The sequence below is a fragment of the Cricetulus griseus genome, chromosome X (assembly GCF_003668045.3).
Source record: "Cricetulus griseus strain 17A/GY chromosome X, alternate assembly CriGri-PICRH-1.0, whole genome shotgun sequence".
Taxonomy (NCBI): domain Eukaryota; kingdom Metazoa; phylum Chordata; class Mammalia; order Rodentia; family Cricetidae; genus Cricetulus; species Cricetulus griseus.
This window is the reverse complement of record NC_048604.1, coordinates 2263003-2334253: the sequence shown is the minus strand read 5'-3', so window position 1 is coordinate 2334253 and position 71251 is coordinate 2263003. Positions and strand designations below refer to the sequence as shown.

The 71251-nt window shown below is 45.2% G+C and overlaps 3 protein-coding genes across 4 annotated transcripts; 1 reads left to right on the top strand and 2 right to left on the bottom strand.

The window, feature by feature from the left end:
• Window positions 1–21636: 21636 nt before the first annotated feature.
• Zfp92 (ZFP92 zinc finger protein) lies at window positions 21637–24738 on the top strand. The gene is made up of 4 exons (XM_035450152.1): window positions 21637–21676; window positions 21990–22109; window positions 23048–23149; window positions 23558–24738. The coding sequence occupies exons 1-4, from the start codon at window positions 21637–21639 to the stop codon at window positions 24736–24738; spliced, it is 1443 nt and encodes a 480-aa protein (XP_035306043.1).
• Window positions 24739–35569: 10831 nt separating this feature from the next.
• On the bottom strand, window positions 35570–37774 carry Trex2 (three prime repair exonuclease 2). The gene is made up of 2 exons (XM_027432472.2): window positions 37159–37774; window positions 35570–36542 (listed from the first exon to the last, which is right to left on the bottom strand). The coding sequence occupies exon 2, from the start codon at window positions 36506–36508 to the stop codon at window positions 35798–35800; it is 711 nt and encodes a 236-aa protein (XP_027288273.1). The 5' UTR covers window positions 36509–36542; window positions 37159–37774; the 3' UTR covers window positions 35570–35797.
• Window positions 37775–39636: 1862 nt separating this feature from the next.
• Window positions 39637–59228, bottom strand: Haus7 (HAUS augmin like complex subunit 7). Of its 2 annotated transcripts, XM_027432428.2 has the most exons (10): window positions 58969–59226; window positions 58061–58176; window positions 55841–55908; window positions 53435–53496; window positions 48754–48845; window positions 48127–48285; window positions 47901–47997; window positions 47335–47544; window positions 46302–46416; window positions 39637–39891 (listed from the first exon to the last, which is right to left on the bottom strand). In XM_027432428.2, exons 1-10 carry the CDS (start codon window positions 59083–59085, stop codon window positions 39821–39823), a joined length of 1107 nt encoding a protein of 368 aa, XP_027288229.1. In that variant the 5' UTR covers window positions 59086–59226; the 3' UTR covers window positions 39637–39820. The 2 variants fall into 2 exon arrangements, with proteins under 2 accessions (XP_027288229.1, XP_035305893.1); XM_035450002.1 differs by lacking the exon at window positions 46302–46416 and having other exon boundaries at window positions 58969–59228.
• Window positions 59229–71251: the final 12023 nt, after the last annotated feature.

Here is a 71251-nt window from a genome sequence, read left to right as displayed (position 1 = left end):
AATTTTCTATATGGTCTTTAATTTTTTAGAGACATTATATAGTATTTATTAAATGATCTATGGCATGGTACATAGCTTCTGAGTACAATACAAATTTTCACATTTCCAAATTATTATATGACAAATAGCCACTTGTGTGAATTATCTTAACATGTTCAATTTAACATATATTTTAGATTCTGAGTTGTAATCTATCCTACATTTTAACCTCTAACTTTCAAGTGTTTTATATCTAACATAGCATTTACATATGATAAAATAAGTATTGAAATTTGAAATTTAGGTTTAGGAATATTTTGGGGTCTTTCATCACATTCAGCTCACTATTATATAGTTTGAAGATGCTTATTCCATATTTAATTATATAAGTTAATGTATAATAGTCTTGGTTTCTTTTTTTCTTTTATATATATATTTGAATTACAAACAAGATTGAATTACATGACGATTGCAGTTCCCTTCTCCCTCCCTTCCTCCTCTACCACCCCCCCACCTAAAACCCTACCTGCCATATATCCTTTCTTCTAATCTACACCTGACTCAACCTTTCTGCTTCCTCATGACCTCTGCAGCCTTCCTTTTCTTCCCTTCTCACTCTTGTAACTTCCTCCCCCTCTTCCCATGTTCTCAATTTGCTCAGGGGATCTTGACCCTTTCCCCTTCTCCAGGGGACAAAGTTTGTGTCTTTTAGGGTCCTCCTTGTTTACTAGTTTCTCTGGCAGTGTGGATTGTAGAATGGTAATCCCTTACTCTATGTCTAAAATCCACATATGAGTGAGTACATACCATGATTGTCTTTTTGTGATTGGGTTACCTCGCTCAGAATGGTTTCTTCTAGTTCCATTTTCCTGCAAATTTCAAGATTCCATTGTTTTTTTCTGCTGAGTAGTACTCCATTGTGTAAATGTACCACATTTTCTCTATCCATTCTTCAGTTGAGGGGCATATAGGTTGTTTCCAGTTTCTGGCTATTACAAATAGTGCTGATATGAACATCGTTGAACATATTTCCTTGTTGTATGAATGTGTTTCTTTGGGGTATATGCCTTGGTCTTTAATTATTTTTAAAAGCACTGAATTCTTTCTCAGATATTTCAGCTACCTCTCTGATTGTTTTTATTCTATTGAGAGATTGGGGCTGGGTCATGGTTGATATGTTGTTAGGGGAAGGCATAGGGATTAAAAGCTTTATGCCCCTTCAGTTCATTCTCTCTACTTTGTGTTAGCTCTTAACTTCCTGCTCCTATCAGCATGCTTTTCCACTATGATGGACTCTTGCCCCTCTGGAACCATAAGCCATAATAAACTCTGTTCTTCTATCAGTTGTTGTTGATCATGCTGTTTAATCACAGTGGTTTTTTTGTCACTGTTCTATTGCTGTGCAGAGAAACCACAACTATGGCAACTCCTACAAAAGAAAGCATTTAATTGTGGCTTGCTTACAGTTTCACAGATTTAGTCCATAATCATCATGACAGGGAACATAGCAGCATTCAGGGAGACATGGTGCTGAAAAAGTAGCTGAGAGTTCTACATCCAGACCACAGACAACAGAAAGAGAGAGTTACTGGCCCTGAGTTGGGCTTTTGAAGCCTCAGAGCCCACCACCAATGACACACTTCCTCCAACAGGGCCACACTTCTTCCAAGGCCAAATCCTTCTCAAGTAGTGCTATTCCCTTATGATTAACCATTCAATTATTTGATCCTATGGGAACATGCTTATTTAAACCACCATATTCCACTCCCTGAACTCTATAGGCTTATAACCAACCATATCATAATGCAAAAATGCATTTAAGACCGAAAACCAGCTGGACAAACACAAAACTCTGCATCCCTATATCTGATGTCAAAGTGCACTTCAGATCTCCAACTCCTTTCAGCTTTGTGGACTGCAACACACTTCTGTCTCTTGGGCTGGTTCCACACCCAGTGTGAAGCTCTTGTTGGTGGTAACTCATGGCTCTGGCATTTCCAACATCTTGGAGTCTCCAAGATAATCCAGGCTTATACTTGGAACAGAATCAGTGAGAGGCCTGGAAGCAGCATCAGACTGAGGATGGAGCTTCAGGCTCCAAGCAGCATCAAGGGAGCCATGAGCCCCAGACCTGGGATCAGTCTCAGAGGGAGGCTCCAGCCTCAGCCCAAGGAGCAGGGGAAACGACAGCAGTGGTTTCCAGCAGTAGCTTCCAGAAAGTATTGCAAAATGTTCTTCTGTGAAAGAGCACCTGTGTCCCAGTCAGCATCCACTGCCATTTCTCGGTGGGAGATACCCAGCTATTACATCAACTCAGCCACACCTACACCTCCAATGGGAGGAGCATCTACCAGAGCTACATCCCCACCTGCATATCAAGGGTGACCACCAGAGAACTGGACCCACTTCCACCAGGAGGAGCGTTCACCAGAAACTCTGCTCTACTTGTGCCTGAATGAGCTGTCAGGGGAGACTCAGGCCCCAACCCTACCAATTGGAGAAAGAGACATCCCCTGAAGCACAAGCTCCACATATACCGATTAGAGGAAGAGATGTGTAGACAACAAGGTATGAGCACACTGAACAATATAAAGAGCAATAAGGCACCACTAGAAACCAATGGTGCTACAACAGCAAGACCTGAATATCCCAACACAGATGAAGGAGAAAAAAAAGTACCCAAAAATAACTTAATGAGGATGATTAAGGCCCTTAAAGAGGAAATGAAAAATTCTCTTAGAGAAATGGAGGAAAAGACAAACAAAAAAATTGGAAGATATCAACAAATCCCTTAAAGAAAATCTAGAAAAAGCAATCAAACAAGGGACAAGAGCTCCTGAGCAAATTAGGGGAGAGGGGAGATGGGAGAGGGAGTTAGGAGAAAGAGAAGGGGAGTAGAGGAGAGGAGAGGAGAGGAAGACATGAAGGAGCAGGAAGGTTGAGTCAGGGGAAGAATAGAGGGGAGCAAGAAAAGAGATACCTTAATAGAGGGAGCCATTATAGGTTTAAAGAGAAATCAGGCACTAGGGAAATGTCCAGGGATACACAAGGATGACCCTAACTAAGAATCTAAGCAAAAGTGGAGGCTATCTTAAACACCCTTCCCCTATAATGAGATTGATGACTACCTTATATGCCATCCTAGAGCCTTCATCCAGAAGCTGATGGAAGCAGAAGCAGACACCCACAGCTAAACACTGAGCCATACTCCTGGAATCCAGTTGTACAGAGGGAGGAGTGATGAGCAAAGGGGTCAAGACCATGCTATGGAAACCCACAGAAGCAGCTGACCTGAGCAAGTGAGAACTCACGGACCCCAGTCGGACAGCTAAGAAACCAGCATAGGAATGAACCAGGCCTCCTGAACATGGATGTCAGTTAGGAGGCCTGGGCACTCACTGGGCCTCTGGCAGTGGAACCAGTATTTATCCCTAGTGCAGGAATGGACTCTGGGAGCCCATTCCCTATGGAGGGATACTCTCTTAGTCTAGATACACAGGGGAGGGTATAGGTCCTGCCCCAAATGATCTGACAGGTTTTGATGGTCCCTCATGGAAGGCCTCACTCTCCCTGGGGAGTGGATGGGGGGTGGGATGGGGGTTTGGTTGGGCATGGGAGAATGGGAGGGAGAGGGAAATGGGATTGAAATGTACAATAATATTGATTCTAATTTAAATAAAAAATTATATAAAAAGTGAAAGAAACTATCAAGACATGAAATCTGAAATAGAGGCAATAAAGAAAACATGAACTGAAGGAGTTCTGGAAATGGAAAATCTAGATAAATGATCAGAAACCACAAAAGTAAGCATAAACAACAGAATACAGGAGATAGAAGAAAGACTTTCAGTCATTGAAGATAATTTGGAGGAAATAGATTCATCGACCAAAGAAAATTTTGAATTCAACAAATCCTTAATACAAAACATACAGGAAATCAGGGACACCATGAAAAGAATGAACCTAAGAATAATAGGGATAGAAGAAGGAGAAGAAGTCCAACTCGAGGGAGAAGGGAACTGTGATTGTCATGTAAAACAATCTTGTTTCTAATTCAAATTTAAAAAATCTGAAAAAAAGAAATCCAACTCAAAGGCACAGAAAATATATTCAACAAATTCATAAAAGAAAATTTTCCCAACCTAAAGAAGGATATGCCTATGAAAATACAAAAGGCTTACAGAACACCAAATAGACTGGACCAAAAAAAGTCCCCTCACCACATAAAAATCAAAACACAAAACATACAGAATAAAGAAAGCATATCAAGAGCTACAAAGGAGAAAGGCCAGGTGACATATAAAGGCAGAACTATGCGAATTACACCTGAATTCTCAATAGAAACAATGAAAGACAGAAGGTCCTGGTCAGTTGTTAAGCAGACACTAAAGGACCATGGATGCCAGCCAGACTACTTTACCCAGCAATACTTTCAATAACCATAGATGGAGAAAACAAGATATTCCATGATAAAACCAAATTTAGACAATACCTATCCACAAACCCAGCCCTACAGAAAGTACTAGAAGGAAAATGCCAACCCAAGGAAATCCCCTATGTCCACAGGAACACAGGAAATAGATAAGCTTACTGCAGCAAACCCAAAGAAGAGAATTGAACATGCAATGCCATCACCTACAACAAAAACAAAAATAGCAGGAACTAGCAATCACTGGTCATTAATATCAATTAATATAAATGGTCTCAATTCACCTATAAAAGACACAGGCTAACAGAATGTATAGGAAGACAGAATCCATCCTTCTGATGCATACAAGAAACATACCTCAACCTCACAGACAGACATCACCTCAGAGTAAAGGGTTGGGAAAAATATTCCAATCAAATGGACCTAAGAAACAAGCTGGTATAGTTATCTTAATACCTAGCAAAATAGCCTTCAAACTAAAATCAATCAAAAAAGATAAAGAAGGGCATTTCATATTCATCACAGGAAAAATCCATCAAGAGGAAATCTCAATTCTGAACATCTTTGCCCCAAACACAAGGGCTCCTGCATTTGTAAAAGAAACATTACTAAAGCTTAAATCACAAATCCACTAATAGTGGGAGCCTTCAACACCCCACTCTCACCACTGGGCAGGTCTGCCAGACAGAAGATTAACAGAGAAACAAAGGGAACTAACAGAGGTTATGACTCAAATAGACTTCACAGACGTCTATAGAACATTCCACCCAAACACAAAAGAATATACTTTCTTTTCAGCACCTCATGGAACCTTTTAAAAAAATGTATCACATAATTGGTAACAAAACCCCAACAGATACAAAAAAATGGAATAAAACCCTCTACCCTATCACATCACCACAACTTAAAGTTACAATTCAACAGCAACATTAATTTCAGAAAGTCCATGAACTCATGGAAATTGAACAATGATCAACTGAACCACGACTGGATCGAGGAAGAAATAAAAAAAGAAATGAAAGACTTCATAAAATTTAATGAAAATGACCACACAACATACCCAGATGTTATGATAAATCTTTCTGCCAAAAGCCACCTGAGCCCCACCACCACGTGTGAGCTTTATGCAAGCTGCCCGCCCGCCCAAGTCAGGGCCCAAATGAATACACAGATACTTGTATTAGGTTCAAAGCTGCTTGGCCAATGACTAGGATTCTCATCTGTTAGCTCAGCCTTAACTATCATACATCTATATATTTTATAAGACTTATCTTATCGGACACCTTATTGGAGTCCCTCCTTGTCGGTGGGTCACATTGTGCCGCTGGAGCAGGAGTGGAGGGGAAAAGAGGGATGCTTCCTGTTTCTCCTTCTTTAAATATGAGTCTCCTTGCTATGTCACTTCCTGCCTGGATCACCACTTCTCTACTACATTTCCCAGAATCCTCTTTGACTCCTAGTCCCGTCTATTTGCTGTCTCATTGCCCAAACAGTATTTTATTTAACATTCAATAAGACAAACATACACAGTACATTCCCCATCACCCAGACTTATAGGGCACAATGAAAGCAGTGCTGAGAGGAAAGTTCATAGCACTAAATGCCTACATGAAAAAAACTGGAGAAATCCCACACTAGTGAATTAACAGAACAACTGAAAGTGTTTGAATGCAAAGAAGCAAACTCACCCTGAAGGAGTAGATGGCAAGAAATAGTCAAATTGAGGGCTGAAGCTAATAAAATAGAAACACAGAAAACAATGCAAAGAATCACTGAGACAAAGAGTTGTTTCTGTGAGAAATTCAACAAATAGACAAACCTTTATGCAAACTAACCAAAAGTCAGAGAGAGAATATCCAAATTAACAAAATCAGAAACGAAAAGTGGGGCATAAGAATATACACTGAGGAAATCCAGAGAATCATCAGTTTATACTTCAAAAACTTTAAGGAGATGGACAATTTTCTAGTTAAGTACTACATACCAAAATTAAATCAAGAACTTGCTTGGTAACAACTTAAATACACCTACTACCCCTAAGAAAATAGAAACAGTTATCAATAGACTCCCAACCACAAAAAGCCCAGACCTAGATGGATTCAGTGCAGAATTCTACCAGATGTTTAGAGAAGATCTAATACCAATGCTCCTCAAAGTATTCCACACAATAAAAACAGAAGGATCATTGCCAAAATCTTTTTATGAGGCTACAGTTACCCTGATACCCAAACCACACAACTAAGAAAGAGAATAACAGATCACTATCCCTCATGAGCATATATGCAAAAATACTCATTAAAATACTGGCAAACTATGGTTCAACATACAAAATCCATCAATGTAATCCACCATATAAACAGACTGAGGAATAAAACCCACATGATCATCTCACTAGATGCCGAAAATGCCTTTGACAAAATCCAACACCCCTTCATGATAAAGGTCTTGAAGAAATCAGGGATAACAGGAACATACCTCAACATAATAAAAGCAATATACAAGCCAACAGACAACATCAAATTAAATGGAGAGAAACTCAATGCAATTCCTCTAAAATCAGGGACAAGACAAGGCTGTCCACTCTCTCCATACCTCTTCAATATTGTACTTGAAGTTCTAGCTAGAGCAATAAGACAACAAAAGGAGATCAAGGGAATACAAATTGGAAAGGAAGAAGTCAAACTCTCACTATTTGCAGATGATATGATAGTCTACATAAGTGACCTGAAAAACTCTACCAGGGAACTCCTACAGCTGATAAACACCTTCAGCAAAGTGGCAGGATACAAGATTAACTCAAAAAAATCTGTAGCCCTACTATATACCAATGACACATTGGTGGAGAAAGAAATCAGAGAAACATCACCTTTTACAATTGCCGCAAACAACATAAAATCCTTGGGGTAACACTAACCAAAAAAGTTAAAGACCTGTACTGTAAGAATTTTGACTCTCTAAAGAAAGAAATTAAAGAAGATATCAGAAAATGGAAAGATCTCCCATGCTCTTGGATAGGTAGGATCAACATAGTAAAAATGGCAATCTTGCCAAAAGCAATCTACAGATTCAATGCAATCCCCATCAAAATCCCAACACAATTCTTCACAGACCTTGAAAGAACAATTCTCAACTTTATATGGAGAAACAAAAGACCCAGGATAGCCAAAACAACCCTGTACAATAGAGGAACTTCTGGAGGCATCACCATCCCTAACTTTAAGCTCTATTACAGAGCTATAGTCCTGAAAACAGCTTGGTATTGGCACAAAAATAGACAGGTAGACCAATGGAATAGAGTTGAAAACCCTGATATTAACCCACACACCTACGAACACCTGATTTTTGACAAACAATCCAAATATATATGCTGGAACAAAGAGAACATCTTCAACAAATGGTGCTGGCATAACTGGTTGCAGATATGTAGAAGACTACAGGTAGACCCAATCCTTTCTCCCTGCACAAAACTTAAGTCAAAATGGATCAAAGACCTCAACATATATCCAGCTACACTGAACCTATTAGAAGACAAAGTGGGAAATACCCTTGAATTAATTGGTACACTTCCTGAACATTACACCAGTAGCACAAACACTGAGATCAACAACTAATAAATGGGACCTCCTGAAACTGAAAAGCTTCTGTAAGGCAAAGGACACAGTCAGCAAGACAAAACGGCAGCCCACAGACTGGGAAAAGATAATCACCAACCCCACATCTGACAGAGGACTGATCTCCAAAATATACAAAGAACTCAAGAAACTAGTCTCTCCAAAACACCAAACAATCCAATTTAAAAGTGGAGTACAGAACTAAATAGACAATTCTCAATAGAGGAATCTAAAATGGCTGAAATACACATAAGAAAGTGTCCAACATCCTTAGCCATCAAGGAAATGCAAATCAAAACAACTCTGAGATACCATCTTACTCCTGTCAGAATGGCCAACATCAAAAACACCAATGACAGTTTATGCTGGAGAGGATGTGGAGAAAGGGGAACACTCCTCCACTGCTGGTGGGAGTGCCAACTTGTACAGCCACTTTGGAAATCAGTATGGCGACTTCTCAGGAAAATGGGAATCAGTCTACCACAAGATCCAGCAATCCCACTCCTAGGCATATACCCAAAAGAAGCACATTCATACAACAAGGACATATGTTCAACGATGTTCATAGCAGCATTGTTTGTAATAGCCAGAAACTGGAAGCAGCCTAGATGCCCCTCAACTGAAGAATGGATAGAGAAAATGTGGTACATTTACACAATGGAGTACTACTCAGCAGAAAAAAACAATGGAATCTTGAAATTTGCAGGAAAATGGATGGAACTTGAAGAAACCATTCTGAGCGAGGTAACCCAATCACAAAAAGACAAACATGGTATGTACTCACTCATATGTGGATTTTAGACATAGAGTAAAGGATTACCAGCCTACAATCCACACTGCCAGAGAAGCTAGTAAACAAGGAGGACCCTAAGAGAGACATACATGGTCCCCTGGAGAAGGGGAAAGGGTCAAGATCCCCTGAGCAAATTGAGAGCATGGGAAGAGGGGGGAGGGAGCTACGAGAATGAGAAGGGGAGAAGAGGAGGGATGCAGAGGTCATGAGGGAGCAGAAAGGTTGAGTCAGGGGAAAAATAGAAGAAAGGATATGTGATAGGTAGGGTTTTAGTTGGGGGTGGTAGAGGAGGACAGAAGGGAGAAGGGAACTGGGATTGTCATCTAAAACAATCTTGTTTCTAATTCAAATGAAAAATATCTGAAAAAAATACTGGCAAACTGAATTCAAGAACGCATCAGAAAAATCACCCATCATGACCAAGTAGGATTCATCCCAGAGATGCAGGGATGGTTCAACATACGAAAATTCATCCATGTAATCCACCATGTAAATAAACTGAAGGAAAAACCCACATGATTATCTCACTAGATGCTGAAAAAGCCTTCGACATGTGTCTAAAAGTATAATTTTAGGGGCCAACAAGGTGGCTCAGCAAGTTAAGGTGTTTTCTGACAAGCCTGTTGTCCTGAATTTGATCCCTGGAATGTACCTGGTAAGAAAGAAGCAACGCACACAAGTTTCAAGGGCTATAGCTTAATTCTGCCCTTTGGATTGGGGGCTGGACTTTCATGACTCACTTGTAATAGAATAGACCAGAATGGTGCTCAGGATCCTTGGAATGGTCAGGCACAAGGGAGGGGCATTGCCAAGGTAGTCTCCATACCAGTTTAGTGATCCTGATAGTGTGGACACAGAGTCCCCTCAGCTCTAACCATCCCTAAAACACTTTTTGGGGGAGGGGAATATCAAGTCAGGGTTTCTCTGTGTAGCCTTGGTTGTCCTGGAACTCACTCTGTAGACCAGGCTGGCCTTGAACTCACTGAGATCCACCTGCCTTTGCCTCCCAAGTGCTGGGATTAAAGGTATATGCAACCATGCCAGGCTCCTAAAACACTTTAATTTCCCCTGATTGCCTCAAGAATAAGTGTCCTGGGGTGGTCACAGCAAATGAGCAGAGCCTGGAAGGACCTGGCTCCCACAACTCTAGAGACCAAAGTCTAAAGTCAGTGTGCACTCCTTCAGATGGACTGGAGAGGACCCCTTCCAGCCCTCTTAGCAGCTCCAGGTGTTGCTTGTCTGTGGCCACACACCCCTACCTCTTTGCTCTTTACCTTGCCTTTTCCTTCTGTGAGTCTCTGCTCTGCCTCTTACCAGGACCTCTGTCATCGGCCTTGGGGCCACCTCTCCATCTTTAATGGGACAACATCCACAAAGATGTCTCTTATGTGTGGCCACACTCATGGGCCCAGGAGTCAGGAGTTGAACACATTACTCTGGGAGGCCTGCCTGTCCAGCAGCCCCTGTGAGCAAGCATCTCTTTATTGAAACACACAGCTGAGGGTCCCTGGGGGCCTCCCAACCTATTCCAGGAATGGGGTTCCAAAGCTGTGCTTGATTTTGCCCCCCCCCATACTCCCCAGATGCAGGAAGCATCTTCCCAGGGTTTCCTAGCTTTCCTCTAAGCCCGGGACATATGAAAGTAGGATCACAGGCTTGCAGAGGGCTCCTTGCCCCAGACTTGGCCTGGCCCCAGAGCCACCTAAAGACAAGAGCTTTAGGTGCTCTTTATAAGAGAAGGTACAGCTCAGTTCCCAGCAGGCAGGGTTTGGAGGCATCAGTAGAACCAGCAATATGGTTGATTTTGCTTATTCTTTATCTTTTGCTCTTTGTCAAACTAACTTTTCTTAGAAGATCTTAACACTGTCCAGAGAGAAGTGTCCAAGTCCAATCCTTGGGTTTCCATATTAGTTCCACTATATTTAAGTCATCTGCTGGGAAATATCAACCCTACCCTGGGGGCTGCCTTGCAGACCACATGGGGTAACCTGAGAGAGTAAGTCACACCCTCTTCTTGCACTTCCTCTTTTCTGTCCATGTCTACCTTGCCATCTCCTAAATCCCCCTTCATGTCCTATACTCCTTTTCTGATCCTTGTCATTCCTGCTCACAGGAGACCATGGCCTGGCCACTTGATGCTAGAGAGATGGATGGATGGATGGATGGATGGATGGATGGATGGATGGATGGATGGATGGATGGATAGAAGGTAGGCAGTCTGATCCATTGCAGGTGCTTAACCAATGATGTGGGATCAATGGGGCCTCGGGTGTCTGCTTCAGATGACCATTGCAACCAAACTGATTCAAAGCAGCCCAGACGGAAAACAGAAGTGTCCCGCATAAGTGGAGAGTGAGACCAGATGTCTGAGTGAGGCGGGAGCCTGACGGAGAGAGCCAGGAGCCAGCCTAGCCGCCCTCCTGCAGCGCCGCGCATGCTCCGTGTCCCCACTTGCGCCCGGTTCCCACGCCGCCGTCGCCCCCGCCCTGGCCCTGACTGCTTGCACACCCCGTTCCTCCGCAGCAGCGGCGGACTGGCCGATGGACAGCTACTCAGTGCAAGCCGCCTGAACAGAGGTGAGGTCGACAACCCACTGAGAGCTCTGAGCTTCTCAGAGGCACCTTCTGAGAGAGCTTCTAGGAGGCAGCATCCTTAGCCTCGGTTGTGCCCAATGTAGGGGTGCAGAGGGGAGGCCAAAGATGCCTGCAGCGCAGGTACGCAGGCAGGAGGGAGAAGGGAGGCACTGCGAGTTGCAGGCCCATCTCAGCAGCAGTGCAGAATGGTACAGGTGGCCAGGGGGTGGAAGGAGGAGTTTTGGTGTCAATGTTTGGGGAAGCCCTGGGTGGTGGGCCAACACTGGAAAAGCTGGGCAGAGTAACTCAGGAATGCCCCCTTCTAGGGCCTCAGGGAAGAGGAGCCGGCCTAGGCTAGTCGCTAAGAAACTGAAGTCTTGTTTTAGCATTTCTCTCCTGATTTTCAGACGCCGACACTAGGTCTGGCACAGGAGTATTGCACTGCTGATCTGCACAGGTAATTTGGGGTTTGCACCTCTGGGTGTGGGAACTCCGGGCAGGCTTGAATTGTGAAATCATAGCAGTGTTGGGGCACCTGGCCAACAGTCCACAGGCACAAGCCTCGAGGGCCCCCAGACTGGGACAGGACATTAAAATCAGGAACCTGTGGCTCACAGGAGTAGAAGGTTGTGCCTTTCAGTTGTGTGTATTGACCAGTGCCTAGCCTGCTTCCCCCATCCAAGAGAGAAAATCAATAAGCTTAGCCAAGCCAATGCCTAGGAAGGTAAGAGCAGAGTGAGAGGTGGCAAAAAAGGTGATAGAAGTCTGTAACAACCTGGCTCTTTGAAAGATGGAACTAGTCATAACAAGCACTGTAGGGAAGCACTGGGTACAGTTCCTTCTTCAGCTCTCCAGGTTGTTACAGACTTGTCTGAGGTCTATCAGAGAAGGAGATAGCAAAAATCTCTGCTCTATATTTGGAGGTCTAGTGACAGAGCACAGACCATAAACCACAAACATTTAAAAATAATAACTACGTAGGTTGAATGAAAGATAGTAAGAGCTGAAAAAGGAGGCCCAACTGCAAGTTTAGGTGCTGCGACTAGAAAAGGTTTGTTTTCAAAGTCAAGATTTCTGCCCAGACTTGAAGGTGATGAAATAATAAGCCACGTGCTTCTGTTTTGGAAGAACATTCTAGGCAGAAGGAATAGCTGGTACAAAGGCCCTGAGGCAAGAGTGCTGTGACTCATAAGAGGTAGAGCTTTAAAGCCAGTTTGACTTCATCTGAGGGAGGAAATGGGAAAGGAGAGGTCAAAGGGGGCCCTGTGAGTTTACTCTGAATGATAGTCTTGGTAAGACTGTGGGCAGAAAGGGTCAGAATCTGACCCACATGTCCAGAGGATCCCTTAGCAAGCATCCGTGGTTGGTGGACCTCTGTCTAGGCCAGCCTTGGTCCCCTCCTCCTGGAACTAAGCCTGGGGTCAATAGTCACAGGGGAGATCCCTGAGGGCCTTGACCAGCCAGGCTCCTTAGGTGTCTGTCCCTCTCTGGCCCTTCTACCAGGTAGAGAGTAAGGGCAGGTATCTAGAGCCTCCTAACATCAGGAGCAGCAGGTTGGTCTGAGGAGAGGTAGTTGGGGGCCTTGAGCTGCTAGACTCCAAGGAAAGTTCCACCCTACATAATCTACATATCCTTTCTTGTGGATGAAAAGGCACATAGTCCCCTTGTGATGTGACTAAAGAGGATTCTGAATGTTTTTCTTGCTGTTTATTTGGTGGCTGTTCTGGTTTCTTTGTCTGGGGAAAGCACCCCACCTCGTGGTAGTCTGTAGCATCACAGGTCTCTTTCTCTGCCAGGCTTCCCAGCAGTAGACAGCCCCGCCCTCTCCTTCTCACCCTCCTCACCTCCTACTCCACTGCAAGCAGGAGTGGGGGAAGCCACTGCTGGTCTATGAGCAAGACCCTTGGCAAGACCAAAACCTAGGGGAAGGGATTATTAGGTTTACAGGTTGATCTGTTTCCCAGATGCTTGCCCTGAGACCCAAGCCTACTGGACATTCCTCAGGCAGGCCCAACCTTATATGGGGACAGACTTGAGTTTTCAGGCTTAAAATCATCCTTCAACTTGTCCTGTGTTCTAGGGACCCAAAAGGGTAGCCAATAGGAAGATTTTCTCCAGTTCCACCAAGGTCTTCCAGATGCTTACACACACATACTAGAGCATATCACCCAGCAGACTAGCTATCTGGTACTTACCAGGGATCTCCATGAGGTTTGCTGTGTCTTTGCAAGAGTTGAGACCATGCAGGGAGTAGGTCTCAAGGACAGACACTGTTGTGTAGCCCCCTTGTGTGATTATCAATTCCAAAAGTTTATCCTTCCACATGCCCATGGTCCTAACTGTAGTACAACATAACATCAGTGTACCACCTCAAATGTGGGCAGGGATAAGTTGAAGCAAGTGTGCTTCTGAGTTTTCTGAAATGGTAGTGGCATTGTGGTGCCATTATGGTTGAGAGGGAGGGCAAGCACCATGGTGCACACAAGATTAGAGGACAATTTTGGGAAGTCAGTTTCACCTACCATACCAATAGGTGGAGTCTCTATTGTTTCTGCTGATCTAAATACTCCAGGCTAGGTTGGCCCAGCTGCTATCAAACAATTCTCCTATCTGTACCTCCCTTCTTACCTTAGGAGTGCTGAGATTACAGATTTGCACCATCATATGTTTTGTTTGATTAAAATGTAGGTTCCAGGAATCAAATCCATGTTGTCAAGCTTATATGACTAGTGAATTTACCTACTTAGCCATCTCCATGATTGTTTTTTGTTTGTTTGTTTGTTGTAATGATATATTATTTATGATTTATTAAAGCTTGCTTGAGGATTCAGAAGAGAAAAGTCAGCCCAAGCTATAGAAATCAGGTAGTGGTGGTACATACCTTTAATCCCAGCAGGCAGAAGCTAGGAGGTGGTGGCACACACCTTTAATCCTAGGACTCAGGATTAAGAGGTAGACAGATCTCTGTGAGTCCAAGGCCACCCAGATCTACACAAGAGTGAATCAGTTTAAAAAAAGAATTAGAACTCACACCATAATCCCAACATTACAGAAGTATATAAGACAGAAACAAGGTCTCAGAGAGGCAGTTGTTCTGCAGCCACACTGGGGAAAGGCAGCAGTTTGAGACTTGGTGAGAGCTCATGTGTGGACCAGCCCTTTCAGCCTGAGCTAGAGGTGAGAGCTAGTGGCCGGCTACTTTGGTTTTCTGATATTCAGCTTGAAGTGTGAACTCCAATATCAGTCTCTGAGTCTTTTATTTATTAGTGTTACAGGGTTTGTTGTTGTTGTTGGTTTTTTTTGAAACGGTTGCTTTTTGTTTGTTGGTTGGTTGGTCTTTCAATACAGGGTTTCTCTATCAGCCCTGGTTGTCCTGGAACTGTCTCTGTAGACCAGGCTGGCCTCAAGTTCACATATCCTTCTGCTTCTGCCTCCCGAGTGCAGGGATTAAAGGCATGTGCCACCACCAACCCATGATCATGTTGTACTTTAAAATAATAATTTTAACCCCAAACACTTGGACCATCTTCTCCACACTCCTTTAGTGTTTCCGAGTGTCAATAATGAAATGCACATGTAACCTGTGGGTATCCAAATGATTGAAAGAACCCCTTTCCCTTCTTATATGTGTGTATGTTTTTGTGTGTAATCTCAGTGCATATCTATGCAGGAAGGCCACAAGTTGATATGGGAACATCTTACCCAATTGTTCACTACCTCAGGTCCCCCTACTTGCTAAGTAAATACTATCAACTGAGCCATCTCCTCAGCCTCCTTTCCTTCCTTTTTCTATTCTTTTCTTTTTTTCTTTTTTTTTTTGGTTTTTCGAGACAGGGTTTCTCTGTGTAACTTTGGAGGCTGTCCTGGAACTAGCTCTTGTAGACCAGGCTGGTCGCGAACTCACAGAGATCCTACTGCCTCTACCTTCTGAGTGCTGCTTTCCCTCCGTTTTTAATGAGGCAAGAGTCATTTAACATAGAGATACCATTTGCAGGGCTGAAAGGATGGTTCTGTGGTGCTAGCTGTTCTTGCAGAGAACCCAAATTCCGTTTCTAAAACTCAAATGGGAGCTCACAACCATCTGTAACTGCAATTTCAGGGGACCTGCGTCTGGTCTTTGTAAGCACCAGGAATGTACTGATACATAGGCATGCATGCAAGAAAAACAACGAAAACACCCAAACACAAAATAATAAAATTAAAAAAATTAAAATTAGAGCCGGGTGTTGGTGGCACACACCTTTAATCCCAGCACTCAGGAGCCAGAGGCAGGTGGATCTCTGTGAGTTCGAGACCAGCCTGGTCTACAAGAGCTAGTTCCAGGACAGCCTCCAAAGCCAAAGAGAAACCTTGTCTCAAAAAACCAAAAAATTAAAATTAAAGGCACTGTTTTAAAGGAAATCATTCAGTGACATTCAGTGCTTTCACTGTGCTATTCAGCCCTGCCTATATCTAGTTCTACACAATTTTCATTGCTCTATGAAGGAACCCCTGAATCTACTAAGTCATTCTTCATATCTGGGCTCCCAGTCCAGTTTTCTGTCTATGAATTTGCCTCTTTCAGACTCATTATGTTTTATAAAGATTTCATGGGGGCGCCAGGCATTGGTGGCTCATGCCTTTAATCCCAGCACACGGGAGGCAGAGACAGGCGGATCTCTGTGAGTTCAAGGCCAGTCTGGTCTCCAGAGCGAGTGCCAGGATAGGCTCCAAAGCTACACAGAGAAACCCTGTCTCGAAAAACCAAAAAAAAAAAAAAAAAAAAAAAAAAAAAAAAAAAAAAAAAAAGAATTTCATGGGGGGTTCACTACACATTGATATTGTAGCAAAATAAAGGCAGCAAGAATTATCTTATTTGCACCCCTGAATGAGAGAAAACTGCCACTTGGGGCTACATGGAGGTGCATTAAGGGACAGGAAAACTGTTAGGATATCTTGTGTATAACAGGAATTGGGTCAGTTCCTTGTGGAACTGTAGCAGCCCCCTAGTTTTCTGGGATCTAGTCCCTGATAGAGAACCTGATAAAAAAAAAGCTGGGGTGAGTATTTAATAGCCCTAAAACTGGGACCTTAAGATGTGGTAGGAATAGGGACTTAGCAACTGCCTATAAAAGAGAAAGATTTTAGCCACAACCAAAAACTAGGTCAAGACAGCTCTTGTGAAATGTCATTACATCATATAAATGGAATCATAAAATATGTGGCCATTTGTGTCTAGGTCTGACATTTTTAACTTCAAAAAAAATCACTATGGTTCATCCATGTTGTAGCATACATCACAATTTCCTTCCTTTTATGCACAAACAATACTCCATTGTTTATATATACCACATTTTGTTTATCTATTTTCTGTTGATGGATGCTTGGACTGTTTTATGCCTGTTGGCTAGTGTGACTGCTATGAATGTGGGTACACAGATTTTAGTGTAGACACCTGTTTTTAATTATTTTGAGTATGCACTCAGAGTGGAATTGCCTGGTCATGTGGTAACTGTTTTTAACTCATTGATTAACCATCCAAATGGATTTGTTTTCCTTGTGTTGGGGGAGAATAGGCATTAAGTTTATGTATGTTTCCATATCTGAGGACATACATGCATGGTAGTGCAATGTATGTGCATATTTGTATATATGGAGGCCAGAGGTAGACATTAAGTGTCCTCCTCAACAACTCTCTACCTTATATATGGAGAAATAGTCTCTCACTTGAACCTAGAGCTGGTCAACTGAGCTGGTTAGTGTAGCTACTTAGCTTACTCCAAGGGTCCCTGACTCTGTTTCCTGTGTACTGGGATTATAGATGGACCACCACACCCACCTGGCATTTATATAGGTACTGGATATCTAATCTCCATTCTTGACACTTGAAATATCTCCCCAATGAGCAATCTCAGGAGCCATTCATTTTGTTTTTGAGATGTCTCATTTAACCTGGAGCTCCACTACTAAGCCAGTGAGCCCCAGAAGTAGTCTACCTGTCTACAGTTCCCCTGCACTGGGATTACAAATGTTAACCATCAGGCCCAGATTTTTGTATTTTAAAGTTCTATTTATTTTATTTGTACGAATGTTTTGCCTGTATGTATGTATTGTGTGAGTGCTTGGTGCCCTCAGAGCTCAGAAAAGGGTATCAGATCCCATGGAGTTAGAGATGGTTGTGAGCCAACATGTGGGTTCTGGAAAGCAAACTTGGGTCTTCTTGAAGAGCAGACTTCTCTTAACCATTGAGCCATCTCTCCAGCCCCAGGCCTAGATTTTGGCATGGGTTTTGGGTAGCAAACTCAGAGCCTCATGCTTGGAAGACAAGTATATTACTGATGAACTACTTCCCAGCCCTATGCAAATGGTTTCTATAGTTCTTTTTGCCCTTTTGCTTTTGAACATGTTTATTCAGCTTCCTATTACAGTAATAAAATGCTTGATACAATCATCTTATAGAGAGAAAAGTTTTCCTTTGGCTTACAGGATTGGAGCTTTCACCTTGCTAATTCACTGGCCATGGCTTTGGACCTGTGTCTTAGCAAATCAATATGGTATAGCAAAACCACTGTGTGTATCACAAAGTAGAAAAAAAGAGGCCAGGGGGCTGGAGAAATGGCTTAGAGGTTAAGAGCACTTGACTGCTCTTCCAGAGATCCTGAGTTCAATTCCCAGCAACCACATGGTGGCTCGCAACCATCTCATAATGAGATTTGGTGCCCTGTTCTGGCCTGCAGACATACATGGAGGCATGATGTTGTATTCATAATAATAAGTAAATAAAATCTTTTTAAAAAGAGGCCAGTGCCGTGCCTGCACGGCCTGGGACCGAGAATCTGCGGAGGGTGTTGGGATTAACAACACAGAGAACTGGCTTGGTGCTCAGAAGGCTCTTTATTTTTTTCCTGGGCTAGTTTTATACCATAGCACCAGAAGAGGGAGGGGGAGCTCAGGAAGAGGCGGTTAGTCTCAAGCCTGGGTTCAGGAACATTCTGCTCCAGTAAACATGTTTTGCAACGGCATTGGGGGCTTGTTAGGTTTCTGTCAGGGCCACTTTTTTTCCCACAGCCAGAATCTTACTATCCACTTTGAGGGCACACTGACAATGACAATGACAAGGCCTCCCAGTAAGCTGCATTTTCCAAAGGTTCCATTGCCATGTACTGATTCATGTTCTTTGTCAACTGGACTGTATTTAGAATTGCCTAACAAACTTATGGGCATGTCTGTGAGGATATTTCAGAGAGACTTAACTAAGGAGGGAGAGAGCACCCTAAATAGAGGTGGCATTGTCCCATGGAGTGTAGTCCTTAAGTGAATAAAGAGGGGGGAAAAGAGGGTCTAGAAAGATGGTTCAGCAGTAAGAGTGCTTTTTCTTTGCTCGAAGGGGCCCAAGATCAGTTCTCAGAACCCATATGAGGTGGTTCACGACTATAACACCAGCTCTATGGCAATCCAAAGTCGTTTGCTGGTATCTGTAGGCAACTAGACTCAGGTACACATTCCCCACATAAACACACACACACACACACACACACACACACACACTTAATTTTAAAAAACGTAAATATTAGCCGGGAGTTGGTGGCACACGCCTTTAATCCCAGCACTCGGGAGGCAGAGGCAGGCAGATCTCTGTGAGTTCGAGGCCAGCCTGGTCTACAAGAGAAACCCTGTCTCGAAAAACCAAAAAAAAAAAAATATTTTAAAGGGAAAAGGAGAAACCAAAATCAGCACTAGAATTTCTCTGTGTCTTTTTCCTGGCTGTGACCAGCTGCCTTATGCACCTGCCACCATGGCTTCCTCCCTGTGTTGGACAGTATACTCTCAAATTGTGTGTGAAAATAAACCTTTAAGTTGTGTTCATCATCTATTTTGTCACAGCAATGAAAAAAAGCAACTACCGTGTGGATCCGGATGACAATATTTGGGCCTTTGGGTGACTTTCATATCTAAACTATAGTAAACATTGTCAAGTGTACAGGCAGACAGAAAGAGTGTGATGAAGCCCAGCTTTAGCAGTGGCCACCATCTTACATTATTCCTTTCATTCTCTTATTGTTGTTTGTTTATGGAGTAGTCTAAACTGAGAATAGTTTAAACATTTTGTCAACTGTTTCAATATGCAAATTTGTTTAAAAGAATATTTTCTTCTGTGCCTCAATGCGATTATCCACCCACCGAATGAACACTGATGAACCCTCTGGTAGCCACCTCACAGTCTCCATCATCTTCAGTGAGTCTCATGACTCTGTTCTTTATACCAACTCTTAGGAACAAAACTCATATCATATATGGGAAAGTATTCCTTCCAGCTTCCTTTCACACATGATACTAGTTTGCACAAACTGTACTGGTTGACTTGTGAAAGAATATACCTTCTGGATCAGCCCAATTGTACCTCTGGCCTCAGGATCCTCTTAACACAGGACATTGAGTCCAAAAGCTCAACTCAGTTCAAAGGCTGCATTAGCTTGCAGTTAGATTGTGCCCAGAGTACTTTCCTGCTCATTCTGGTGACAGATCTGTCCTGCCCTCTGCTCCACAGTTAACTTAAGATTAGTATTTTGATGTGTGATCTCCCAGCCTCCTCCAATCTTCCACCTAGTAACTATAGTATCTGTCCCACCTAAAAGATACACCTTTTAAAAATATTTCAAAATTTTATTTTAGTACTGTTTAATTATGTATAGGGTGTGTGTGTGTGTGTGTGTGTGTGTGTGTGTGTGTGTGTGTGTGTGTGTGTTGTTCTTCCAGAGGATCCAATTTCAATTCCTAGCATCCACAGCAGATGTCTCACATCCATTTCTAACTCTAGCTCCAGGGGATCAGATTGTCTCTGGCTTTTAGAGACACTTGTACTCTTAAGCACACAGCCATATTACACACATCACCTCATCAGAGTGCCCCCACCCATCTCCTGTAGATCCCATTCCACTGTGTCTCACAATGGACCATTCTTCTCTTTTTGCTCACTAGCCACTCTGACTCTGCACCTGGAGGTTGCAGTATGTCTGTGGAGTTTTTTTTTTTTTTAACATGGACCCAGACACTAAAGGAAGAGTGGAGCTCCAAAAATGGAGCTTCCAGGAATGTCTGAAAAATTGGAGGGATAGGATGATGGACAGAAGAGAGAGGTTTTTAAAAAAGGAAGAAGTGAAGGGGGTTAGGGAGACATCTCAGCTGTTTTTCCAAAGGATCAGGGTGTTGTTTTAGAACCCATGTGTGTTGTTTTAGAACCCACATGGTGGCTTACAATCATCTGTAATTTCAGTCCCGGATAATCTGACACCTTCTTCTGGCTTCCTCAGATACCTTGCACACACATGGCACTTAAACATACATGCAGTCAAAATAAAATAAATAAAAAATAATTTTTAAAAGGAAATGATAAAGAGGAAGACAAGGCTCATTTGGAAGGCTGGTCAGGGGTTCCTGGCATGTGTGCAAAGTCAGTATGTCATCCCTAGATCTTGGCCCACTCAGTGGGAGATAGAAAAGCCTGAAAGCTAAGTTTGGGAATGTGTTGGTGGCTGAATTGCATTGTGTCTCTAAAATATGATACTTGATGTCCATCCCTAACTGTCTGGGGAGATTCCCTTACTTAGAAGTAGAGCTTTGTGAATGTAAATAAGGTTAAAGAGAGGCCATATTGGAGTAAGGTAGGCCCTAATCCAATGAATAGTGTCATATAAGACTAGGGAAATTTGGATCTAAGTGCACAGAGAGAAGACAGCCATGTGAAGATTCAGGAAATGATTGGAAGGATGCAGCTATAAGCCAAGGATCACTGGATACTACCCAATGACTGATAGAGGCAAGAAGACCAGCATTCAGGATGAAGAGAGAACCCACTAACACCCAGATCTCAGGCTTCCAGCCTGCAAAACTGGAAGAAAGTGTGCATGTGTGGTTTTAAACCTCCCTCCAGCAAGTGGTACTTTGTTGCAGTGGTCCCATCAAGCTGTAACGAAAGTGATCATTGACCTAGGTTAAGCTTCCAGAGAAAAAAAAAAAAAAAAAAAAAAAAAACACCATTGCCTCTTCCTTGTAGGAGGGCATAGGAACTGGCCTCTGGAGAAGAAATACGCCTTTTCTTTGGGACATATGGCTCACATACACCACAGTCTTGCCTTGCCCTGCTATTTGGCAAATAATAATAATAATAATAAACCAGGTTTTGAAGCAAGCCGCACCAGACCAGCCTGACCTCACTAACCCTCTTTGCACTTCTCTCAGCCTTCCAGCTGTGCTGTGGTTGGAGCCCTGACTATGGCAGCCATTCTTCTGAGAACAAAGCCCAAGGTAAGTAGTCAGCCTCTCTCTCACTGTCTCAGAAGTTGCCCTGAGCTGTCTCTCTCCGATGTTCTGCTTGGATCTTAGACTTCTCAGGTCAGGAGAGAGCTTTGCTGCCCCAAGCCCTGTGGCGTGGTGCTTTCCTGAGTTCCCTTTGCTAGGTTTTCCACATCTGTCTGCTCCTCTTTCCTGTGACAGTACTACTCGCTGCTGAGTTTCTCCTGACTGGTGAACTCTCCAGAGGCAGGAGGATCCCATATTTCTTTGTTTGTATCTAGGCTTAACATGGAATTTAATTCCCTTCCACACAAATTGCTTGTAGGTACCAGTATCTTTTGACGATGTGTCTGTGTACTTTACAAAGACAGAATGGAAGCTTCTTGATCTCAAACAGAAGAATCTCTACAAGCAGGTCATGCTGGAGAACTATAGCCATTTGGTGTCCGTGGGTAAGTGAACTTACCAAGTATACACACCCAGTCCCACCTACTGTCTCTGAACTCCAGTTCTGAATTTTCTTGCTGTTGATTGCTATGAACTGAAGAATAAGTACATTTCTTTATCTGATCCATACCTTGTAGATCAGCTGTGGTATCAAAAAGGAGTTCTCCTAAATAATTTGGACTTGTAAATACTCGGGATAAATTCAGTAATGATCTGTCAGACTCATTTTGCACATAAACTCAGACATTGACAAAGTATCTTTCTATACAGAAACAGATGCCTATTACACTGGAATGTTTACTTGCAGCATTTTAGACTCATTCCATTTTTACAACAGATGCATTTGGTATTCAACTTGCTTTATAGAAGTTAGCAATATCTTCCACTTACAATGGCCATGAGGCCCCATGCTAGGTTCAGGCAATGTACTTGGTTCCCAAGTCTGAAGAAATCTAGGCAGGAGCTGGAACAACTTCCAGCCAGCTGCTCTCTTCTTACTTCAACATGCTACATCCTCCTGTGTTTGTGATCTACTAGAGGATGTTCATCTTGCCAGTTCCAGGCAAAATCAAGATTCACAGGTTGTGTGGATGAACTCAAAGGCACTGAGAAGTGAGTGACAAGAGTCATGTGTCCCAACTTCTTCCTCTAATGAACAGTGTCTAAGCTTGGGCCTTCCTCTTTGCTGACATCTTCCTTCCCTGGGTTCTCTCTGACCATCAAGGAAAGTTTGGGGACACATCTTCCCTTAAGACTTCTAGAATTCTCACTTGAGTTTAGTGGATAAATATGCTGCCCCAAGCATATGACTAGGGTGCTTTTTCTTGGCTATACTTTCTGAAGAGTTCTTTGCTCTCTGAAGACACAGGATGAGCTAGCTCTGTTTAAAAATTATTCTGTCCTTAGCTAGAAAGGTGCTGATTTTCTTTATTTCTGTGAACAGGATTCGCTGTCTCAAAGCCTAACCTTGTGTCCCAGCTGGAGCGAGGGGAGAAGCCCTGGATTACAGATGGTGGAATAGGGGCTACAACAGGATCCTGTGCTGGTGAGCAAGGAAGGTACCCTCAGCCAGCTTGGTAGTGTTGAGGATAAAAAGCAAGGGCTGGACTAAGGAAGGTGGTGTGGATGCTAAAACTTTGGATGAGACATCCTCTTTAGTGAGGGGTGTTGGTGTCCCCAATGCTTCCCTCCTTTACTGGGCATGGATGAAAAGAGACTTTGGATACCCTGGTGTCTACCACTGCAGCTCCACTGCACTTTCCAGCATACCCTGTAGAAAGAGCAGAAACTCTCCCTCCTGCCTGCCTGATGGTTTTGTTGTTGTTGTTGTTGTTGTTGTTGTTGTTGTTGTTGTTGTTGTTTATTCCACAGTTCCTTAGTGGGAAGATGAAAATCGGGGAATGCTCCACAAAAACCTAAGGAAGTGACACTGTTTGTGGCTCTGTCATTACAGGGAATGGGATAAAGAACAAGACACTGACTTCAAAACCAAAACTTTTCGGAAGAGGTCTCCTTAGAGACACCTCGGGATCGTCAGTGCAGAGACGTCCTCATGACTTCAGGCCAAATCCCATTGTTAGGTACCAGCACTCCAGAATCGCAGATAAGCGCTATCTGTGTCAGCAGTGCGGAAAATCCTTCAGCCGCAGCTCCAATCTCATCAAGCACCGGATCATCCACAGTGGCGAGAAACCCTACAAGTGCAGCGAGTGCGGGAAGCTGTTCCGGCGCAGATTGGCGCTGCTGGAGCATCAGCACATCCACAGCGGCAACAAACCCTTTGAGTGTGAGGAGTGTGGTAAAACCTTCACCCGCAGCTCCAACCTTGTCAAGCACCAGATCATCCACAGCAGCGAAATGCCCTTCATGTGCCGAGTGTGTGGCAAGGTGTTCCGGAGGAGCTTCGCGCTTCTTGAGCATGCCCGCATCCACAGCGGCGAGCGGCCTTATGAGTGTGGTGAGTGTGGCAAGGCATTCAGTCGCAGCTCCAACCTCATTGAGCACCAGCGTACCCACAGCGGACGGAAGCCCTACATCTGTCAGGAGTGCGGCAAGCCCTTCAAGGGCATTTCGCAGCTCATCCACCACCAGCGCAGTCACCGAGGTGACAGGCCGTTCTCGTGCCGTGAGTGTGGTAAAGCCTTCCGTGGCCACTCCGGCCTTAGCCAACACCAGCTAGTGCACAGTGGCCAGAAGCCCTATGAGTGCAGCGAATGTGGCCGGGCCTTTGGTCGCCGGGCCAACCTCTTCAAGCACCAGGTGGTGCATGGTAGTGTGAGGCTCCAGCGCCATGGCCTTGGGAAGGGGCTCCAGCATGGCTGCATGCTCCTGGCCCAGGAAGCCGGGGAAGGCAGCTCCTCAGAGCCCCAGCCCGTCGACACCAGTGAGAAGCCCCAAGTGTGTGAGCGCTGCGACCAGGTCTTCGAGAACAAGTTGCTGCTGTGTCGCCATTTGCGCATCCATGATGACGAAGATGACAAGAAACAGAAGCTGATTACTGCCAGCACCTCAGGTTTGGAGGAAAAGTCACTGCTCAGCCAGGATCTGCAATGCCAGCCAGCAGAAGAAAGCGACAGCAAAAACAATGTAAGTTTCCTGTGCGCTGAGAAGGCCCAGGGCCCATCCTCACCTTGAGACTGGAAACAGGGCAGCAACTCAGAATGACAGGGTGGCCCCACCCACCCTGTGTTATCTGCCCTACTCCTTCCCTGATGGGTAGAAAAGGAAGGCTCCCTCCCTAGTCTTTGATTATACAGTTGATGCCTAGAGATTGCACAGGAAGGCTCCTCGAGAAGCCTAGGCAGGGTACTGCAGTGTATGCTTAGGTGTGTCAGTGAGGTCTCCAGGTGAGCAGATTTGCATAATCCAGAGTTGGTCTCTCCCATCCACATGAGAATTGCCTGATATGGTTGGGAGACAAGCAGCAGTGTCCAGCCAACACTAAGCACAGTTACATTGAAGTTTACAGAGGGATGAACCATGTCCTTTCTCATGTTAACATGTTAGTGGAATGGTTGCCTCCCCTTAAGAGTTGTTTGTGTTTCTATTTAGAGCATACTAAAAGTACTTTATTTCATTAAAAGTTTATAAGTTGAGAGTGGCTCTAAAATTAGCCTAATGCTTTGCAGAAAAGCACAAGAGCACCCTGCTGTCCTGGAGCACAAACTATGCTTGTCAGTGAAAACTTGTACCCTATGTATGTGCCCCTTGCTGCTGCTTGGGGGGTCTGTACCAAATGTTGCAGAGAGGTTAAGGTCAAGGGACCCTGAGGGTCTTCTTTTTGGGAGAAGAGCTCCTTTCCTCTGGTCTCTCACTGGAACAGGGTCTAGGTAAGACATGGCAGCATTTGTACCCCCATCACCCTGCTGGCTTCAGTCTCCTCCCCTCCCACTCAGTGAAGGCCATACTGGCCACTCCTACCCCTCTACCCCAGTGCCTAAAGCTTCAAGTTTGTCTGCTAATCCATTTTAAGGCAACCCACTTTGTGGTGATGACAACTTAGGAATTTGTACTTAGATGGCCCCCAAAATGAGTCTGGTCAGACAGTTATCTTTCAGATAACATTTCTTAGAATATTAAAGTTGCCTTCCCAACCCATGACTGATGGTGTGGTGGTAAACGTGGCCCTCTGAGTGATGTGACAACCCCCACCTCCCTTCCTTTAAGCCTGGCTGGCTCCTTAACTGGAACATTATTGAAAAGGAAGCCAGAGGCAGTCATATTCCTCCTTTGGTATCCCTCAGTATAGTTAGCTCAGCATCCTGGATACCAAGCTACTCTCTAAACCTCTCCTATCCTAGAGGAAAGACTTTGTCGCAAAGGTTGCCTAAGGATAGGTTGGTGGTACAGGTGAAGTGGAGGCAGCTCTTGGGCACTCCAAGGAAGAGTGATGGCACCTTCTCTGCCATTTGAGTGAGGATCAAAGACAGCTGCATCCTGACAAGAGAATATGGAAAGACCTGAAAACCCAGGATGCTGGTTGGACACACACACACACACACACACACACACACACACACACACACACACACACACACACACACCCTCACGGTTTATGTATATAAAATGTTTTGTGTAAAGTTTCGGTTTGTAACTTGCTCTTATTTCTGTCCTCCAGTAGATCCCCTTCTTCTAGTCCTGTGATTGTTTACTTGTCTGTGAGCCTGCAGCTGTGTATCATGCTCAGCCTTGTGTCCTCACTCCAAACCCCATGCTGAGTACTAGTGAAAAAGCCTTCATCTCTTGCTATGCAGGATTTGTGCTATGTAGTGGTTAGCTTCAGTGGCTCATGGATGTAGTCCAGAGTATCTGTCACTTAGATCTCCCAATAGAAAAAGAGATACTAAGAACAGTGCCTTTTAAGTCCCTGGTGGAGTAATTGTTCAGACAATCTCTGCTAGGGCTGGCACAGATACAGGAAACTAGGTCTCATTCAGAGCGGGTGCCCACAGTAGGAAGCTCTATGCAAGTTCTGTCACATGCTCTTGGGTGTTGATTTCCATGGCTCTAGGAAGTGAGTGAATGATACCTATCCTCCAAGCCAGTCACCAGCTTCTATACCCAAGGATAAGTCCCTAGATGAAGGATCATTTGCATGCATTTTCAGCAGAAAGTGGGCTCTGCAGGGAGAGATGTGTAAAGCACTTCAGAGTGGAATACCTTGAAATGTTCCAGGGTCCCCAATGGTAGCCTACATACATAGCAACACATCTCTTTGTCAGTTCTGTACTTTACTTCCTGTATCATGCTCAGCCTTGTGTCTGCACTCCAAACCCCATGCTGACAGTTAGAAGTAGTGAGTTTTCTCAGGTATGGTAGTCAGGTGTGTAAAATTAACAGAATGGGTTTCTCCTGGAATAAAGTCAGAGTAACCAGAGGGATACTTGTGCTTTTCCTTGTTTTGTGCCTGAAAATTGCTTCATCCCTCAAGCTGGATGGGGAATGGGGCTAATTGATCATTTGTGTGTTTTGAGGAGCAACTAGATTATAAAAGCTTAAACTATCAAAACTCCTGTAGTTTTCTAGTTCCTCCTCTTCCTGTCCCCCCATACTTACCTTTGGACCATTTGCCTTGTAAGACTTTGGGTGCTTTTCAGGTGCTGTGTAAATGTCCTAGCAGTGTCTCCAGGAAACTGCAAGATGGTCTTCTCTGAATTTATCATTAGATATAATTTTCAACATTTTTTGTTGGTTGAAAGAAAGACAACTACTTGGAAAGGGGCTTTCCCATGTGGAGAGGAGCTGTTCCCAGGATTAAAGTAAACACATAGGTAGTGGATTCAGTGTTACAAGCAAGAGTCAAGTCTGACCTAAAAAGACCCTAGCATGATGCTAGAGTTATTGGGGAGGGTTGCTTCCCATGTGGGAAGCCCTGCCTTATCTGCCCAGGGTGCAGGTTCTCACGGGATCCCATGCTGCAATTCTGAGAACAGACTTGACTAACAGTTTCCTTAACAGAAAACTCCCTCAGTCTTCTAAGAGACACCACTATACCTGCCTTCTGGTTTTTGTTTTTCTGCTACCAAGTTTCAGGCAACATGGAAGCATCTAGCCTTGCAGCTTTCCAGAGAGGGAGTAGAATATAGGGATTTCAGGGTGGGGCAGGGGGTATTGCTGAAGAGTGCCTTGGGTTGGAGTGGGGAGGATGGAGTGTATTAGGGAAGCTCAGAATGCACACAGGCTTCTCTAGGACAGCTCTGAGTCAGGAGCTGCATTACTCTGGAGTATGGAACACCTAGGATCACGTGTAGGAAGTTAAACTCTAGCTGGTCCCAGATCAGCAATTTTCCTAAACAAAAATTGCAGTTACTGTTAATGAGATCTGCTATGGGAGTGAGTGCACACATTACCAGCCACTATGGTCATCTAGATAGTTTTAGGTCTGTGAAATATCCACATAGAGATGGCCTCCATGAAGAGGTAGTGTGAAAGAAGAGGAAGGAATCAAGGGATCTCACACATCTTCCTCTGAGTCCCCACTTGCCCTGGCATTTGTAGCTAGCTTAACGTTTTTGTGAGCCCCAATTCATCTGTGATTTCACAAAACAATGGTCCTCTGAGATTTCTGGACATTTTCTTCATGAGGCCATTTATTTGGGGTAGTGTTGTTTTAAGCCTGTGTAACTCTGTGTAGCCCAGGCTGGCCTTCCACTCTTAACCCTCCTGCCTCTGCCTCCTAAGTGCTGGAATTACAGGTTCGGGCCACCATGCCTGACTTCTGCAGATTCTTACATTCTTATATTAAAGGTAGCATCAAGTTCGAGGTCTTGAACATTTTTGAGAACAATGCCTCATTTTGTGCTCAATTATGTTACACCTGGTCCCTCTCCATCACCTGGGAATGTTGAAAGCAGAAATGAAGCTTACTGTGCACTTGGAGGCTCCTGACGCATTAACGTTCTTTGGTAAATTGATAGCTGTATATACAGCTTAAAGTGTGCAATTGTGGGTGGATTGTGATGGGTGTCTGTACCCTTAAAACCATCCTTACTGTCAAGTCAGTGAACATTCAGCATCTTAGCAAATAACTCCTCCTTTCTGGTTCCTCCCTGTCCCCTGTCCTTACAACCACTGCTTTCTATCACTAGCGATTAACTTCTATATAAATGGACTTCCAAAGTATTTGTCTGACCTCTTAGTGCCATTTTGTAAGATGTTTCCAGGTATTTGTGTGTATATCCACACTTCATATTTGTCCCATTGTATACATGCCCCCAATATATGTTGCTGCCTATTAATTAATATTTACTTTCTTTCCAGTTTGAGACAAATAAAGCTGCTATGAGTGTGTATACACATTCCAGTGTGAAAGTGTTTTTTATTTCTTGAGTATATAGCTATGAGTGGAAGAGCTGGCTCATATGGTGACACATTGTTTAACTTGGGGGAAGAACTGCCAAACTATTCCAAAGCACTTGAATTATTTCATATCACCAATAGCTGTTGTATGAGACTTTCAGTTTCCCCCACCTTCATCAACATTTATTGTTGTCTGTCTTAGTGTAACCATCCTAGTGTGGGGGAAGTTGTAACTCATTGTGGATTTGATTTGAATTTCCTTCATGATTAAAACATTGAACATCTTTGCATGTACTTTTGACCATATTTCCTTTGAAAAGTGTGTTGATTTCTTGCCCATTTTAATTGAGTTGTCTTCTTACAAAGAAACTAGAAATATCAATTCATCATCAAATATATTTCTAACAAATAATTTTATTCAAAACTAGGTATTTTAAGTTTTTAGTTTGTATTTTTTGGGTGGCTCACAGTTAAGAACTCTTTTTTATGCAAACTGCATGAAGCTTTATTATAGTTGTTTAACGAGCTAACCCCATCCACCCGCCATGGCGGATGGCTAGAAAAGACAGCTTGAAGCGTCTGCACACAGATCTTTATAGGGCAGCGTAAGGGGAGTGTCTAGGGGTACGCACAGGCTCAGGATTGGTGTGCTTCCAAGCTTGGAGGGTTTGCCCTGTGTTGATTGGGCAACTGGTTGTTATGGCTCATAGGCCCTCCCAGGGTGGTTGCTATGCTCTGCACGTCATTGCTGTGCACTTGTCCGTAAAGCACACCCAGAGCCATAAAGCATAGCGCCACCAGCTAACTTCTGATTGGTTCCTTGCCACGAGGCAGGCATCTGACCTCTTAGTGACCAAGGCAAGGTCACACAAGCATGTGTTCGGCTGTTATGGCTGCCGAAATGGGGAGCTGGTCCCTTCATTCCCCCATTTTTTTGGAAATTCCAATCATGGAATTGCTGTCTCTCCAGCGTCCCCATCAGGGAGTGAGAGATATTGGCATCCCCATGCAAGGGAGTTCCTTCTGACTTAGCATTTTAACCAGGGAAAATGGGTGACGTATTCTTTCTCATGATACTTCCTATTGACTTTGGGACAAAGTTAGGGACCCAAGAAGGCTGAAATGCTAGTCAAAAGCAAAAATGAGAATTTAGGCAATGGGGAATCCATCAGGAGCTGTTGGCAGACTCTGTTGCAGAGATGGGGGTGTGTCCATATCAGCTGGACTGGTTCACATCCACAGCAAGTCCAGGGCTCGCAGTCTACTTAGAACAGCCTGTTGTCAGCAACTGATACTCAGATGTGTTTACCAGAAGCAGAAACCTGTTTAAGACATGTTTAAACTAGGAACAGAAGTTAAAACTTATTTACTGAAGCCCACAGTGCAGAAAAAGCAGATATCTGGATATCTCTTCAAACAGCAGGAACATATTAATAACTTTGAGTCCTAGCAAAAACTACAGATTTGGGCTAGAAGCGTGTACATTTGTCTCCTGTCCAGAGAGCCAGGTATGGATTGGACATAGGTGCCTTTGGCCTGATGAAAAGCCCTTTAAGTTTATACTTAGATGACAACCAAATAAACCTAAAAACCTTGAGCTTGTGACTGAACAGTAGGTAGTCATTACTTTATCAGCTAACATGCTGACTATAGTCTATAGTGGATCTGACTGTCTGATGCTGTCAAGCTGACAACCATTAATATTTCAGAGATCTGAGAAGGGTATATTTTATCCGAATCTACTAAAAAGTGACAGAAGCCAGTTAGAAGCCAGTCCATATACAGTTAGCCATACCCAAGTTTCTCCATTACCGCTGGAGGCAGATGTCTCAAAGAACAACAGTTAAGAACTCTTAACAACAACAACAACAACAACAAAAAGTCACTAAGACATTATCTTATGTTTGCCTATAGAACTTTTCATGACTTGGATTTTGTTGTTGATAGCCTTTTGATTGGGTTGGGTTTTACTTTGTTTTATTTTTCAGCTGGGGTCTCTCTATGTTGCCTGGCCTTGTTTTGAAGTCCTGGAATCAAGTGATTACACTGCCTCCACCTCTGGAGTACAGGACTAAGCATGTGCCCTCCACACTCAGCTTTGAGCTTCGTTTATGCAAAACATTCTCCCCTTCTTCCTTCACACAGACTTTTAAACAACTGTTTTTAAGTCAAAGGGTGCTAGGAGTTAAAACAGGCTATATATGAGGTCTAATTGCTCTGGGAACTGTGTGTCCATAGCAAGGTTACCAACCTGCTCCTGTTTCCTGTCAGGGAGGAGTGTTAATAATCAATTTGGGGAGAACTAAAAGATCCTTTCCCTTTAACATCAAACAGCCCACACTGCAAAATTAAAATGAAACCTGAATCATACTGAGTTTCTGGATTTTCCTTCTAAATTTCAAGGTGCCCCTGGGAGTCTAACAAAGTCTAATGAATCTGACAGAGAAAAGGAAAGAAACAGGTAAGAAATTACAGGTTGTACATTTCTCTCTATTGTGCAGAATCACATGACAGCTTCAAAATGTATTTTTGCTCAGTCTGAAGACTTATACCAATGTTCACCCACTGCCACCTGGACATGGCTAGAGAAGAAACTTCCACCTTCATTCTATCCATCCTCTGCAATAGGGCCATACCACACAGATGAAAACCCCCTTTCAGTCTTTATAAAGGTCTGTAGTTTTACCTCTTAGGTTTAGCTCTATAACCATTTTGTGTATTATGTGACGCCAATTAAAAAAAACATTCTGATCTATAGAGTGAGTTCCAGGACAGCTAAGGCTACATAGTGAAACCCTGTCTCAAAAACAAACAAACAAAAATCCTTAAAATCCTGAAGAAATTGACTATAAAATGTTTCAAAGAAAGGCATTTATGACTTTTAAGAAGTAGCATCTAGTCAAATGTCATTTATGTAAATTTGTGAATGTGTTTGAGGAAGATGCAGGGAACAATGTGGGGGGAGTCTCTCTCTCTCTCTCTCTCTCTCTCTCTCTCTCTCTCTCTCTCTCTCTCTCTGTGTGTGTGTGTGTGTGTGTGTGTGTGTAAGGGGGTAATGTGTATGCAGGTTCCTGTGTGCTTGTTTGTGTGCCCCCACTGAAGTTCATGTGCTAAAACCAAGGTGGTAGTACTATGAAGCATGACCTTTGGGAGGTTAATTTTCATGAAGGCAAAGTTCCCATCGATAGCATTAGCTCCTTTAAAAGAAATTCCAAAGGATGAGCCAATCCCTTCCAACATGTGAGTATGTCATTAACCATGTCCGGGGAGCTGCAGTTAACAATGGAGCTTATGGAGTTCAATTCACCAAATAGCAAAGCTAAACCCTGGAGAGAGAGGCAAAGCCCTGAGGTGACTGTCTCCAGAATGTCCCCTTGCTTCTGCTGTGCTTTCTCCTGCTTGATGCTGCTGTATACCTGCTCTATTTGGCATGGCGTTTAGAATAGTGCAATTTAGAATAGTGCATGTCTAGAATAGTGCAATTGTTTCTTGGGAAGTGAAGATGATTTTCATAAGAGCAATGATAATTAGTTAGATCTATGATTTTTTGGGCTTTCTGAGTAACCCTAAAAGATAAAGATGGTTAAGATAGTAAAGATGATTAAAGAAATGGTTTTGGTTATTCTGCAAATTGCTCCAAAAAGAGACACAAGTAGGTCAAAACCAGGCTAGAAGTCACCTTCCCATTTGTTAGAGGTGAGATTTGCAGAGGATGGAAAATAAGAACAAGGAAGCTTCAAGCATTATACATGTATGAATTCTGGCTGTGGAAAAACAGGCTGATGGTCAAAGAAAACAGTTAAGTCCCTACACCCAAGGTTAGGCGTTCGTTCCTTGGTCATGTAGCTTACAGAATTAATCACAGGTCTCAGTATGCACTTGAAAAAACAAAGCTGTGAAAGAAAACTAAATGACTCTATTATGTATAAAGAAAAATAGATGAATAGCTAGACTACCTGTTTAAGGTTTTGTAGAGTAGAAATAGGATAGGAATCTCCTACAATGAAATGGTAAACAGCTTCCTGCCAATACAAAAGGAACTGGCTGAAATATACTTGGCTTCCTTAAAACTTTGTTAATCAGTAATAAAAGAATCATTTCTTTGGGGTGAAGATGTCATGGTAGGAAAATTAATACAAAGAAAAGTGTTTAACTACTTGTGGGCTTCTAAGGAAAACATGTAACTTGTGATCTTCATGTGATTTCTACTTATGTAAAGATTTTAATTTGGTTTTGTAAAATATGTAACTTGGGGTACTGAGGTAATCTTTTCTTATGTAGAATAGTTTGTATTAGGAGGTATAAAAGGGATAAGAGAAAATGTAAAAGAAGAACAGAACAGAGGAAGAACAAGCAGCAGAAAGAAAAATATAATGAAGAATTAAGTTCTGTCCTTCAGGCAAAGTTCCCATGTGTGTCTGTGCATGTGTACAGTAGTTTGCCTACTCTACATCTCCTCTCCAGTATCACTGACCTGCTGGAGGCTGGACCCCTTGGCCGCATGAGAACACAGCAAGAAGGTGCCATCTATGAAAAATGAAATTCTCACCAGAGAAAGAGCCGCCACCACCCAGTGTGATGGTCAGTCTTTTGGTGTTGTTGTTCTAGTCATTCAGATGGATGTTAAATGTTTGGAAATTTTGAGAGGTAATTGCTAAATGTCTATTAGAAATGAAGTTATGTAAATAAGCTGGACATGGCAACACTTGCTTATCATCCCATCACTTAGGAGGTAGAGGCTGAGGATCAAGAGTCCAAGGTCAGCATTGGCTACATAGTCTCTGCAATACATGAGACTCTGTCTTCAAAAAATCAAAATATAAATGAAAAATTAAGCAAGTTGTATGAAAACTAAAGGAGATGCCCCAAATTTAACACATTTTAACTGGCCACATTTTACTGTTACTGTGTATTGATGGACATCTAGAAGACCACATGGAAATCCTCCTATTGGCTACAGTAAAAGAACTATCCCATAGACGCTGATGGGCCAGGGCACGGCTTTGTGACTGCTTTGTGACTACCACAACTTGAGAAAATAATGGAGAATATGTTAATATTGCAGATTAAATCAGTGTGGCCACTGTGGCCATAGCATTGTGGGTAGTGTAAACATGTGAAGTTCTAAGGTATATCTCTTCTGCTTTACTTTCAACTTACTAAGAGAAAGGAAACTGTGAGCCAACCAGTGCTCATAATATGTGGGAAACAGACAGACAGACAGACAGACAGACAGACAGACAGACACACACACACACACACACACACAGACACACACACACACACAGACACACACACACACACACACACACAGACACACAGTGCATTAAATACTTCTTTCCTGGAAAGCCAGTTGGTATGAATTCATCAGCACATTACTGTTTTGGAGACAGGTCTCAGCTTGTCTGTGCTAAACGGAAAAACAATGCTTAGCCTGACCAGTCTGAATAGGCATGAAAAACTTGGGGACAACATCCAAGACCAGACTACCAGGAGGCCAAGGGCATTTGGATGGGTGAGGCAGAAACCTCAGCCTCATGGAGGGAAAAGCACAAAACAAGACCACTGTGGAGGTGTCATAAGGCACTGATCCTGGAGTTGAGCCTTTCTAACCTGCCATTATTTAGCAGTAAGGACAGACTTCTAAGGGTACCACTTTCTGGTATAGGCTGTCCACCTGAGCCTGGTAAAGGTAAAGGTATCCAGCCTGAGAAATACAACAAACACACAAATCAGAGGTTGCCTGTCTTCTAGAGACAACCCTCTGTGACCTCCACTGCCCTCAGTCTCAACAAGGCCAAGAGACTATTCTCATGCAGCCATCATCAGTGCTCTGGCCACCACACACACTGAAGTCTCTCTAGTCATTTTGACCTACTTAGGGGTTCCCAAACGGGCCAGGCTGGCTCGATTGAGGCTGGAAGTTTTGCTCATTTGAATCACTCTAGGGTGTGGCCACCCCACCCCTTCTTACTTGCCCCAGCACTTGGTGACACAGCTCTCACCTGGTCTGACTTCCCACAAGACAGGAGTGACTCAGGGTGGGGCCCCACAGGCAGCTCACTAGAAACCTGAAGTCCAGCTGAGGCAGCTGATGAGAAGTTGCCCACCCAAATCATTCCGTGAAGGATTGTAGACCTGGGTGAATTCCATTCTGGGTGGCACCATATGTGCCAATTCATCTCTCCTCTATGCCTCAGCTCAGCTTGGCACCCTAGTCTGCCTGGGTGGCCCCTCCTCCTGTGGAATCCATGTGCCATGTCCACAAATGAATAGAGATACCTGCTTTCCCCAGTGCCTTACTGGCACTACTTTGCAGAGCAGGGACAGAGGAGAACAAGGGTAAGAGCTGGAGCTGGGCTTTGAAGAAGGCATGGACTAGCTCTGCAGGCTCAGTTAGCCCTTCCAGTTCAGTCCCTGGAGGAGTCAGCCTGGAGGATCCCAAGGGCCTAACAAAAAGGGGCAACACTCAAAGGGACTGTGAGACATGCCAGAGAAATAGCCAAGGACTCAGGGTCCAGCACCCAACCTAGCATAAGCCCCTTGGAGAATCTTGCATACTGACATCTTCCCCTCTACAAATTCACAGAGTCAGGCCAGCATAGCCCCCATCTGTGCCTTGGTGTGGTTATTTCGGGTATGGGCAGAGAGAAGTTTGGCCAGTAAGTCAGCTGGTAGTCAGTGATATTTATTGAGAAATGGAACGAAAGTTGGAAGCCCTGAAGAAGCAACCTGTAGGAGCTCAGGCTGGCCAGAGGGTGTCCAACTGGAGGTGGGGAACAGAGAAGGCTCTGGGATCCTATATTCAGGTAGGCCAGGGCTGAGGAAGGCCAGGCAGGTGCTGCAGAGAGCAAAAACATGTCTCAGAGCCTGGATGAATGAATGACACTGGCATTCAGGCCTCAAGGCTTGGCCCATCAGGTGGCACATACATGGGCTCAATGTGAGCCCAGCTACGGGCCTGCTCATCTGCCCAGGCAAGCAGCTCAGCAGCACGGTGCAGGAAGATCAGAAGCAGCGTGTGCACATCACCCTCTGCTGAATGGGCAGCACTGGGCTCAGCCTGGAAATATCGGTGGAAGAGACTGGTCAGGCTGTAGCTCTTGCGGCCTTGAGCCCTGGTGCCATGGCTGTGAGCACGGTCCAGGCCCCGCAACGCAGGCAGCGTGTCCAGGCAGACAGTGTCTCGGGGCAGATGGGCACCCAGGCGTTGTAGCTCTGTGCAAAGCAGTGGGAAGTCGTAATCGAAGCCATTGTGAGCCACAAGACAGATGGGGCCCTCCTGGCGGCTTAGGAAGCCCTGCAGTGTCCGCACCACAGCACCATTGAAACCAGCCTTCCGGCAGTGCATCAGGCCTTCACTGCTCAAACCAGTAATCTCACTGGCCTTGGCAGTAAAGGGGCGCTCAGGGCACATGCACAGTGTGAGCTTGTCCAGCACACGGGGCAACACCAGAGCACCAGAATTGTCCCGCTCTGGGTTCTCCAGGGAAGAACGGTGGACAGCAAAAAGGGATATCTCCGCAATCTCAGGATCCATGTTTGGGAGCCCAGTGGCTTCCAGGTCCAGGAATACAAAGGTCTCAGCCCGAGGTGGCTCAGACATGCTGATGGTCTCACAGGAACAGTGGGGCCTAAAGCTGCCAGAAAAAGTGACATAAGCCAGAGTGCTAAAGAAACGGAAGCAAGGCCCTGTTGCCCACAGCCCCTCAGGTCAAATCTCTGTCACTCAAAGCCTCACTTCCTACTGCTCCACCCCACCTCATTAGGCCTTTGGTGCTAGGCATAGTTTCTAGGAACATTTTTAAGGGGCCTCCATGGGGCTGAGATCAAGTGACCAAGATCTGTTACTGCTGTATATCCCTCCTCCTCCTTTTCCCAGGCCTCTCTGCAGCTAACCTTAGTCCTGCCATCTAACCAGGCACAAAAGAAAGGCCTGCTGTGCCTAGACTTTAGCCCAGACCTCTCTCCCTTTTGCTGACAGGCCCACAGCTAGCCACTAGTCCTCATGAAGGAGGGAGGCAGGTATAGTCCCCAAATGGAGCCTTGATCCAGCCTCTTGCTGGAAACACCTTGGCTGGGAGCCTCAGGCATTAGGCCCTGCTTTCTACCTTTGAGGAGCAAGCACCAGAGCAATCTGGCATGGGGATCCTGGTCTCCCCAGGGTCCTCTACCAAACAAGTGCTGCCTCAGGTTGGCTTCTACCTGCCTTCAGGCTCATGGTACTGCCCACCCAACTCCACCACACTGGCTTACCTGGGGCAGGCTTCGGCTGGCTTCCTGGGCTGCTGGCCACCTGTCTCTGCACAGGCTGCTCCAGGCAGCCTTTAATCAGAGGCCACAGCCCGCCCCCAGCCGCCAGTTGGGCAACCAGGAGTCCTGAGGCCGCAGGACCTGTGCAGCCAGCTTGCTTGCCGCCCCCTCGTGAGTTTGCAGCTACCAGGACACACACCCCATGTTTACAGACTGGGAAGCAGGCTCTGGCTGCACACAGGTTCTGATGAATGATGAGCACTGTCATGGACCAGATGAACATGTCCTCACAGGCAGGAGGAAGTCAGAGTGTGGTGGAAGGCTGTGCTTCTGCCAACTCCTACCTCTGTCTCAGGGGGAATGGGTTGTCATTGCTAGACCTGAACAAACCAGGTGTGTGCTTAGTCCTATGCTGGGACACATTACACACAGACAACAGGTCCTCTTCTCCAGGCCTTGGTTTTCTCCATCAGTGGAGATATGGCTGATGGGGGATGCGTTTCTTTTATTGGTTGATGAATAAAACACTGTTTAGCCAATAGAGGCAGGAAGATAGACAGAACTAGGAGATGAGAAGAATTCTGGGAAAGATAGGCAGAGAGGTGTAGAAGAGATGCCATGTAGTGGCCAAAGGAGTAACAGGTCCAGACATTCTCCAGTAAGCCAGGACCACATGGAAATACATAGACTGATAGAAATGGGTTAATATTTAAGACAGAGCTAGCCAATAAGAAGCTCTAGCCATCAGCCAACAGTTTTATAATTAATATTGAGTCTGTTTGCTTATTTGGGGCTAAAGTGGCAGCGGGACATGGCAGGACAAGAAAACTCTAGCAACATATGCCTGCCCTTCATTAGTTTGTCATGATCTCAGGAGTGACAGAGGCATCTACTTGTGTCATGTTTAGCCTGTGAATAGGAAGTCATGCCGAAAGCACGGCCTTGGTCTTGCTTCAGTAAACGGGGTGGCCTCAGGGACATCTCCAATGTAGATACTGTCTGGTTGCAGCTTACCCACCTTGTGGCCCCATCTTCCAGCACAAAGCAGGATGGTGATCTCTGCTGTAGGGCATGACACCCAAAGGTTAGACACTGAGAGGTTTGATACCTAATATGTTACACACATTTATTTAGTAGAGCAGGGAGGAAAGTCAGGCAAACAAAGGCCATGAGGCAGTAAGGCCTGACCCAAACTTTCCTATAGGTATAGCTGAGCCAATTCTTTCAATTCAGAAATGGAAAGAAGTAACTTGGAGACTTCTAAGACTCTAAGGCAGTAGTTCTCAACCTTCCTGGTGCTGTGACCCTTTAATATGGCTGCTCATATTGTGGTAACCCCTATACCATAAAATTATTTTGTTGCTACTTCATAACTGCAATTTTGGTACTGTTATGAATCATAATTTAAAGATATGATACGGCTGGGCGTTGGTGGCACACACCTTTAATCCCAGCACTCGGGAAGCAGAGGCAGGCAGATCTCTGTGAGTTTGAGGCCAGCCTGGTCTCCAGAGCAAGTGCCAGGAGAAACTACACAGAGAAACCCTGTCTCAAAAAAAAAAAAGAAAAAAAAAGATATGATATGATATGTAGGATATCTCATATGTAACCCTCATAAAAAGGGTTGTTCAACCCCTAATGGGGTCTTGATGCACAGATGGGGAAACGCTGCTCTAAAGGCTTTTGTGACTCACCTGACTGCAGGTGAGGTGTACTATCAAGATGTGAGAGTAGCTAGAAGGCTAGAAGGCAATGGCCTCTCCTGAAGATTTCATTCCAGAGCTAGGTATCCAACACTATAGGCCTGGCCTTCTAAGGTTGTGGTCAATGTTGTAGCTACCTACTGCAGGCACTCCTGAGCCTGCCCACAAAGTTGGTTCAGAGAACAACTTACCCATCAACCTCTCCCAGGAGTGTCTGAGCAGGAAGGGCCTGGCACCCAGCTGTCCAAAAGTACTCAGGAAGCCTGGGGGAGCAAAGGTGCAGTTACAGGAGCAGGGTGGGGCAGGCAGCCACAGGTGTCATAATGGCCTCACCAAGTTGTGCCTGTTCCGGTGCTCGAAGGGTAGGAGGTGCCTGTGACAGGTACACACTTAAAAAGATTCTGGGTCACTGTGGGAAGCCCAGGGAGCAATTTCCTAGACAACCAGTCAGGCCATAGTGAGAATTCCTTAGGTCATGGCAAAGAGGGCCTCAGTGGGACCCTGAGACAGGACAGGAGGTGAAGGGCACAGGGGTAGGGAGAAGTGTCATGTGAAGGTGCAGTGAAGACCTCCAGGGCTAGGCATGGTCAAACTAACCAGGCAGTATCAGAATGGAATGGAGGCAGCAAAGAGTGAAAGGTCAAGGCCCACTGGGGTAGTAGAAGGCTAACATCAGGCTAACATAGAATAGCAGGGATGAGGACAAGAGGCTGAGCGTCTCAGGCCAGAAGGGAAGAGTGTGATAATTAGAAACAAATGGTAGTTCGGAGGCAACTTCTCACAGTATGAGGTTTCTTTTATTTCCAGCTCCCCTGTCCTACGCATCTCTGCCTGCCTAATCTACCTCCTTCTTCCTCCTTTCCTCCAAAATGTAGACACCAATCAAGAAGAATCCATGCAGGCCATGAGCAGGACTGGAACTACCCCTCCTGACAGATCCAGGAAGGGTCTTCTATCCCACATTATCTTGTTTCTCTGTGCAATGTGTCAGTGAGGATCTTGTACTTCTGTGTTACTTCATCAATCCTGGTGGCTATACAGAAAAAGAAACACAAACAGCAAAGTGAGTTCAGAACTGTCTACATGAGACTCCCCCCTTTCTTCCTACCAGAGCCCCTGGCCTCCCTGTTCTGTTCAGGCTCTCACTGGGCATAACCAGGTGGTAAGGGGACCACTCCCACTTGGTCCTCAAGGGGCTTGGAGCTTGGGATCCAACTTCTAACATGACCCAGAAACACTGATCAGGGAGCCACTAAGGGGGAGGCCAGAAGCTTAGGGGTCTCTAGCTGAGTCACACTGACCATCACAGTGTCAAGGCTCAGGCCAGGCTGAGTGTCTGCCACCTCAAAGCCCAGGAGTTGCTCTGGTTTTGATGGTGAATTGTTTTAATCAGATACCAATATATGCACACAGTAACAAAGCTAGCCAACACACAACGGCTCTAAGGCTTTTACAGCAGTGGTTCTCAATCTTTCTAATGCTTTGACCCTTTAATACAGTTTCTCATGTTGTGGTGACCTCCAACCATAAAATTATCTCATTGCTACTTCATAACTGTAATTTTGCTATTATTATGAATTGTAAATATTTGATATGCAGGATATCTGATATGTGATCCCTAAAGGGGTCACGACCCACAGGTTGAGAACCACTGCTTTAGAGGAAGAAACAGCTGTTACAGCCCAAGCTGCCCAGCTTTGAGGGACACACTGTGTAATAGCATCCGCTTCCACAGCCCTGATTAATTATTGAGTACCAATGAGGTATTTCTGCCCAATTTTAAGTTCTTTGCTTCTTTGTTTTTAACATGTATTTCTGTTTTAAAGATTTGTTTATTTTTATTTTATGTGTATGAATGTTTTGACTGCATGTTTTTATGTGCACCATGTGCATGCCTAATGCCTGTGGAGATCAGATGAGGTTGTTGGCTCCCCTGGAACTGGTGTAACAGATGGTTGTGACCTGCCATGTGGGTGCTGGGAATTGAACCCGGATCCTCTGGAAAAGCATCCAGTGGTCTTAACCACTGAGCCATCTCTCTGGCCCCACATATTTCTTCTGTGTATATGTATGTACACAATGCACATGCATGCCCTTAACATATGTGTGGAAGTCAAAGGACAACTTTCAAGACTTGGTTCTCTATCTTGTGGATTCTGGGTATCAAACTCAGGTTGCCAGGATTTGCAGTAACCCTAACCCTACTCACCAGTGAGCGGGCATATTGTTAAGGCTATTAATGATCATTATTGCAGTAATGATGGCATGGATTATGAACAATTTACTAATAGTAATTATATGGACTGGAGTGAGAGCTACAGTGACAGTGGTGATTAGGGTAAATACTATAATAAATTTTAGGATGGAGGATCCTCTTACAGCTCAATAAGAAGGAAGTAACTCCCAAGAATCTAATATACATGTGGCAGGTGTGTGCCAGGGCAGAACATAGAAAGAAGGCCAGAGAGAACCCCAAGCAGGGCCTGGTTGTACAGACCTATATAGTCCAAGCTACTGGAGAGGATGAGGGAGGACTATCACAAGTTCAATGCCAGCCTGAGCAACTTAGTGAGACTCTTTTCTAGTACAGGGAAAAAAAGCCCCCAAAGGAGATGGCACAAAGGCTAATAATGTAAGGCCATTACTTGGGGAAAAAAAAACACTGAAAACAGAGTCAAGTGATTTACTTTTTGCTCACTGAAACAGTTGGGGAAATACACTAATAAAAAAGCTGGGGAATAAAGGCCAGAGAGTGAGCACTCTAAAAAGCCCATCACTGTGAAAATGCCCAGGAGAACCCCAATCCTCCTGGCTAACCCTGAGACTCTGAGCCAACAAGAAGTGGGAGAGAAGGAACAGCTGCCAATTGCTTAGCTGTTAGCGAACAACAAGAATCTATAAAGTCCAGAAACCTCCAAAATGGGTGTTAAACTTAGAGGAATTCACACCAAGACATATAACTGAACTGAAAAAAGCCAGAAATAAGCAAAAACAAGAAAGTTAAGAGACCTGTTACATAAAGGGCCTTCAACAAGAATACAAGTTGGTTACATATCAGAAGCTATGAAGGCCAAATGACAGTGGGATGATATAGTCAAAGTATGGAAGAGTTGGCATCTAAGACCAAAGAGCCAAATGGTCCTTCAAAAATGAATGAGAAAATCAGATACCTCTGAAAAGATTTTTGTGCAGTGGATGGTGGTTAAAACAGAAACTCACTAGTCAGAGTACTGTGGAATGCTAACTCACAAACGGGCAATCTGTATCACACCTCCAACCCCCAAGGCTCAGGAAACATTAAGGAAGAAGAGGTGGAAAGACTGTAAGATCCAGAGGTTAGGTAGTACTCAAGCAAAACAGTATCTTCTGAATGTAACAGGGATGTTGTAGTCATGACTCACAGTGGCAGTGACTGCTTACACAAGATCAAGCCTATCAACATTCTGGCATGAAGCTGGAGCACCTCACAAGCCCCCACCCCTAATGATAGAGCTACTGATAGCTGATGGATGCTAGGGTAAGGATAGTCATGTTTTTAAAGAGGACATTAAGTTAGGAGATGAGTAGGGATTAATCTGGAAGACCTTAAGGGCAAGAGGAATGATTGAATATGATCAAAATACATGTATAATATTCTCAGAGAATTAGTAAAAATATTACATTGATTTTTTAATGAAGGAGAACGTAAGGAAGGTATTCTAAGATCAACAGAAACTGAAGGAATTTGTCACTGGTGGACCTCCCCTACAAAGCATGAATGAACACTAGATAGTGATTACCAGCCTAATCAATAAAACACTTGAAAGCCAGGTCTGTGATTCACATCTGTAATTCTAGCATTTGGGACACAGAGGCAGGAGAATCCCTGAATATTTGAGGCCAACCTCATCAGCATAGTGAGTTTCAGACCAGCCAATGCTACAAGGTAAGACCTTTTCTTAAACAAAATAAACACCAATAAAAGTAGAGAGGACAGGCCAGGTGTTGGTGGCTCACACCTTTAATCCCAGCACTTGGGAGGCAGAGACAGGCAGATCTCTGTGAGTTCGAGGCCAGCCTGGTCTACAGAGAGAGTGCCAGGACAGGCTCCAAAGCAATACAGAGAAACCCTGTCTCGAAAAACCAAAGAAAAAAATAAGAAGACAGATAAATATGACAACTAGCATAAATATATTTTTGTTTATAATTTTTCCAATTTTGAATCCAATTGCATGAATCAGTTATTATATATCCATGTTGATGGCCATATAACATGAAATTTCAATCTAAATTTAAAAAACAACTTAAGTGAGTAGACAAAGAAATCCTATTAAAGCACAATTTTTGTGTTCTATTGAAATTAACTTGGCACCAGAGTGCTTTAGATTGTTAACTGTAATCTTAAAGACAAGTGGTGAGAAAATAACTATTTTAGAAAAAGTTTTTATGACCCACACAGCAATTCTGCTTTAGACCCAAAAGAATCAAAAACATGTTCACACAAAAAAATCTAGCAACACTATTCATAAGAGCTAAAATGAAGGAATAGTCTGTATGTCTCCTAGCAGGTGAATAAACAAAAATATTTTATTTATTCATCACATTCATATCAACCATACAAACGAATGCAGCACATGGATAAACCTTGAAACTACTGTACTCTGTGAAAAAGGGCAGGCAGAAGGTCACACACTGTGCAATTATATTATAAAAAAAATGTTCAGAAAAGGCAAAACTATAGAGAAAGGCAGTAGATTGGTGTGTCAAGGACTAGCATTTGGAGAAAAAGGAGAGAGATATTGCTATTTTTTTCTTTCTTTTTTTTTCCTTTGAGACAGGGTCTTATTATGTAGGTCTGGCTGTCCTGAAACTCACTATGTAGACCAAGTTAACCTTAAACTTACAGAAATTCATCTGCCTCTGCCTCACAAGTGCTAGGATTTAAAGCCATATATCACTATACCTAGCTTCTGATACAGAACTTCTTTGGGGGATAATATTCTAGGGGCTGGAGAGATGGCTCAGAGGTTAAGAGCATGTGTTGCTCTTTCAGAGGAACATGGAACTCCACTACATGGAGGCTCACAATTGTCTGTAACTCTAGTCACAGAGGGATCTGATGGCCTCAGTTGGCACTGCATCCACATTGTGCACAGATATACATACAGAAAATAAAAAACCATATACATAAAATAAAAATAAATAAATATTTACAAAATATCCCAGACTTAGCCATGATGGTTATGCAACTGCATGAACTGTATGAGTATTCTTTAAAAAAAAAAACACTAAATTGTTCACTGTTGAAAGAGCAAGCTTTATGTTATGTGAATTATAGCTTAGCAAAGCTGTTACTAAAATCGGGCTTGGGTGCAATTCACTTGTACAGCTTACATAAAACCCAGATTTAATCTCCAGTGCAGGGAGAGGGGAAAAGAAAAATACTATTTAACGATTTTTACCTTATAGGTTTACTTTGTCATTTGTTTTCTATTCTCTATGGTGCAAGGACAGAAAAGAAAGAGAAACAGACTAGAAAACTCAGAGACTCACACAGGTACCACTAATATTTAATAACGACCAGAAGTGATAGATTTATAGACCAATCAGGAAAAGAATGCATTTACATTAAGTGCTACTGGGACTTAAGTGTATTCATATAGAATAGAATGAAACCGGACTCCCATCTCATGCTATAATCTGGGAAGATTACTAATCTAACCACAGATAAAGCCTTCTCCTTGTCAGAGTAGGAATGGTATCTATAGTAAATATAAAAGATGTTTTCCATAAAGGAATTATGGCTACATTTGACTACATGTAAATTGTATAACAAATTACCACACAAGTTATAAAAGGTAAGTCCCAATGTGGGGGAAGATATGCATGCTACATTAAACATCCAAGGACCTCTATGTACCATATATAAAACAAACTACAAATCAATGAGAAAATATCAAATTTTTACAAGTGAGACTTCAACAGGTACTTCAAAAAAGGAAAGCTTAAATAACCAATAAATGTATGCAGCAACACATATCCTACCTATCATCATCTACCAAGTCAGGCCACAGCTAGTGCTGATGGGGATGTGCAGCTATGGGACATCACATGTGGGCCAGGCAATGTGGCAGGATAGAATAACTCTACTCCCAGGAAGACATCCTGGAGAAACTGGCACATGTGTACACAGGGAGATGCTCAAAAATGCTCAGAACAGTGTTGTCTGTAAGAATCTCTAATTGACTGGGTATGGAGACTGATGCTTGCCATCCCAACACTCAGGAGGCTGAGACAGGCAGACTGCTTGTGAGTCTGAGGCCAGTCTAGGCTATATAGTGAATTCTAGGTGAATGTGAGCTATAATATCAGACCTTGTCTCAAAAACAAACAGATAAACAAAAGAACCTCAATTGAAACAAGCCTTAAAGTCCAGAAAGAGTAGGATGAAGATTTATAGCACCATCAGCACAGTGTGACACAGGATGTGTTAGCTAGTTTTATGTCAACTTGACACAACTCGAGTCATTTGGGAAGAGGTTAGAAACTCAATTGAGAAAATGTTGCCACCAAATGAACTTATTATTGATGTGTGAGGTCCCAGTTCATTATAGGTGGTACCACCCGTGGGCTGGTGGTCTTGGGTGCTATAAGAAAGCAGGATGACTAAACCAGTAAGCATCACACCTCCATGGCTTCTGCATCACTTCCTGCCTCCAGGTTCCTGCCTGGAGTTACTACCCTGACTTTCCTAAGTGATGGACTGTGCTGTGAAACTACAAGATAAAATAAACCTTTTCCTCCCCAAGTTACTTTATGATCATGGTGTTTTATCACAGCAATAGAAACTCAAAAGACATGGGGTAAGATGTACCACTATATGGCAAGATCAACAAACCAAGGCTAACTGCCTATTTTCATACATGAAAGTTTACAGACACTCATTAATGGAAGACCAAGCACGGTGTTGTAGGCCTTTCGTCCCAGTACTCAGGAGACTGAAGCAAGAGAATCACCATGAATTCAAAGCAAACCTGGGCTTATATAGAAAGACCCTGCCTCAAAAAAAAAGCACAAAAACAAACTCAGGGAGGAGCAAAATTGAAATTAAATTCAGTTATAATTTTGATCCTATCTAATAGCAATAATATAAAAGGAAAGGAAATGAAAATAGATTAAAGAATAGCAAGAAACTGATGAAAATTCTCACACCCAGAACCTGTGGTTGTCAGAATGTGGTTAATTTCTTTTAGTTTACCTCTACACATGTCTGAGTTATCCCAATTTCCTGTCAGGAATGCTGGAAGCATTTTTTCAAGAGAAAGAAAACAAGCATAAAAAAAAAAAAAACCTAACAAGCCAGTCTCCTAAAGACTGGTGGAACACAGAAAAAAGCAGTTCTGCCATGGAGCATATTTGGGCTAAGTAGGCAGGGACAATTACCCCTCAGTCCCAGGCAGTTACCTAGGCTTATCCCAGAGTTGTTGCTGCCCCAACAGTTTGGCTCTCCTTGCTGCCTCCTCGCTGCTTCCATAGCTTCAGCAGATGTATCTGCAATCTCCATGACTGCTCTTAACAACTGCCAAGACAGAGAGGACATGCAGTAATCAGTGAGGCTAGTCTGACCTAGAGATGGCATCTGTTGCTTCTCGCCCAAAGCTTACACTGAAGCCCCAAAAGACAGGCAAGAAGAAGAGACAGAAATCTCAGCTAGAGAGTTGTCCTTCAACCTAAGTCTCCTTCCTGGCTCAGTGGTAACTCCACACTATTATGTTACTCGGTTCTTAGTGACATGCTAGCACTGCATGCTGTGCCAGCCTGAACAAAGATAAATAGCAGGGTGGGAAAAGAAACATTCTACCAAAAAGTACCTCTGTGGTGAGAGCATCCCTCTACTGGGAGACTCTCATGAGAGGTTGGGAAGTCTTGCATTTTCATGTTATAACGTAAAATCAGCATCATGGCACTGTGAGCCAAAGTCGGAGTTGTACACATTGAGGCTACAGTAATGGCCCTGGCCTCTAAGAACCAACTGCCTCCTATCTTGTTTGTCTGCTTGGCCTAGTACTCAATCAGACACAAGATCAGAGGTAACATGTCATGTTTGGGGATGTGAAAACAACACCAGCATAGAAACTAGGACCAGGACACCATAATGAGTCAAGTAGAACCCAATGCAGGCAATGCATGAGCCTCCCTAGGGGTAAGAGAGATAAGAATGGAAACCTCCTAAATCTGGGTGGGGGGGTGAGTCTCTTGGAGACAATGTCCACATCAGCTCTCATCACCTCCCCAAGGCACCAGAAATGTGTGTCCTCACCTGATCAAGGTCCCAGACCCAGAGTAATACCATGTGATTGGTTGAGGAGCCAAGACCTATCAAGCTCTATCCCAGCCCCTATGCCTGACATCAGGGAGTGCCAAAGTCCTGAGCCGAAGCCTGGTGGGCATGTGGTCTTGACATGCTTGGCAGCACAGAGATACGGAGGTATCTTACTTGGCCACAGGAAGTCAGAGTCTGATAGACAGCTTGGATGATGGGGCCACTTGGGTGCAGGCTGGGTAGTGGACGCTGGCAGCACTTGCCCAGCTCATCATCATAGACTTGCAGGAAGGCCAAGATGAGCTGGTAGAAGTCAGAGATAACCAGACGAAGCTTCTGGTCTATGGTACTGGTGTCAGTCCCTGCTTTATGCTGTGCAAAGCACTGTAAAACCAAGGGTAAAAGTCACTTGAGGCTGTCTGCCCAGCCTGGGCTGCCTAAGGCTAATGTTTATACAAGCCTCAGTCTCCATAGCCAAATATCTAGCCTGGTCAACAGATGCCAGTAGGGTTAAATTTGAGAAGACATGTGAAGGCGCACATTCAAGCCTGGTGCACAGCTGCCATCTGAAATACATTCTTTCCTTTCATGCTCAGACCCCTCAGCACCCAGCTCCATACTCTCGTGGCATTTCACTGAAGCCTCACAGCACATCATGATGAGGGGGAACACTACTTGCCCTAGAACTCAGCAGGGCTTGTTCCCCAAGTCCCACAGTCCCCAGAGCTGGTGCCCTTTACCTGGTCTCGAAGTGTCTGAAGCTTAGTAGCGCTCTCCTGAAGCTGCCTGGCCAGATCTGCCACCTTCTCTCCCTCTGACTGGGCAGAGGGGCCAGCTCTACAGAGGAAAAAGGGAGGGACATTTCAGTTCTCTGCTACTGCTGCTGTAGGTAGTAGGCCAGTGTAAGGTCTGCCTTATTGGACAGAAGTTGGAGCAATACTAGGTAGAACACTCCTGGAGACGTACTTTGGCAGGTCATCACATTGCTTATTGAGAGAGGACTGCATGTCCAGGGGCCATGGTTCATTCTCAGGCTTCAAGATTGCCCACAGGTTGGGGCTAGACAAGAGCTCCCCCAACAAGGCCTCATTCTTCTCTGTAGTGTCCTCAAGGTGTTCCTTCAGGCTGCAAAAACAGGGCAGGCATTGAGTACACTGTTACCAGCTGGAACACTAGCCCACCAGTTCCAAATGGGGAGCTCCACTGCCCACATCCCTCACAGCCTCTGCTTGCTTTGGCCTCTCTGATGTCCTCTTGCCTGCAGACATCCAGGTGTTAATTCCCCTCCTACACATATAGATTAGTTCCCCCAAGGTCTACAGTGTAGGGATCTGAGGCCATGATCCAACATCTGAGAGACACAGCTACCCCTTTACTGGGCCACTGACTGACTTCTGACCAGCCCGAAACCCCCAAGACAGTGACTATGGGGAGTTGTCTCAATTCATCAGTCCTGCAATTCCTGAACCAATATGTGGCTATTGTCACTAGAGGGGGACAAAGATACCCCACATAAAGATACATCCCCTCACCACCCTACCATCTCCAAGACTAGCTGTCAGGGGCACCTGTCTGTGCCACTGACACTTTTACCTAGAACTAGTGGAGCATCCAGTGGCCAGGCTCCGCATCATATCCAGCAACTGGTCCATGAACTGCAGCTGCTTCTGGGGACACTCACGGCCCTGGCAGGGAAAGCCATACACATTTGCCACTAGACCCACGCCACGCCTAGATAGCTATTCCAGGTGCCTGATCCTATGCTGCCCTTGCTGTGGCCAATGGCAAGGAGCCTGGCCAAGCAGTTCCTCTTCCCTGTCCCTGACCCTTGCTAGTAGCCTCTTGAGCTGGCTCAGCAATAGCATCCTCAGACTTCTGCCACAAAGTGCTCCTTCTGAGGCCACATTTCAGGCTGCAATGACACCTGGAAGCACACTGCAAATGCAAAATGCAAAATGTTGTCAAAACATATTACAGTGTGAATTTGTCACACAGCCAGAGGGGAAGGCTTATTCAATGGGTGACACGCATCACGGCCTACTAAAACAGAATAGAGCTCACAGGGTTTTGATGGTGGCCTATTCCTCAGGACACCTCCAAGTAAACATCTGGTATCCTCAGTCAATCCCTCCTGGCCAAGAATGGCAGAGAGCAACAGTAACTCATGCAGGGCTGACTAGGTCTCCTGTTTGCCCAGATGCCCAGGTGATGCAGGGAGCTGCCCAGTAAAGAGTGCAAGGCTTGCCTTCTTCTAGAAAGTCGATGATTCCCTAGAATCAGACACTATCTTAGAGGCCATGACCACTCCACAAATTCTTGTGAAAATAGGGTACCAAGCAAGGCCTATCCCTTAAATGTACCTTCTTACCACCGTGGCCTGGCACACACTGTTCTGAGGAAGAATAATCAAAGAGTCGCTCAATCACCGTTACCAATGCCTTACAAAAAAAAAACAAGAATTGAAAGCCAGTGGTGAATACAGATGCTGACGGGAAAGGGCCAAGAGGCCCCTGGTGAGGAGTAGTCTAAGGAAAAGCATAGTTCCAAGATTCACTGCCACATGCATGTGTAAGTTAGCAAGACCCACTCCAAAGCCCGTAACTCATGTCCTCAACCTGACACTGGCTTCTGGACATTTTTACTCTTTCTTGTTAACTTAATCTCCCTATTTGCCCAAGAAACACACTTTCAGGGATGCCTGGGGTAAAAGGTAGTACCCTGCTTAAACTGGAAACAGCACAGACAAAAAACACCAGAGTGGCTGCCATTCAAGATCTCACAAGGCTTTGGCCAGTGGCCTGGGACACCCAAACCTATCATTCCTACTTAGTAGAATGTTGGCTCCATTACCTTCCCCTGTCAAATGCCCTAGAATGGTTGTGTAGCCTGCTTAGAGTTTCATCATCACAGATTTCCCTCATGTAGTCCTGGTCTATGTCTCCCTATGAGCTCCCCAAAGCCACTTAAAACCCTTCTGGATGACCAGGATCCAGCCCTTACAAGACCCTAGGGTTAGCTTCCAGCAGACTAGTCCATGGCCATCTTACTGAAGCCATCACTACTCCATACCCTGTCTCCTCTCTGGTCCCCGGCAAAGGGCAAGACCCAACAATCAAACTCTCAGAAGGTCTGGAGATATGCTAAAGTATGAGTCTTTGTGAATTCATTATTCAGACCTTCCCAAAGTATGATTGTTGGGTCTTGCCCCTGCCTCTACCTTACTATATCAGCAAAACCAGTGGGTCTGGATGAATCTACTCACTCCTCCACTTTCCCCACTATCACTGTCATTCAAGCTATTGTTTTACATGCCTGGCCACTGCTATAACCTGCCAACCAGTCCCTCAAGGTCCACTCCACACACCCCATCGTCACACATTAGCCATAGCTGTTACTGTCAGACTGTCGTAGAATATTATTTTAAGGTCTGTGAATTTTGTTTATGCTGCATTTGTTTAACTCTGTGAAGCTGTGTTACTGTGTCTGTCTAAAACACCTGTGGTCCTAATAAAGACCTGAACAGCCAATAGTGAGGCAGGAGCAAGGACAGGCAGGGCTGGCAGGCAGAGAGTATAAGCAGAAGGAGAAAAGAACGAAAGAGGAGCAATAAGATAACAAGAAGAGGAGGACTTCAGGGGCCAGCCACCCAGCCAAACAGCCAGCCACAGAGTAATCAGGAAAACAAGATATACAGAAGAAAGAAAGATAACAGTCCAGAGGGAAAAGGCAAATGGGTTAAGTGAAGATAAGAAAAGCTGGCTAGCAACAAGGCAAGTTAAAGCCAGGTACTCATAACTAAGAATAAGACTCCATGTATTTATTTGGAAGCTGGGTGGCACCCCCTCAAAAAAAGAGCCAAAAAGTAAAAAGAGTAAAAAACATTTAACACAACATCAGACGAAACAGAATCCCTGTTCCTCAGCTCCAAGTTCCCTAGGCTACCACACTAAAGCCTTCTCTCACCTACAAAAGCCCATCATATCTGCCCAACCTGTTCTATTCCTTTCCCTTGTTTTCATTCTACTCTCGCCTAACCAGCCTTCTAACAGTTGTCTGAACACATCAAGCACAGACCACCCCAGGTCCTTTGCACTTGCTGTTTTCCTAGATTTTTTTTTCATTTGGTTACATTGTTTTTTTGTTTGTTTGTGAAAATTTAATTCAGTCCATGAATTTTAAAGTGTTTAGTGCAGTGATTGTTAGGATAGTCAAAAAGCCAAGTAGCCATTACCATAGTCAAGTTTTAAAATTTATTTACTTATGTATCTGAGTGTTTTGCCTGCCTGTATATCTGTGTACCACATGTGTGAAGCACCCAAGGAGGCCAGAAAAGACCATTATATCCCTTGGAACTGAAGTTAAAAGTGGTTGTGAGCCACCATGTGGAAGCTGGGACTCTAACCCAATCCTGTGGAAGAGCAGCAAGTACTCTTAGCCACTGAAACATCTTTCTATTCCCATAGTCACATTTTAGAAACATCTCCAGAACTCCCAAAACAAACTCTAGACCTACTAACAGTCATTTCTTATTGGCCCCTCCCTGAGCCCCTAGCAATCACTATGCTCCTATCTTTCTTTGTGGATTCGCCTCTTCTGCACAGTCTACACACAAGGAATCTTGCAATATGTGACCTTTTATTGTGACCTTATTTTACCTTCTATTATCTGACTGCTTTTCACTTAGCATAAACATCCTTAAAGATCATCTACGTTGTCACATGTAGCTGTAATGCCTTCTTTCTTGAAAATTATCTCACCAGTTGTTGGGCACTGGAGGTATTTCTACTTTTGAGTCACTATGATACATCTATGAATATTCACAGTAAATTCTGGTACACGTGTTAACTGTCTTCTACAGTAACTGCACAACTTTGTGTCTCTACTAGCAATGTATGAGGGTTCCTATCTCCCTATTCTTGTCAGCCTGTGTTCCTTCTAACTGTAGACATCATTCTATGAGTGGAGCATGCCACTGCAGTTCTAATTTTCATTGCTCTGTAATAAAAACCTCTTGCTAGCTTTTCCTTTCCGCCCACTTGTTATTGAATCAGTCATTCAAATGGATTGTAGCTAGAGGATAGAAAAGGCCAGCCCTGGGGAACTGAAAGCCTTACAGATGTAGCAGAGAGGAAAGAGATGGAGGAAATGACTTCACAAATCAGTTTCAGAAAGTCTGAACCACCCCATCTGTGCACAGGTTGACCACTGGGTGGCGCATGCAGGAAGGATGGGAAGAAGGGGAGCTGCCAAGCAATTGTGAACAAGAAACAAAAAACAAAGTATCAGCAAACAACCGGAAGAAAAAAAAACCATGTAACAATTTCAACCAGAAAACAGAACAAGAGAAGCATATCCCATTGGATATACACTTGGGAGATAAACTTATACTTATCAGTGTTGTCTTACTAAGGTAACAAATGTTCAGACAGTGAAGGAGGCTGACATAGGGCTACTGGCAGGAAAGAGATGGGAATTCGCTGTTCTTACTGCTCACATTCCCTGTGAACTTGCTCTACTTAAAAACAAACCCTCACAGGAGATTCAACAGCACAATGAAATATAGCCCCACCAAAAATGGTTCACTAGTTCCTCAAAACTGAAAATACAGAATCACTACATACCTAGCACACATCCAAGAGATCTGACAATGGAGATCAAACAAAAATACACAGGCTGTCCACAACCCCATCATCTACAATAGTCAAAAAACTGGAAACAATTACTTGAAATTTAGACATTTTAAGGGAAAGGTAGGGTTTCTCTGACTTAACTATGAGATGCATCAGGGTCCCTCAAGTGGGGAAATGTACATGGGCTTGAGAGCCACAGTCCTGAGTTGGAGGCCTAGTTCTGCCACTATGTGATCTCCAGTGAGTTTCTAACACCTGATTAGGAAATGGAGCTAAGAAAAAACCCCACTGTCTGCTCAGGATGGGTATGGCAGTTACTGGAATGTACTACTTATCTTGACACTATATATTATCTACCATGATAACAGCCAAATATGACATCAACAAGTAAGGACATGATGCACTCTGTCATTTTGGTCATAATAAGCCACATATCTGCCCGTATTTCCCTCTCCACTACGGGCCTCCCTATTCTGTCTATCTCCCTCAGAGATTTCTGCAGTGCTTAAGCTGGGGATGCCTAGAGAAGCAGCTTGCCAGGCATGCAGGCTCTGGAGCCAGAAGCCTCTCCTATCCACTCACCAGCCTACGTAGGACAAAAGAATGTGTATCCTCTGCAAGGACAGAAGACGGTACTTTCTTACCATCAGAAGATCCTGGTCATCTGGTGTACACAACATCAGGTCATGGCCTAGTTTCACCATCTCTGTTAGAATACAAAGACCTTGTCACTACAGATTCTCACCCAAATAGAGGAGGATACAAGAGATCCCAGAAATTACAGCATGTAGGAGACTAAGGCTTTTCTTTCTAGATGTATTTCCAGACCTGAAAGTGAATGAGGGGTTACTCACCATACTCTGTACACAAGACATAGATGGCCAGTTGCCTGAGAAGCCATCAGAAATCAGAAGACATCCAACATGCACCCTTTTAGAGACAAAAAGACCCATGGCTCACATTTGTCCATGTCCCAAGTATTTTTCATGGCCCATTCTCCTGACATACTATCTTGAAGGTGAGTCTAGTCTATATTTTACATGTAAGGAGTCTGAGGCCCCTCAAGGAACAGGAAACACCTAGTTACATCTTCCAGGGTATCCAGCCCATCTTTGCATGGCCATCTAACATATAAACAAAGGCCAGAAAGCTTCAGGCCAGCACCAGTGTTCAGGCAGTACCTTCACCACCACTACCCACTACAGGCCAGGCTACGCTTCAGCAGCAGCAGAGCAGGTACACACGTGTATAGGATATGCTATAAAAGAGTCATTGGAAGAAGTAGTAGAGCATCTATGTGGCTGGGATATACTCTGCAGATGGCACTCTTCCCCCAAGCCAGCCTGCTTCAACCACAGCCCTTAAACCCTCCTGACCCTGTCTTCCTCCTCTCAACAAATCCTGTCAAGCACACCTTTCCACCCATTCCCCAATATCTTGCCTCAGTCACTGCAAAATCTGTGCTATTGACTACTACTCCTATTTTTACTACAGTATCCCCAGGGAGACTGATGAACTCAAAAGAAGACTTCCTTGGAATAAAAGCCAAAGGCCTTCCATGACCTAAAAGGCCTAGCAGAACCTATCTCTATACCCTCCTGATTTCCTATACCTCTTTACTCCCTCTACCCCAGCCATCTTTGTTCCCGGCTCTTCCTCAAAGCTGCCAAGCATAGCCCACATCAGTGCTTTCCATTTGTCCTTTCCTTGCCTTGGACACCACTCTCAGCCCCGTTCTGCTCAGTTCCTTCCTTCTGCCATCTTCTGACAATAAAACTACCCTTCTTCCAATTCTCCCTAAGTCACCTTTCCTTTAACGAGCAGTTTATAACCCTTCTCATCACCCTACCACTGAGAAGTTTATAGCCTTCTTTGTTTATCATGTGTTACCATCATCTAACATTTTAAGTTCCACAAAGGTAACACAGTTCACTACTGTACTGTAGCACCTCAAATACTGCCTCACGTGCCAACAAAATTTGAGAAATAACCACTACCTGTCCTCATTTCTCCTACTTCCAGTCAGACAAGTACTCAAGCCATTCCCAGGACGTGAACAAGGCAAAGGCCTTCACCTTCAAAGAGGGAAGTGAAGCTGGATCTAGTGAAGTCCAAACTGTGATTGGTGAGGACAGCCTGCAGGCCAGGGCTGTCCTGTACGCACCAGAGAACTCAAGCACTGCTTCTAAGCCTATGAGGGGACTTCTGACAGCAGGAAACAGGGATGGCATGAAGTCCTGGTTGTTCTGAGATCCAACACCCTACTGCATCGAAGAGGATGACTTTTCCCAGATAACTGATTTGGCAATGCCAATTGGTACACAGTTTGGGGCTCAAGTGCAGCTCAACAACCCTGCAGTGGTCAGAATACACACAGACTCATGGAAAGCTTAGCCTTTTTAAATTTTATCAATGTTTATCAATATTTCCACACTACAAGGAATGGGGAAAAACTAGCATTTTGCTCACCTTTATGTTTCACACCAGGTTAAAGAATTTCTACCAAAAAATAAAAATAAAAATAAAAATGAAACTAACGAGGTTGTAAGGCAACCTCTGTAGGGGATATTGTGGCCACGCCTGCTTAGGGGCTGGCTACAGGTGTGCCTGACCACGCCTGCCACCTGGCTAGGTCACTCTGTAAATAAAACTTTTCCCTATTAAATTCCCTTGTATTTTTACCTGGCTCCGTATTGGTAATTTCCCATATTACACATCAAAGAGTAATCATGGACTCATGGGACTACCATGTGGACAGAATATATACATACACAAACCACTGAAGACAGACCTATGATGACATCAGCAAGAACCATGCTCCCCACCTGTAAGTGCTGTGGTAGCCCAATGTACTACTTGGTCAAACCCTCCCATATACTATATCAGGGAAGGCCTGATTCTAGAAGGTTCTAATAATACCCACAGAGCATACACCATATAAAATAAAAGGTTAGTTCACAGAAATTTCACAACTCAGTGTGACACTATGGCCAACCTCAAAATTGTCCAGAATTTACCATCAAATGCTATACTCCTATAAAGAGACCTACCCTGTATCTTCACATCCACTGCAGTTCCTTTCAGTGAACTGAACTTGTCCTGCAAGGAGGGGCAAACCCTGTGGAAAAATAGCAAAGTCTGTCAGGTGCCTGACTCACCACCCCTCCAAACCTACTCTCTAAACAGAGAAATACCTGTACATGCTAAATGCCAGTGAAAAAACACTTTTAAATGATTAATTTGATATCATCTGATTCATAGTACCAATTATTATGGAAAAATACTTGAGACAAATTTCCCTCAGAAATGTGAATACTCACAGTTCTCCCACACAAAGAAAGTGGTGGTGCAGGGCTAGAAAGATGACTCAGTGGTTAAGAGCACTGGCTGCTCTTCCAGAGGTCCCAGGAGTTGAATTCCCAGCAACCACATGGTGGCTCACAACCATCTATAATGAGATCTTGTGCCCTCTTCTGGCGTGCAGGCATACATGCAGGCAGAACACTGTATACATAATAAATAAATAGATCGTTTGTTTTTTTTTTTAAGTGATGGGTGCACAAGGGAAGAGTGTGGCTATTTGCCGGAGACTCTGGAACCTGACAGTTTGGCCTGAGTCACTCAGGTGCCTAGGGAATTCACTTCCTACTCCAGTCCTGGGCATACCAGTCACCAGTCCAGCTCACTCCTTCTCAGGCTTGCCATCCTCCTTGGCCAACATGCCCTATGATTCCACAGGACTCTATCCTCTTGGGGTGAAAGCTGGCTAGGGCCACAAACTGGCTTAGGTATTTCTGGAGCCTAGCACATCTCTAGGCAATGACCAACACACAAAAAAAGAGGCCAATGAGTATAAAATAAAGGAACAATGATCACCTCTACCATTAGTAAACACCATGCTACACTCTTTTCAGAGAAGGCAATTTTACACTTTCCTTTTTTGTTGTATTTTGGTTTTTGTTTTTCAAGTCAAGGTCTCACTATGTATGTTATCTGGCTATCCTAGAACTGACTATGTACACCCGTCTGGCCTCAAAGTCAGAGATCTACCTGTCTGCCTCCCAGATTGGGGAAGGGGTGCCACTGGGTTCTGCTTCATTTTACACTTTTCAAAAACCCCAATTCAATACACAGGAGGGATGGACCCACACATAGGCTCCCAGTTTTAGTTTTTAAAAAAGTTTATTGCTACATCACCCCCTCCATTCCTGCTTATGTTGTCTATGCTGCTTTTGTACTACCCTAGCAAGACTGAGTTGAAGCAGCTTCTTGATAGAAAAAGCTGAGTTCTGCTTTGACACACTTGAAAACTCCTACTGTGAAAAGGGCTCTGATAATTAGGCTGTGCAGCCCTGGCCTTGAGGGAGGCACCCAGATAAGCATAACAATGAGGCCCTCAGTAAGCATCTGGTCTTCAGAGAGTTCCTAACTGGGTAGAACTGGTTCCATAGGCAACTGCAAGGAAGAAATCCTCCAACAACTCCCATTCTGTTAGAAAGGCCCATCCAGCCCAGAGCTCCATCCCTGGTTTGGCTCTGAAGCCTTGGAGCTTTTACCCCCCTCACCAGCCCAAGGAACTAGTCACCTTAAGTAAGAGCTCTAGATGTAGGTAAAGGAGGCACCCCACAGACAGCAAATTGTTCTTCTGTGGGACTTTGGGAGCCTTAGCAACCTACTATTGTCATCACCTTGGTGACATGTGTGGCCTGGGCCACAGTATCTGGACCCTGCTGACCCAATATGGTGGGGAAAGACATTGTGACTGAACAGGACTGAGTTTTTTTTTCTACCTTAGGGCTATACTTGCTCTGGGGTTGCAGCAGAGACAAGGCTGTGCACAGGCTGCCTTAGATGCACTGCCCCCAGAATACACTAAGAAAAACCATGGTTCTTTGCAAGTTGGTGTGAGGAAAAGGAAGAATCTATGAGGCTGTTTTCTGTCACTGGGTTTCTGGACAATGTCCCTCCCTGACCATCAGGTGGCCCCCAGCAAGCCAATAGTAATCACAACTCAGTAAACATGAACCACATCAAACCCCTGAACACAATTGAAAGTTCAGGTGTTCTGATGAAGGAAGGGCTTTCATTAAAGTTTATCTTGTACTACCAGAGCCACCTCCCCATCATCGTGGTCAAGAGTCTGTAGCCAGCACTGTTAACTAACCAGCTGCTCTCCTGGAGCTGGTTGGGTTATAAAACCCTCTGAGAGGACTCATTCTCATCTTCCCCAGGAGATACCCCATGGAAAGGGAAAGAACACGGGACATTACCATATACACATCCATTCCAGTATGTCCAACCGGTACTTTGAGGGCCTACACAGCAGTTCCAGAATTGTCTTTGGCTCTGTAATATACAGACCGTCGAGGAAGGGGCACTTTACACCCTAAGCAGGGAAAAGGAAAGTCAGAAGGAAGCCTGTTACTGTAGGGTAGCAATGCATTTCTGTCAGTTTGTGCTCAGGACCCCTTCCTGACCCTTCCATACACTTCCCACCAGCAAGAGCATGGTGCCAGCCAGAAGCACTTCCTGGTCTTGACAAAAGTTCAAGCCCCTCTCATTTTCACCCCAAATCTCCTGTGACTTGCTGCCCCACCACTTTTAAGTGTGTTCCTTCTAGGCTCCATGGCCACAAAACTAGGAAAATGCCTAAGAGTGGGTTGGAAAAACTAAGGCTAAATCTGAGGAGCAGTGGAGGGAGATTGAAAGTGATCGCTGAGTCAGGGGCATGAGGAGAGATTGAAGGAAGGTTAGCGAGGAAGGCGTAATGGACCTTCGACAGCTCCCTCACTTTACAGTCATGTTCCAGACTGCTGCATGCACCTTAAGCCCACCTGGATACCTGTCTGTAACGTAACAAAATGGCAATGTGTTGGCTGTCTCCCAAAACCAACTCCACCCACTTGTAGCTCTTTGAGATTGGGACCTGCGTCCTCCATTTCTTCACATGCCCCAAGCTCCCTGACTCGATCTTGCAAAGTTCTGTGCGGACTGCACGGGCACTGGTCCGGGAACCCAAAAAAAGCAAGACGGACGATCCACAAGTCACCCCCAGGGCTCTGCCAGGGCACGCCACTGTGGATCCCTGTGTTGTGACCAATTTTCACAGGAAGCTCCCAAAGGCACTGAGACACAGCCCTGCCTGGTCTCCCATGCTGGAGTCCATGGCTCATAGTACCTTCAGCTTCTCAAACACCTCCACAGCCGCCTTGACGACGCGGTCATCACACACATCTTCGTAGTAGCTGTCACCAGAGTCGCCACCCACAACGGTGGCTGCACCCTTCTCCGCCATGTTTTGCGTTCTGAACCACAGCCGGTTCACGCCCCCAAGGTTACAGGCCGCAGCCGCACTGCTAATGGTACAGCAGTTTCTTGGGTCTTCCGCCCACCAGCCCGCGCGCGGCAGGAACTGAGCCACCCGTCAGACTGGAGGGGACAGAGGCCCACCCTCTTTCCCATTGAGCCTTCCTATTGGGCTACAGCTCAGCCACTGTCTGCGCGCGCCTCAAGGGGCAAAGTGCAGCGAAGTGGATAGGGCAAGGACAGAACAGAGGCGGGGTGAAGGCGGGGCAGGAAGGGGAGGGGGAGGGGCGTCGGTGCGTCGAAGCGGGACTTAACCAAAACTAAAAAGTGCGAGACTCCTAGAGGTTAGGCTTTTCCAGGAGGGGGCGCTCCTGCCTTGGTCGGGTTCTCTTTGGCAATAGCAAATGGGACTTGAACGAGGAACGCAAGCTTTGGTAGAAGAACTAAGACTTAAGCTATCCATCTACTAGCCCAGAGTTCTGGGTTCTTTCCTTTGCACACGAAGTCAAAGAGAAGGTTCTTAAATTCAAATCTGGCTCTGCTACACTTTGGCTGTATAACTTGTTTTTATTTGCATTGTGTGTTTGTTTAGGGGCTTTTGAATCAGGGTTTGGCTTTGTAGCCTAGACTGACTTCAAGCTTATGATCCTCCTGCCTCAACCTCCAAAGCTCTGTGATAACAGGCATGCACCATCACACCCGGAAAACTGGATAACTTGGAACCTGTTACCTAACATCTCTGTGCTTCCTTGCCCTCGGATAAATGTTAGGTTATGAAAATGCCTACCCCATTAGTTTACTAATGACGATAACAAAAGGCAATGATTTCTATGAAATTCCTAAGTCAGAGCCTGACAGGTTAAAAGTGCCTGCAAGTGTTCACTGTTGTCATTATGCTGGGTCTCAAACCCCTTCCTACCTTTGGCTTTCATGGATGCTCTTGTGCATCATTCCTGCCCACTTAAAAATCTCTGTGTATCTCAGGCCTTTCAAGCCAAACACATTTGGAGAAATATTAGTCAGCCTCTCTTATTCCTAGAACTCCAAAACCCCAGTTTGCTATCATTCCAAGCCTGGATCAGGTGAATGGATAAGGCAACAAGGAATTGAAGGATGACTGTTGCTCAGGAGCCAAGATCCAGTAACCGTCTACTCACTGTGTAATCTTCTGTGCATTGTAATGCCATCTCCTCAAAGAGGGATCATGGAGGCAAATCAAGAAGCAAGGAAAAAACTAAGTGTGAGGCACATGCTTGCAATCCCAGAACTTAATGTGGACACAGAAAGATTACAAATTCAATGCCAACTTCAACTACACAATGAGTTCCAGGACATCTTGAACTACTTGAGACCATGCTCAAAAAACAAAGAAACAAAAAGAGGCATAGACTCTGGGAAGATGACTCAATCGGTGTTTGGCTTTTGTTTTTTGTTTGTTTGTTTGTTTGTTTCATTTGTTTTTTGTTGTTGTTTTGTTTTGTTTTTAAGTCAGGATTAGGAGCATACCTGTAAACCCCTCACTGAGAAGATGATTGTACCCAGATAAGCTTTGGGTTCAGTGACAGACCCTGTTTCAAAAATAAAGCAGAGGGCTGGAGAGATGTCTCAGTTATTAACAACACTACTGCTCTTGTGGAGGACCCAGGTTCAGTTCCCAGCACCCACATGGCAGCTCACAGCTGTCTGTAACTCCATTTACCGAATACCTAATGCCCTCTTCGGAACAACTTTGGCACTTCATGCATATGTTGCATAGACTTAAATGTAATTAAGCACTCATGGACATAAAAATAGATATTTTAGTTCCATCTGTTTGCCTGCAAACACCCTGAATGAGGTAACCCGACCCAGAAAGACAAATATAGTATGTACTCACTCATAAGTGGATATTAGACATAAAGCAAAGGATAACCAGTCTACAGGCCACAACCCCAGAGAACCTAGAGGACCCTAAGAGAGAGATATATAGATCCACCTAGAAAGGGGAAATAGACAAGATCTCCTGAGTAAGTTGGGAGCATGGGGGACATGGGGAGGCAGGGTGGAAGGAGAGAGGAGAGAAGGGGAATGGGGGAAATGTATAGCTCAATAAAAACTAAATAAATAAATATTTTTAAAAAATAAGGTAGAGAACAATTGAAAGATACCCAAAATCAATCTTTAGCTTCAATATATATATATATATATATATATATATATATATATAGGCTGAGGGGGAGTTGTTGGGGGAGAAGTTGTGGAGTACTGGAAGGTGGGAACAGGCAAGAGCTTAGGGCTAAGAGGGGGGTCTGTAGACTTGCCCTGCTGAGAAGCCAGAGCCTAATTCCTTAGTAATAACTTGGAATGTCAAGTTCTTCAGAGGACAGAACATGGAGCCTCCCAACTTGAACTGGAGAGATCTGGGAAGAATAAGGCCCAGTGACTTGGCTCAGGGGCCCATTTCATAGCAAAGTACTTTAAGGCCCCTTTCTATCCTCCACAAGGTTGCTGCCTCAGATCTTTCTTTAATACAAGCATGGAGGGGGCTTTTGGTGACTTATTCTTCCTTTTTTTGCTTTTTTTTTTTTACTTTTTCCTGCCTTTTTCTGTTTTTGTCATTTCTTCCTTTCTTTTTAGAAAATTTCATTTCAATTATGACCCCTGCTCAGACATTCAAATTCTTGTGGGTTTTTCCTGTGTATCTTTCCTAGGACTGGGGAATTTGGCGGGAGAAACCACTGCACTGTGGCTGCCTCCCTCCACCCTCCCCATATCCTCTACTCCTGAGGAACGGAAAAGAAACCAGCCCCTGTGTATTCTGGAAGAAAATCCTTCTTCTCCACCCAGTCCCAGGGAGCCAGGGCACTAAGCAGGTCTTTCCCCAGCTCAGCAGCTTTGTCTACACAGCTCCAGGTGGGGCCTGAGGGATTGGTAGAGCCTGGAAAAGCAAAGTTAATCCACAGCCCTGGAGGCTAGCCTCCTGCACCAAGGCCACAGCAGCAGGGGGCAGTCTGCCTTCCAGTTCAGTCACATGGTACCTCTCAGCCATCCTCCACTGGAGACTGGGGTGGAAATATAGAGAGCCATGGGACGGCTCACCAACAGGAAAGAAAAGGCCAGTCATAGAAACTTCTGGAAATATAGACTCAAGCTCAACATAAGGAAGCATATCTTCAAAAGAGCCTTGTCTTAACATTAGCTAGCTATATCTTGGAAGGTGTTTGTGCCAGGCAAGTGTGTAGATACATGGGGATGGGTTCCTACAATGGAGGAGTGGGGAGTGGGCAGACCTCTAAGGGCAACCCTGCCAAGAGAATGTTAGTTCTATAAGGGAGATGGGATGGAGATTAGGCATCAAGAGCCCATAGTGATGGGGCTAAAAGACCCTAAGGCCTGAATTGGGGGAGGGGTTAGGCACAGGTTTGGAGGCCTTGAACAGAACTAGGATTTATAGGAAGCAAGAGCCAACCCATGATCATGAGGAAAACTTGGCCATGGGTTGCAGCAGGGCCTAAGTCATGTGTCAGTGCTTGGCCCATAGGTTGGAAAAGGAGAACAATTGACAGGCACCAGTCCCACGGTGCAGACTGTGAAAGCATATGAGACCCTTCTACTTGTGCAGTTGGGCTCCTGGAGTAGGTATCCTTGCCTCAGAGCATTAGGCTGACCCTGGAGGATATCGGGACAAGAAAATGTCTTGGAGCACTCGTGCTGCTTTTAGTATTAGACCTGGACTCCTATGGAAACCTTAGCTGGGACCACCAGTAGAATATTACTAATAGAGGAGACTGAAGGGTGAGGAAAAGACAGACTGGCTTCTGCTGCCCTCCTGAGGGAGAGATGCTCTACAAAGGCATTGACATGTTAGGCTAGCTCGGGGCCAGGAGTAGTCACAGGAAGCCTTCAAGGGACCAAGGCAAACTCCTCTCCCAGATCTTACTTACATCCCTGAAGCTCCCCAAGAGGGACCATGGATACCAAATTCAGACTCAAAGAATTGGCAAGTATGGTGTAGTGACAAGTGTCCTTAATCTCAGCACTCAGGAGGCAGGAGCAAACAGATCTCTGTGAGTATGAGGAAGGAAGAAGAGCAAGTAGAGTCCTGATTGTGTGGGCATGCTCACACATATGCTTGGTTCAGGGAAAAATGGGGCCCAGCAATCAAGTCAGGCTGAGAATAACCCAAGTTGGGACTCCAATGGGATCCCAGACCAGTCCTGGGGCTAACAAGAGTCTCCAGGGTGGGCCCAGCATTTTCTCAGGTGTGAACAGAGCCTGTGGGGCAGTATACGTACCCAAGGGAGTGCACCTAGCCCCCAGAAACTGGTAGTGAGAGTAGCCATGAGAAGGGGGAAACAAGAGCTGTGTGTCCTCCTTCCATAGGCCTAATAATTTAGGCAGGATCTGGACCCCTGTGGACTGTTGCACTCAAGCACAAACCTCCTAGTAACCCTCTTTGCTGTGCCTGTGAATGCACAGAACATACGATGGAGTGCACAGCTGCACATGCACAGGGCTCAGCCAAGGCTGGTGAGGAAACAGCAGCAGCAGCAGGATCACCCCCTCCACAGGGAGACTCTTGGCAAGGTCAGCAGGGTTGCGTCACAAGTGTCTGGAGAGAGAAATGCGGGCGCCAGGACTGGAACACAAATGTGCACACTCAGGGGCCCTCTGGGGACTTCAAATTCTCATAAGTCTGTATTTTCCCCCAGCCAAGCCCCAGTTTCTGTCTAGCCTCTGTCCTGTGTCTGAGGCCCACCTGATGGGGTGAGACAACTTTCATAAAGAGTCAAGTGGAGCCCAGGTTTTGGGCAGGGATCAACTGGAATTTTAGTCCAGAAAGGAAGATGAGAAAGTGGTCCCAAAGTCTCCCTTGCTGTATGGTGCCCTCTCCAAGCTCCCTTCCACTGGCACCATCCCCAGGGACACCCAGACCCCAGCCAGAAAAGGCCTTGGACCCTCTTACCTACCTGTCAGTGCCATGTTCCCTCCATTCTCTCTCCAGCTATCTTCCCAACAAAGGTTCAGTTCCCTCCCTCCCCATCTCCCATTGTCATCACAGGCAAGGCAGCCCAGATGATAGCATGAGTGTGAATATCTACAGTGCTCACAAAAGCATCTGCAAGAGCATTTCTTTAATTGGGAGCAGATCCTCTGAGGTTTCAATGGTATTAAAATAAGCTAAGTTTCCTCTAGGGAAGGGTCACTGGCAGCAAGAGCAAGGCACGGAAAGTTTTACTTTTGTCTTCTGGAAGCTTTAAGGGGGAAAGGCCCCTGTATCTTTACTGGCATAAAACAGTTGCCTGCATGTGCCCTGAGGCCTGCCAACATGTATATATGCAGACCTGGTATTCTTGTGAATTTGTGCATACACACACACACACACACACACACACACACACACACACACACACACTACTATACCTAAATAAGATGTGAAGGGCCAAAGAATGGGTCTATTCCCTGGCTGGTGTACATGAGCTACCAAACCATTGTTCTGTCCCACACCCTGGTAAATGCCAGAACTCCCTGTATAGAGTGACAGTGCAGCAACAGCTATCAACCCATTGTTCCTGAGCTCCAGATCTTTCCTGACAGAAGCTTGGATGTTTGCTAACCCACCTTGCAATCTAGCCCCTAAGCTTAGGCAGGTGTGCAATTGAGAGTCTTTCACCCAGGGCAAGCTATAATCAACTTCTCCCCTAGAAAACTCAGTTCCTCACACCTGTTTCCACCTCTGTCTTTGTGACCCCAGTGGGTTTGTGTTGCACCTGGCAGCCAAGAGCTAAATCCACGAGTTGAGTTGTGCAATTCTTTTGCTGAGAAGTTCCTGGTGACTGTTTTCTTTGAGAGCAAAGGTAATGTTTCCTGGTCACCTTTGACACCTTTCTCAAGCAGACCTTCCTGTCCTTTCCCAGTTTCAGCCCCTCACTCAACCTATTTCGCTGTCCCTGCTGTTTCTAAATTTCAGTCAAACTCCCCCAACTCAAGGCCTTTGCACTGACCCACCTTCGTCTTTGAAGAACTGTTTACCAGTGTCCTATTTGCATGGATATCTCCTTTTCATTCCTATCTCAGAGCAAGTTGCTTTCTCAAGGCCTTCAACAGATTTCTGTCAAAAACATTGCTTCCTCTAGCCTACACTTGCAGTGCCTCAAGAATGTTTTGTGAGAAAAGACTGTTGTCCAGCCCTCCTGTGATGAGAGAAGAGTCTTAACGTTGTATAGCGTTGAAGAGACTTGGGGGACAAAAGCTCTGCATATGGGAAGACAGCCATGTGGGAAGGGAAAATAAAGTTGGCAGGAGAGCCTTGGAATTCAGGAATTGTGCAGCTAGAAACTATGGTGTTTATATACAGCAGATTCTTCTCCCTGCCTACAATCTGTTTTTACAGCTTTCTAAGAAGTGCTTGTCTGCCATATTGAGGTAGAGAGACTGGAGCACTGAGCAGGAAGGATTGCTCCTGACATTTCAGGACCACTCAGGCCATAGGAGAGCATTAAGTCTGAAGCCCTTTACAGCAAGCCCCAGGTCTCATCCTGGTTCCTGAAAAAATCCCAGTGCCCCTCCCACCCTCCTTTCCAGACACAGGCTTAGAATCAGTGCTGGCCTGGGGCCCTGGCTGGCTCAGCCTCAGTACAGTCTGAGTCTGCAAATGAGCTCTTGGGGAGAGGAGAGGACAAAACCAAAACTTGATGGGAACTGATGGTTCTGCTGAGCCCCAACCCGCAATCTGGTTCTGCCCTGCAGGGTTCCTTCAAGGTTCCAGAGATGTCTGGGCACTCTGGCTAGACAGAGTAGGTTGCAGAAATGCCATTCTCCAAATGCCCACCTGGAACTACACCTGAAGTGCAGTTTGGTCACTGCACTTCCAAACCAAGAGAAGGGCAGCCAGGCCAGGGCTCCTTAGGAGCTGAGGAACTGGGAGCAACTCAGACCTTGGGCTTCCTGCCTAGGTGGGGAAGAAGGAGTATCCCTCCCTCTTCCAGGCTGGCTGTGTCAGAGAAACCTGGGAGCAGGCTTCTCCCCACCCCCTTCCCAGCTAATGGGAACCAGATGGCAGGATGTTTAGTCAGAGCCTGGGGAGCTTCAAGAACAGGGGAAATGGGTAAGGGGCCAGGATTCCAGAATCCATCTCATTTGGGGGGAGGGGCAGCACCAGGAGCATCTGCAGGGACCCAGATTCTAGGCCCACCTCTGTAATGCCTAGATCAGAAAGTTCTCAGACTACTGTGGGTCTTCCATCCTATCTCAGTAAAATGTTGGTGGTGGAAGGGTATTCCCTCTCTCTGGCTTTCCAGAATAAGGGAGGACTGCACGCTTCAGGCCTCTCAGGCATGAGGGGATCCTCTCCTCCAACCTCAGCAATGGTCTCCCAGACAAAGGACTGGGTCTGGGCCATTCTCAGTCACCCACAGGGTGCATAGTCAGACGTTGGTCTCTTCCCTGGCTCCTAAGACAGCCCAGGTCTCTGATTTGTACCTGGCATTGTCACAATTTTCAGGTCATAAACCAGAACCCTGCATGGAAGGAGTGGGGAAAGGACTGTGAATGGACTTTGTGTGGTTCAGAGTGCGGGGCCCCTCCAGAAGAGTGATTCCCAGGTCCCTCTCTCACCAACCATAGTACAGCTGCTTCACTACACTCAAATAGAGAAATATTGAGGAGCCCAGTGAAAATCTACTTGCCAGAACTCCTTCTAACCTCAACTCCTGCCCCTGCCCCTCTCCCAGGGCCTCTCACACTGTCCCATGGCCAAGGACAGTGACTAAAACATGCAGATAGAGCCAAGGCTGTAGTCCTTCTTGGTCCCTGCCCTTCCCCCAATACTTCCCTCTCTTCTCTCCATCCAAGCCTTGCCCACAATTAACTCATTTTTTCAGATCACTTCCAAAGATAATTCAACACTGGACAGAACTGTAGGAAAAGCTTCCTCAATGCTGGCCCTAAACAGCTGAGCCCTGTGGCAAGCTTTGCTGCTTGCCAGCCCCAGCCGCCTGCCCCCTCAGCTCCCAGAGCTGGCTTTAGAGCTGGGGCTATGGAGACACCCAGTGGCTGGTGTCCAGGCCAAATGTTGGAGCAGAGATTGCTGATATCCCCTAAGGCATGTTTAAGGGTACCTTTGCCTATGCTCAGCAGCAGCTTCATTCAGACCTGACCTCCTTTCTTCCTGGTATCATCCTAACCCAAGGGGCCCCTCAGATCCACCTGATGTTGGGGAGGTACAGGAGCATATGTGGACTGTGACTCTTTTTTGTTTTTTCAAGACAGGGTTTCTGTGGCTTTGGAGGCTGTCCTGGAACTAGCTCTTGTAGACCAGGCTGGTTTCAAAATCACAGAGATCCACCTACCTCTGCCTCCCGAGTGCTGGGATTAAAGACATGTACCACCAACGCCTGACTCATACTGTGAATCTTGACCAAGAAGTCTGGGATTCTTGTAAGGTGGAGAAAGCAAAGGCCTGGAAGAAAAGGAAGTGACAGAAGCACCAAGGGCAACCCCTATCAACAGGGAGGCCAATATCCAGGAAGACCAAAGTCTCTGTTCTCTGTGGAAGCGGGGAAAGGGTAGGGGACAGTCTTTCTCCTTGTATCTATAGCACAAATCCATGTGTGGGATGAACAGGTTCTGTGAATACCAGAGTCTTCACTGCCCTAGACATCCCTGGCACCTACCCCCATTTCCTGGGGACCCAGGGAGTCCCTACCCTTCTCTTTTCCCTGCCATGAAGGTGGGACCTGGCAGCCTATGGTGGGTATCCTGCCTTGTAATGGGCCTCATAGGCCCACAGTGTGTGGAAACAGATGCCCTATTCATGGAGGCACTGGGCCTTGGCCAGTGGAGAGTCAATGTGGGCCTTACAGAGAAAGCACAAGCTCTTGGATCCAGAAAAGAATCCCTGTCTTTCTCCTCAGATGGGAGCAGTGGGCATTGCTGGGGAGTTAGGAACAAGGTACTCATTGGTTTGGTAGAAGGAAGGTCTTGAGAAGGGAAGGAGAGACACAGTAGGCAGCAATGGCTCCTAGAAACAAAGCCAGAGTCAAGAGTTTAGGCACACACAGCCTGAGGCAGTCCATGGTCCTCAGAGTACCCTTACTGGAGGGTAATGAGTGTTGAAGACCTTGGGAGGCTTTGTGTCACTGCATAGGATGTGACAAAAGGGGAAAGGACTAGAGGAATGGATCAGGGTTTTCTGGTAAGGAGTTCATCTACCTGCTTCAACGCCTACCAGAACAGGAAAATCTTGGGAGGCTGGAACTGTGGGAGGTGAGGGGTTTTGCAGGCAGATCTGGGCTCAAGGGGCCCTAAGACAAGGACTATGGGTGAGGGCTGATTAGTGCTGTGTTTAGTGGCTCTGTCCTAGGCCTAGGGAGGCAGGAAGAGCAAGATGGGTGGGTCTAGGCCCTCATCCTATTCCCCAAACACAAGGGAATGAGAGCCCCCTGGACTACTGGACTTGTAGGACATCTGAGTCTCCAGGAATTATCACCCTTTCTTTAAGGTGGCTGACAGCCCCTTAAGACAGGCTTCAAGCTTAACTACTCCACAACAAGCCCTGCCTCTCAGCAGGTACTGGGGCTACCACCTCCAAAAGTGAACTGTGTCAGATGACAGTAATGTGTGTCTCTGCACATAAGGTCCCTGCTTCAGCACTGGATAGGGGCAGAGATGGACCCTGAGGCAATGCTCTCGTCCTCTGCTCTTGGGAGGCATTGGAGAAGAGGGACTGAGAAGAGATCTAACCCAAGATCTGACTAGGCTGATATCTTCAATCAAAGACAAGCAAAGCTCCCCTTGTGAGCTGGGAGCCAGCTTGCATCTTGTCCCAGTGGATTTGGAGAGCCTCTAGTCGAAGTACTACTTCATTTCTAAGAGGTACACTAGGCAGCCAATGACATAGGATGGCACTCTGCTTGCTCCCTCATTTGCCTGTGGAGAAGGAAGAACGGCAGTGAAAGGCCTGGAGAGAAAGGGAGTTGTGACCATTCTACCATGAATATCCCATGGCAGGTGAGGGCTAGACCTGTAAGCCAAGCCTATGTTGGCAACTTTTACAAAGCTGGGCAATCGAAACAGGCATGAAAATGAGCAGCTTGACTGGTGACAGAGCTAGACTTGAGCCACTCTCAAGGAGCAAGTTCATCAAGCCCCCATCTGGAAGTCACCTGAGAAAGAAATCACCCCCAGTAGTCTCTGAGCAAACACAGTGTCTGAGCAATGGAATGGAACCCAACAGGCTCAACCCACAGCAATAGTTGTCCTAGAGACTAGGACAGAGGAGCCCAGGGTGGGGAATCTGAAGCCCTTACAGGCTAGCAGGGTTCCAGAAGCCAAAGAAGGAACAGTGATCATAGAGGAGTGTAGTAGAGAAGTGGTGATCCAGGCCAGAAGTGACATAGCAAGGAGACTAATATTTAAGCAAAGGAAACAGGAAGTGTTCCCTTTTTCCCCTCCACTCTTCCTCCAGCTGCGCCATGTGAGCCACCGGCAAGAGAGGGTGCCAGCAGAAGGCATCCTCTATAAGATAAGTCTTATAAAATATATAGGTTTATGATAATTAAGACTGAGCTAACAGATGAGAATCCTAGTCATTGGACAAGCAGCATTGTACCTAATACAAGTCTCTCTGTGCATTAATTTGGGCCCTAACTTGGGTGGGCGGCTGGCATAAAGTGCACACGTGGTGGTGGGGCTCGGGTGGCTTTTGGCGGAAAGATTTATCATAACAGAGGAGTGCCAGGGCAGAAAGGAAGGAAGTCAGAAAACCAGAAAGAACTGAAGCCGAAGAGGACCAATGATAAGGACTAGCCAGGGTTGATGGCCCCTATGTGGTGTCTGCTGGGTGTGATAAGGCTACTCATGAGTGCCCAAAGTGACCATGGTTTTGTCAAGTCAAGCATGCATGGTAGGAGAGGAACTCTCCAAAGATATGATCCCCTACTGGACTCAATCACTGGCGAAACACTTGTCCCTCAGTTGGGCTCTTGTTGATTGTGAGTAAGCCAGGGCTACCTCTTTGTAGAGACCTCCTGCCAATCTGGGCCAGGAGCCTGGTACCAGCAGAAAGAACAGAGAAGAGACCAAGATAGTGGAAGGAACACCTCAGAAGCCACAGGCTATATAGAGACGAGGCCAGGAATCAGGCAAGGGCCTGGGCCTGGAATGAGAGACCTAGGCACCTCAGACAGGCCATGCCCTCCTTTCCAGCCTTGTGCATACTGACCCAAATGGTTATTGCCTGCCACAATGTCAAAATGAAACATGCCCTAACCCTGGGGGATCCTGGCCTGACCACACCCTTCCTGGCAGATGGTTAAGCCCTCTCTGACAGCACCTACCCCCACAGCAGGGGTGAGAAGGGTACAAAACTGCACTCTTGTCCTGCTTCCCTTTCAAACCAGCTCTCACTATATCTGCCTTCCTGCAACTCTGGTTGTGGGTCTTGGTTAGCAGTGATGCGGTGCCCTACTTTGGGCTAATCAGAAGAACTGGCTACTTCAAATGGAAGGTTAAGAGTAGCAAAGGATGGGAGGTGGTGCATGGGTGAATCATATGATTTGGGGTACATGAACCTACTGGGGAACTCTGTTGAGCCCTTTGCAGTAGATATCATCAATGGGCCTAGGTTCAGTAACAGCTACGAAGATACAGTAGGCATGAAGCCTACTGAAGATACTGAAGCCAGATAGGCGTGTTGCTTCGCTAAGACGGGCCTAGAGTCATGCCCAGGAAGGCTTGTGCCCTGGTCAGCAGCAGATAGATCCCCCTATCCTGCTTCCTCTCCCCTCCTCCCAGAACCAGAAGCAGCTGAAGCAGCTTAACCAGGATGGAAATTCTATGTCCACATTGCCGGGCTTGCCCCCCTCTCCCTGCTGGAGTTCAAATGCAATGACCACTTCCTACAGGGACTACAGTACAGAAGCTTCTGGAGTGCAGGCAACGGAAATGGACAAGGGTAGCTGAAGGAAGCAGCAAAGAGACAAAAGCAACTGAGCATTAGAGTTACTTCACCCAGCTGCTGATGCTAAGGATTCAAGGGAATGAGTTGCATAATAAGGACATCTCCCCACAGGTTTTTGTCAACTTAACACAGCTAGAGCCTTCATCAGATTGGTCTGTGGGGATGTCAGTGGGACATTTTCTTGATTAAAGACTTAGTGAGAGGGCCCAGCCCA

Coding starts and splice junctions, on each gene's coding strand:
- Zfp92 (XM_035450152.1), top strand. CDS start 21,637: ATGGCAGCCATTCTTCTGAGAACAAAGCCCAAGGTAAGTA. Junction 22,110..23,047: donor TAGCCATTTGGTGTCCGTGG/GTAAGTGAACTT, acceptor TTCTGTGAACAG/GATTCGCTGTCTCAAAGCCT. Junction 23,150..23,557: donor TACAACAGGATCCTGTGCTG/GTGAGCAAGGAA, acceptor CTGTCATTACAG/GGAATGGGATAAAGAACAAG.
- Trex2 (XM_027432472.2), bottom strand. CDS start 36,508: ATGTCTGAGCCACCTCGGGCTGAGACCTTTGTATTCCTGGACCTGGAA.
- Haus7 (XM_027432428.2), bottom strand. CDS start 59,085: ATGGCGGAGAAGGGTGCAGCCACCGTTGTGGGTGGCGACTCTGGTGAC. Junction 47,545..47,900: donor TTCAGACACTTCGAGACCAG/GTAAAGGGCACC, acceptor TTGGTTTTACAG/TGCTTTGCACAGCATAAAGC. Junction 39,892..46,301: donor CAACTCTGGGATAAGCCTAG/GTAACTGCCTGG, acceptor TTTTCTGTATAG/CCACCAGGATTGATGAAGTA.